Raw genomic sequence first — 72,089 nt, 5'->3', positions numbered from 1 at the left:
ATGGCCGGACTGGTCTGCGGCAAAGAAAACGCCCAGGACTGGGGGTCACCCTGTAGAAGGGAAATAATAATCCCAACTCTTTGCTGCTCTGAACCGGAGGAGCGGGGTCTCATCCGAAAATAGAGCTTGCAGCTCTCCCTGAAGTTCCGAAACAGGGTTCTATTTCCGGAGAACCGATCTGGTAAGTTCATTTTGGGTTCACAGATGGGACCTGGAGTCGGTTGTGAAGCTTTTGTGGCTTCTTCTTGAACAGACATATGCTCAGCCAATCCCTGCATCATCTGATACAAGGACTCAACGTGGCCTGCTAGGGTTTGTGCCGGAGATGGTGTGGATCCACTTGTATCCATTCTAACCTTGTCTCCATGAGTGGGCCGGTTATAATGTTAGGAACCCCTCCAGCCGGCACAACACAACCCGGAATCTACTCTGCCAGTCAGGTGTTCACTGGAGCCCCTGATGGTGGGGACAGACTGGGCCGCAGACTGACAGAGGGTCGTGAAGTGCGTACCAGCTGGGGAGAACCCAGGCAAGAGGAGTCAGGTCCACGCAGAGGTCAAGGGCCGGCAGCAGACAAGAGTATCGATGAACAAGCTGAGGTCAGGAGTCACAGGCAAATGGCAGAACGGGTAAACAGGCCAGAGATCAGGGTCACAGGAAACACGAGCAAGGTCCAAATCAAAGCCAAGGGTCATACACGGGGAGTCAAATAGAGATATCAGGATACAGGACAGGAACTAGCAGGTTAGCAGACTGGAACACAGGAGCTATAACCGGCAATGAGGCAGCAGACCTCATTGCCTTAAATACCCAGCTGAACCAATCACAGATTGAACACACTCCTGCAGGTTAATAAAGCAGTCACTAACAGAGCCAATGAGGGCTTGCCCCTGGCCTGCACAGTTGCAGGCTAGTGCCTGTAATTGCCTCCTATAATCTGCCCATATTAATTAGCCCACAGGCTGTAGAACGCTGCGCCCGGCCTCCTCCTATTGCCGGGACGCAGCTCTGAAGCGTCTACTGGTTGCCCCGGCAACGGCCGGGTTATGGCCGGAAATGACGTCCCGGTCGTCATGGCGACGGCCGGGACGCGGGTGAGTGAGTCGCGGCGGCTGGGCACCGCCGTGGCTCGTAACACTCAAACTGGAATGAAACTGGACATGTTCAACTCTTTAATAAATAGCTAGCTACCAAAAACAACATCTTAAATAATTTTAAATATACATTTTTAACTTTATTTATACTCTCTTTGATAAATAGGCCCTGTGGATTAAATCAAATCAGATCAGATATAAAAAATATGTTAGCTTAAATAGCTATAATTGGTACAAAGAGTAACTTATACACAAAGGAAACATGTTACATTCAAAGTAACATGATCTGTTTTTTAATTGAAAAATATATATAATAAGTGATATTGGTTCTTTGAGCAGCAGTAGAACACAATTTCATTTATAGATATGCTTGCATTAATTGACACAAATGGTCATACTGAGCTTAAGGGCAAAGGCAATATATTTTACATGCACAGTAAAAACAATAGCACTCCAGTCAAACACTTAGAGGGGGGGTTGCAGTGTGCCGAACCCCCCTCTCCCAGTCCAGAAATAGGGTGTTTGGAGACCTCACACTTTTCATCCACACATACCTGTGGATATAACAGACAGTTCCTTAGTCTTCAGCCAGCATTGTCATTATCAGTAGACTGGGCATTTGACCACAGGACAAGGACTCAAAATTTTCTATGCCAGTGTGTAAAGTCAACATAAAAAAGTTACATTGACTGGATAATAAGTTGCAAATTTTCAATCCAAGGAAACAGAATAAAATGCCTCTTTTTTTTTTTTTTTACAGTTGAATGAATACAAATATAAATAATAAAATAAAAATAATGACAATGGTGGCAATATCAGTGTTCATGTCAATAAAGTGATAACACAAGATGAGGCCTTTCAGGGTACACAAATAAAATATATATAATTTTGTTTGCCGAATGTTTTCACAGTCATGTCTAAATATGAAGTCTTCTCAATGTATGTATTAGTAATTTGATTCCCTAATATTTTAATTGGTATTTATTGTAGCAAATGACAGTAATAAGTACTATAGATATGAGCAGAATGGTGGGTCCCGCAGTACCCTAACCTGTTTTTATTAAAAAAAAAATTCACTGTGTGGTGGAGCTAGCAACACTGGATGCAAGGGGCAAGAGGTAGAGCTAATGAGGCCAGCATTGGCCCTACGAGAGACGCAAGGGCTTGCAACATGCACACCATGGAACTATCTGTGCTGTGAATGGTAGTTCAACAACTTGTTGCTGCTGAACTACCGATCACAGCAGAGCCACCTTTCAAGATAAAACGCATAGTGGCAAAGTAAAAGGGGAAGCCGCAGCATTAGTTAGTAACTAAACTGCTGCCGTTTATGCTACTTTATTTTGTTAAAACTGTTTTAATTATGCTATACATGTTCTATGTATTTGTTTTACATGAACAATAAAAGCTTTAAGCAGTTACACGGTCTTTCTGTAGTCCTTTACTTAGAGCTGCTCCCAGTGATGTAGTCCATACTTACCAACTTTTTTAAGTTGGTGTCCAGGAGACTCTCTATAGCAGGTGGGCGTGCGGGGGGCGGGGCTCCGAAATTGCGTCATTTTGCCCCCACCCCCGCGATGTAATGACGCAAATCGCGTCATTTGACAGCGGGGGGCGGGGCTAAATGCCGCGATTCACCGGGAATCGCAGCATTTGGGATCTAATTCTGCCCACTTCACTAGGAAGTGAGGAACTTCCTAGTGAAGTGGGCAGAATTCGGGAGATTGCCACACTCGCCCGGGAGTCCGGGAGACTCTCGCAAAATGCGGGAGTCTCCCGGACATTCCGGGAGAGTTGGCAAGTATGATGTAGTCTATATGTGATGAACAGGGTTCTTATGTGTCTCATTATTCCCAGGACATTCAGGAATTTTGCCACTGGAAATCTGTAACTCAGTTTAACTTTTAAAGGATCCAGGTTCTTGAATTATCAGAACTAGTAGGAATACAGTTTTAGACTAATTTTACTGATTTGGCACGGAAAAAGGAGAAGGGGTGACTGATTACAGAGCAAATTTCATGTCTTATAGGTGTCCTGGTTTTCCATTTTAACATTATGGGACCCTTAGCGATGAAATAAACACAAAGCAACATTCAATATATAGTATGCATGAAATGTAAAATTTGGTCATGACAAAATTATTTAGACTCATGGGGAAAGAATTATTAAAAACATGTCAGGTGGCATCTCCACATTGACACTTGGTACAGGAGACGGTCGTCTGTGCTCTGCCGACAGCCGCGCCACGTTGCCTAGCAACAGGACGCTCTGCACTCACCTATCGGCGATCAGCGACTCTGACTGCTGAGATCCTTTTACCCAATCAGGGTGCTTCTTGTTCCTTAAATAGAAGCCTCTGGCACCACTAGGGTGCCAGAGCATTGGTTCACTACCTTGCTTCAGCACTTATCTGTGTTCCTGTATCCTGTATACCTCGGTTCATACTCAGCTTGGTTTCTCCTACTATTCTTCTGGTTTTGACTCCTAGCTTGTCCTGACAATTCTCTGGACCCTCCCTGTGTACTGTTCTGCTCGGCTGGTTCTGACCCAGATTGTTTGACTACGCCTGACTACTCCCGTCACTACGCCATTCACTATCGACCTGCGACCTGCGTATCCCTTACAGCAAAGCCCAAACTCCCTTTCGGGCCTACGTTAGACTCCGCACCTCCCTGTTCAGTTGTGCTAGTACCGGCTAGTGGCCACCTCTGCAAATTCCGTGACAGTATACTCTGGCCAAAAAAATGAGTGGTCAGGACGTACCCTCAGCTTGAGATACTATGCTCCATTTAGCCCACAGGGTGGATCAGCAAGAGACCAACCAGGCTCAGAGCCTACAGTGTCTCCAGGGGGTTGTATTTCATTTAGACACCCTTAAGGGGTCTCTTCCTGTAAGGCAAGCAGCATTATCGGTAACTGTATATACTGTTGCTACTACTTCCACAGTCAGCACCCCAAGCCCCAGAGGTTTACATATTCTACTACCAGAGAAATACGATGGAGACTCCAAGAGGTGCTGTGGATTCCTTAACCAGAGTGCCATTCAGTTTGAGCTTGCTTCTGAGAATTTCACCTCCGAGAGGACCAAGGTAGTATACGTTATTTCTCTCTTTTCTGGTCAAGCCTTGGTTTGGGCTTCTCCTCTCTGGGATCAAGATGACCCCATGCTCCAGAATTCTTCTGCCTTCACTGGGAACTTTTGAAGTCTTCGATGAGCCGAGCCGCCTTTCCTCAGCTGCCTCCAGTAAACTAGCCCTTTATCAAGGTTAAGATATAGCTGGGCAATATGCTGTACAATTTGGAACCTTAGCCTCAGAACTTTGCTGGAATAGTGAGGCACTAATAGTCACCTTCTAGCAGGGGCTTAATGACCTAATCAAGGATGACTTGGCCTCCCAGGAGCTTTTGTCCAGCCTTGACGAGCTAATTTCTCTGTGTATCAAGGTGGATATCTGCCACAGGGAGTGTAATCAAGTACGCGTTCGGTCTCAACGTCCTTTTCCTTGCTTGCACCCCAGTTCCAGTCACCAATAATCACCTCGGAGGAACCGATGCAAATAGGCAATTCTTGCCTGTCTCCAGAGGAGCGTGACAGATGCATCAAGAACCGGATGTGCCTCTTTTGCGGGGAACCAGGTCATCTCCTTTCCTCGTGTTCCAAGAGACCGGGAAACACCCCATCCTAGGTGATGTTGGGGGGGATCGTCTTAGGATCCAAGTCCTACTCTCTGAGAGATTACGAATTCCTTATGCCAGTGACTCTTTTCTCTTCGTATGCCCCCCAGCAGATGAAAGCCTTTGTGGATTCTGGATCCGCTGGGAACTTAATTTACATTGAGTTGGCCTCTAAATTCCATCTCTACTTGCTTTATTTGCCCCAGCCTCTGGCCCTGACCGCAATAGATGGTAATCGTGTTGCCAACAGTTCCATTGACCGCATTACCAGTCCCTTATGTCTGTTGGTAGGAGCGCTCCACTCAGAAAAGATAAGCTTCCACAGTATGATAATCCTCTTATTTTGTGCCTACCCTGGCTCAAGGCTCATTCACCACAGTCCAATTGGCACCGAGCACAAGTCATTTCCTTGGGCCTTACCTGCAAGCAACATTGTTTGGCTTCGGTACAACCCTCTAGGACCTCGATTTCTTGTCTTGCCTCCTCTCCTCAGCCGGTTCTTCAGGAAACTTATACCGAATTTCTAGATGTATTTAGCATAAACCCTGGGACTGCCCCATAGACCTTATACCTGGCAAGAATATCCCTAGGGGCAGGGTGTTTCCTTTATCTCTCCCACAAACACAGGCCATGTCTGATTACAACCCTGAAAATATTGAACAGGGATTTATCTGCAAATCTATCTCCCCCGCAGGATTAGGGTTCTTTTTTGTAAAAAAGAAAGATGACACACTTAGACCCTGTATTAATTACTTTGCAATGCCCCAGCGTTTTTCCCTGAATTTATTAATGAAATCTTCAGAGACCTTCTGTACCAGTCTGTTGTTGTCTATCTCGATGATATTCTGTTTTTGTTTCAGGACCTTGCCTCGCATTGGGAACATGTCAAGGTACCTTCAACCTTCGGGGCTCAAAGCCACTCAATGATTCATTGGTTTCTGCAATTACTACCGTCAGTTTATTAAAGGCCATGTCTGATTACAACCCTGAAAATATTGAACAGGGATTTATCTGCAAATCTATCTCCCCCGCAGGATTAGGGTTCTTTTTTGTAAAAAAGAAAGATGACACACTTAGACCCTGTATTAATTACAGCAGGTTGAACGCTATAACTGTCAAAAACCGCTATCCGCTTCCTCTCAAATCTGAATTTTTGGACTGGATCCCTGGAGCCAAGATCTTCACTAAACTAGACCTCACAGGAGCTTATAACCTGATTTGTATTGGTCAAGGTGGTGAATAGAAGACCGTTTTTAATACCACAGTGTTATGTTCTGTGGGACAGGAACCTGTGCTAATCCCAGTTAATGCTGGCAGACCAGGGGCGCAGAGTCTAACGAGTTCCCCGCTATTCACCAAGAACCACCGGAAAGCGGGATGGAATTAGCTGCCGAGAACTTGCAGGTCTCAGGATGTAACACAAAGCCCAGAAGGTGTAAGGTGTAACCAGGAGATATAGCAGCGACCGAAGCCAGGAACAATGAGTGTATCACAGGGTGGTCAGGCACAGAATGGTCAGACAGGCTAGGTTCGGTATACAGGATATTCAGCAATGCATAGTAAGACAAGCCTAGTTCGGTACACAGAAGATCCAGGCATGCTTGGTTAGAAAGGCAGAGGGACGGTATACCGGAAATCAGCAGAGGACACTCAGAGGGAGCAAAGAGAACAACCAAGAGGGCAGCAAAGCAGAGAGTCAGATGCTCAGCAACACCGTTGCACTGACACAGGCTGAGTGTTATTGCAGTGTCTAAATAGAGAAGGCAATTCAAAACACCCGCCCCGACAGACTGGTCATGTCACCTGCTACCCAGAAGTGTCGGGATCTGCATGAACGGGGCAGTGCTGGAGCAAGAAACAGGTTAGTTTGCTACACAGAGACAGACAGTACAAGTACCTTGTGATGCCGTACAGACTTTGCAATGCCCCAGCGTTTTTCCCTGAATTTATTAATGAAATCTTCAGAGACCTTCTGTACCAGTCTGTTGTTGTCTATCTCGATGATATTCTGTTTTTGTTTCAGGACCTTGCCTCGCATTGGGAACATGTCAAGGTACCTTCAACCTTCGGGGCTCAAAGCCACTCAATGATTCATTGGTTTCTGCAATTACTACCGTCAGTTTATTAAAGATATATCTTCCTTAATTGCGCCGATTACTTCTCTTACTCGTAAAGGTGGACAAGTTAAGAACTGGCCCTGAGAAGCAGTTCTGGCCTTTAAGGCTTTAGAAGAGGCTATTGTGACAGCTCCCATCCTAAGACAACCTACCCAGCACCTAACATTTTATCGCGAAGTGGATGCTTCCTCTGTTGGTATGGGAGCAGTTCTTTCTCAGAAAAGTTCCGTTGGCACTTTCACTCCGTGTGGTTTTCTCTTCAGGAAGTTTTCACCTTGTGAGGATAACTATAGTATCAGGGACAAGGAACTTCTGGCCATCAAAGTAGCCTTAGAGCAATGGCGGTAGCTTCTGGTGGGGGCTCTTCATCCTATTACTGTATTCACGGATCATAAGAATCTCACCTATCTAGAGTCAGCCCAATGTTTATATCCCAGGCAGGCCCGGCACCATTAGGGTGCCAGAGTATTGGTTCACTGCCTTCTCAAGCATCTCCTGTTACCTTTGTTCTTGCATACTTCAGTTCTGCATATTCTCTCCTACTCTCCTGTGTTACGATTTGGTACCTTGTTGTCCAGCTGGTTCGATTATTGGCTTGACCTGACTACTTTCTGGATCCTCCCTGTGTACTGCTCTGCTTGGCTGGCTCTGACCTGGACCGTCTGACTACACCTGTCTACCACTGTTGCTACACCGGTGACTGTCTTGTAGTACCGCAACCTGCGTACCCTTTGCAGTTAAGCCCAAACTCCCTTGCGGGGGTCCCTGGTGAATACCGGTGGTACTTTAGACTCCGCACCTCCCTGTTCAGTTGCGCTATACCGGTTAGCGGCTATCCCTGCTAAATTCCGTGACACCGGCATTGAGCACAGCGCAATGTCCGCGTGCCACATCGTCGCCAATTGAATCTCCCCCATATTGTTTCTTAATGAATAAATTAATTTGGAGTTGAACATTTTATGTAATTTTCTCTTATCATTATTTAGTTTGTTTACGAGTATTTAAGCACCTTAATTTTTATTGTGTATTTGTCCTTGTATGGGGTTTTCAGCACGGGGCTGGGTACCCCTAGGGTAGGGAATCCCATGCTGCGGGTTCCCCTGCTATAGTGCCACAAGCCCCAGTTGGCTAAGCCTTGTGCCGGTTGTAGAAAAAACGGGAGGAACCAACGCTTTTTGTACCCCTGATTTTGCTACTACCAGCACTAGGCTGGCAGCACTAGGGTTACTTTGATAAGGGAGGTCAGGGGAACACTCTTTTTTTTTTTAAAAAAAAAAATTAAAAATCTTTTAACCCTTTTGTGTGCCGGTGGGTCTGGCGGCTGTATTGCTGACAGCACACGTTTCATTTTTTTCGGGGGAATGGGTAGGGGTAGTGGGGACCTTTTTTTATAATTGTTGTTTGTTTGTTTTTTATTTTTTTAACAGCTGTTTTGTTCTGGAGGCTGTATAGCCACCGGACCCGCCGGCATTGCTTGGTTAATGTTGGCATTGTGACTGTCGACATTACTATTGACAATCACACTGTATTTAGCCTGTCAACATTTACGTGTCAACAGGATAAGTGTTGAGATATTCACCGCAGGTAATTTGTACCCAACCCCTTCTCTAGGCATAATGTTCCATGGTCAGAAGGAAAGAAAACAGCACTCAATGGACTTGTAAAGAGCAATATCCATTTATTTTTCAAGGACAGAAATATTTAGAAACACATAACAACTCTTGGTGGTTCCTACAGCACTTTGGAAAGAGTATGCCCCTTCTAAACAAGCCATATTCGGATGAATCAGAAGAAATTTTACAAGCATACAAGAGAAATGGGCATCAGATGGAAGAGATTCTGAGACCCCACTCAACATGGACAGTCGTAACATTTTTGGCAACAAAGGCCTAGGCTTCAGTGGCATATCTTTGCAAAGCAGCTGGATGGACATCTATCCATACCTTCTCTAGCCATTATCATCTGGAGATCTTATCCTCAATTGACTCTCAGTTTGGGGGACATATGTGGCTCATCTGTTCATTGTAGCCCTCCCTACTGACTTGCTTGGGTACATCCCAGTGTAATGGCTGCCGTGGCAGATTGAGGAGGAAAAATACGAATTATGCCTACCGTTAATTCCTTTTCATCAAAATACTCCATGGCAATCTGGTTTCCCACCCATGTTTGTTATGTTTATGTTTTTCAGAGATAGCTTGGAAGTCTCTCAAAGAAGTTAGGTGTTCCCTGGGTAGCCAGCCCAGTCCTTGGCTTACAATATTAGTTGGTGCGTCACCAAGGTCACAACTGAAAGTAAACCCATACACTACAGAAAAAATAAAACACTAACTGACCTACCTATTATTACAGACAGGAGGAATACATAGAGAGAAAGAAGGAAGTTCCATATTGTCATAAAACTTACCTGCTGCACACTCCTGTGCTGCTGATTTCACTGCCTCTGTGTACAGGTCAACACTTCATGGTTCGGGTGGTCACATGTTTGTGGCTGGGAGGCGACATATTCAAAGTATATAAACCTCACCTTAGCACTGCAGCTTTGTCAGAGCAACAATTACCACTTTGTGTCTGGCTCTCCCAGTGTACCTTTGTGCAGCATTTTGGTGTTTCCCTGTGTATGATCTTTTGGCTTGTTAGACCTCTGCTTCTGGACATCCACTCTGCTACCTGTGCTCCTGTGTATTCAACCCGGGTATCAATACCGACCACGCTGCTGTCTGTGCTCCAGTGTATCTGACCTGGCTATCCATACTGACCACTCTGCGGTCTGTGCTTCTGACCCGGCGACTCCCCTGTGTGTGGTGTTCCTTCAGAATATCCCACCCCGTGTTCCACTGATTACAGTTTAGGATTCTTCTGTGTGTGCTGTACCATTTCAGCTAACTAATCCTGCTTTGTCTTGCTGTACTACTCTAATACTTCAGAGTCTGCTCTCCCGGGTCCATCCTTGTTCTCCTACCAATTGTCTGTCACTTATCATGTCAGTGGGCTCACCTAAGGGCCGCAACCTGTGGACCTCCGGCAGCAAAATCCATCCCTCAACGGTTCTTGATGAAGACCGAGGGGTTCGTTAGACTCCGCGCCTTGGGAAGGCCAGCGGATACAAAGAACAATACCAGAAATGTATTGCCCAATTTTAATTAATCTTCTATGTTATTCTGCAGACTTAGTCCACAGATCCCTGAAGGTGATACCCTTCTTAAAGCAAACATTTCGCCCTAGGCTACTCCATAACTGGAGAGTGGCAATTACATCCTGAATTCACTGCTTTGATTCTTGCAGGCCTTCAATGCTCTTTTGATGGTCTTCACAAATGTGCTACAGCTGACATGGACATGTCCAACCTGCATCAGCAGTCGGTGCTGGAGTACACCATAGAATCCAAATAAAACTTCTCAGCAAAGATCAGCAGGTTTCCTAAAACTGCTGCTGATAGCCCATGGAGATCAGTTGATATGGACTTCTATTACCGGAGTCTATTTCTGGAGTTCCTCAATATGAAGACCATGACACCAATATGATATTAGTTGAATGTTTTCAATGAGATGGCCCACTTTATACCATTAAAGGGTGTTCCACTGTCCAATCATCTCCAGTAGCTTTTCCCAATTTACCTCAAAGTTCTAAAGGGCATTTTTCCACAGCCTATTATCCTCAGACGAATGGGCAGATCAAGCAAGTGGATCAAATTCTTAAACAATACATAAGAGCCTATAATGACTAGGTAAAACAGCTGGAGCCATCTGTTGCCAACTGCTGAGTTTGCCTACAAAAATATATATATATCAAGGCTGATTCTTCACAACAAAATATTTCACCATTGTATTGTTATGGCTCACGCCCCAGATATCAACTCTTAGAACCGGTTCAGAGGTCTTCGCCTATAGCAGCCGCCTTTCCCGTAGAGCTGAACTTGATCACAGGTACTCGGATGCCCCCAGGTCTTGTGCTCTAGTAGTAGGAGCTGATAACCTGAGATCATAGCGCAGGTGATTACAAAGAGGAGGAACTTCTGGAGAAAGGTAGTATAGAGTCTCGCAGCACTACAAGGCCCAGGCTTGATGGACTGAACACACGGGAGATCTGTGTCTGAATCCAGGCAAAGGAACTGGGTAACTGATGAAATAACAGTGTCAAGTATCCAGGCAAAGGTTTTGGGGTCACAGGCAATTCAGCAATGTCAAAATCCAGGCCAGGGGTCAGCAACAGTGATACAGAAAACAGCAGGAATGCAACAGCAGGAAAAGTATGCTTGGGAACAGGGACTATAACCGGCAGTGAGGCCCAGTCCTCACTGCCTTAAATACTTTGATGGACAAATCAGAAAGGAGGAGGACAGAGCTGACAATCAGCCTCAGGAGGCTGCTAATTAATTCCTAGCTTAGAACTAGCATAGGTCATATCACAAACCAGGAACATGTATGAAAATATAAATGACAGATTAGAATCATGCGAGAGCTCCCCCTGGAGTTGGAGGACGTTCCTACACCCTCCTACTCTATGCCACAAAGATAACAGTGCATTGTAACTAATGCACGTGCTCGGCTGCTACCTCACGCCAGGATGCAGCGTACCGCCGCGGCTCGTGACATGTATCTGCCCTTCAGCCATGAAGATACTTGTAATATCCTTTTCTCACTCTTCTGATTAAGAATAAGAATAGTCCCTGCTTGATCTCTGCTCTCTATGCTACCAATCCTGGCAAACCAGGGACTTCTGGAAGTCGCATTATTGAGTAGGGGGGTACTTTCAGTTCCTTTACCTGTAATGATTCTCAGATCTATTCCTCCCACTCATACTCCAGGGACTTATGCAATTAAATTCTGTCTGTATATTTCCTAAGCAAAGAAGTGGTTTCGCAGAGGACCACATCAGTACTCAGCCCAAATGAAGACATCTTGCCAGATTATTGAATTTTATGCCAATACTACAGCGTCCTTTCTTGTTCCTGACCATCTTCCTGGTTTTGAACTTGACCTCTTTACCTGTCCTCATTCCTGATCTTGTTCTGTGGTCCATGTTTTTAAATCTCTAGTATGACCATTTGCCTTTATTATCTGACCTTTCCCCTGACCACACTTGTACTCAAATTCTGACTAGTGCTTCCTTACAATTGCTAGCCAGACAGCTAACACTGGGTCACAATCTATTCTCCATATTCTTCAATAAGATTTTGACTAGCTCACGTTTCATGTCTCCATCTTCCACTGCCTCTCATTCCAACCATATCACCATTGGTAGCAACACAGAAATACCACTTGCAAATAGCTGCTTTAATATTGATGGCTCACTATGCTTCTGCCTTACAGTAGCCACACATACTGCCCACCAACAACTATAATTGTTATTCTACTACCTAAAGTACCAATTACTCTCCACACACTGGATTTGTCTCTCTCACTGTCTCCCATCACTCACATCCTCTAGAATGTAAGCTCTCATGTGCAGGGTCCTCTCTACTCTATGTCTCATGTCTATCCATCTCATATGACCCTGATGTTGTGTCTTAAGTTGAATCTACTGCTGTTTGTTCAGTCACACACATGGCATTCTTACCTGAATCCATGTACATATTAATATGCTTAATTGTATTCATGCATCTGTTATCGTGTTAATTATATTCATGTGTGTCATATCTGTAAGATGATTGCTGGCACTACGGAATCTGTGGTGCCCTATACATAAATGATGATAATGATATTTAATTAATATCCACCACATTTATTAAATTATTTCACTCCAATGAGCCCTGACATTATATTAGCATTCACATTTAATAAACGGGCATATATCCCCTCCAACCAGCCCCAATATGAAGGTAATAGCATTTACAATTAATAAATAGGCGTATTTTCCCCAATAAATGCAGACGTTTATTAATAGACCCCAAATTTATTAGAAATGCCATATTGCATGGCCCTACAATACATTAATTGCCCCACAAAACCCACATTACTGTAATAGTCTCACATTTCATTAAGAGCCAATACATAACATTAATTCCCCCAACAGCTCCATGAAAACTATCCCCATGTAACATTATCCCCACCCACACTTATCATTAATCCCTCAAACATATTTCCTGTAGAGTACTGGAGAGAGCATGGAAAGTAATGGTGTGGAGTGTGGAGTGTGGAGGAAGGGATACAGGAGGGGAGGTACTAATTGTGGAACTGTGGCAGAGCTCATATGTGACTGATCCTGGAGCAGGGGACAGCCTCCTAGAATCACCAGGCTCATATCCGATAATTCCAGGCAACACAGATCATTGCCCCAGGTCCCTCCCACACCTTCAAAGCAAGGCACCACTAAGAACAAGTAAGGGCCTCAATGTAATATATTGTTTTTAAAAATAGGTAATCCTGATGGCAGGGGGACCTACGCTCCATCTTGGCCACTAGCAGGTTGTCCAGCCCTGACTTGAGGTCAGTATGTAAATACAAAGTGAAGTGTATCCAATTCAAAATGACTAGGGTGTAGCTAGGTAAAATGTATATATATATTATTACCACTACATGACATGTGCCACTTGGGGGATAGCAATGGTACTAAAGGACCGCCTGCTCTTTAAGTGAGAATTATGGGGGCTAACAGAAGCACCTAATGTTTCAAAATTCAAAGTTTACAATAAGAAACAATTTGAAAATGATAAATAAATTAAATTAAGTTTTTTCAACTTTGTGAAAACAATAGTTACTATGCGGACAGCAAATTGTTCAAGAAACTGATTCACCAAAGAAATAAATTCACTGTTAATCAGATCACCCAAACATAGATATCCATTTCCAATTCCTGCTTTCTCCAAAAATAAAATCCTCGTCATATTAATCAAGGTGTTTATAAATCTGGTGGTTAGCTATTGAGCTTCTCCATTTTTCAATTACCCCAGCATGTTGGCCTGGAATTTGTGTTCTGCTTGATGCTTAGCATACACTACGATTCTGGGAGCCCGTTAGACTGTGTCAAAGTCGTATAATTGGATGAACGAAAGTATATTGATTAATATTGTTTTGCCGTGCGATTGCGATCCGTACGCCACGTAACACAGATCCGTCCACCACGTAACACGTGGCGTGGTGCGATCGCACGATACAATACACACGCACACACTCGCATTACAACATTTAGTTATTTATATAATTCATATTGGTTCCGTTACACTGTAATTTATGAGCAGATAGTATTTGGTTTATTATTAGTCTATATGTATATATATATATATATATAATGATTATATGTACACTTCAGTAATATCATCATCATCATCACCATTTATTTATATAGCGCCACTGATTCCGCAGCGCTGTACAGAGAGCTCATTCACATCAGTCCCTGCCCCATTGGAGCTTACAATCTAAATTCCCTAATATACACACACACATACACATAGACAGAGAGAGAGACTAGGGTCAATTTTGATAACAGCCAATTAACCTACCAGTATGTTTTTGGAATGTGGGAGGAAACCGGAGCACCCGGAGGAAACCCACGCAAGCACAGGGAGAACATACAAACTCCACACAGATAAGGCCATGGTCGGGAATTGAACTCATGACCCCAGTGCTGTGAGGCAGAAGTGCTAACCACTTAGCCACAGTGCTGCCAGTGATATTCAAGGTTCAGTTTATAGGAAAGGTATCATGCCTAGTATCATATTAAAACCCTATTCATCAGCAGCTGTCCGGTTCCATCGCCGAAGAGATCGCATATTGCATACTCTAGTTATTGATGTTAGGGAATAAACCTTTGTATGATGCTGGCTATGAAATGCTAATTGTAACTGGAGCATTGGCGGGAAGAAAGGAGCTCATCCCCTGGAGAGACGACCCCCACCTTTGGATTCCTTAGATTGAATCAGCCTATGACCTGTTTAGCCTGGACCCATCTGATGTCTGGACCTATAGAAGCAAGCCAAGTCATTTGCATTGTTCTCTGTAACACTGACTGTGTATATATGATCATAGCTGTGCACCAAGCTCTCAGTCTTCGCTGATCACAGTATTCAAAGGTGAATCACTGTCCAGGGGTGCCGGTGGTTAGCGCAGCGAGCGCATGCGATAAGAGCGCGGTATGTATGTAACTTTTGGTATTGGCTGTACTGTACTGTATCATAATATAATAATGTATTGAATTGTTGACTATTTACATCTGCTAAAATAAATCACTTTGTGCGTTAGAAACACAATACAATCGCCTATGCAATGCTTATTTGAAAACGATAGAATTACTTTAATAACTGTTTTAGACCTAATTGACTGCATATTACAGTATGTACGTGCCCTTCATTCATTGGCTAATCCTTAGTCATTGCTCTTATCTATGAAATGAAAACTAAAGCTGCTTAACTCCTCTGAATTGGGGCTGAAGCTAAACATAACAGCAAGACAACTATATATTAAGCTTCTAGTACAATTGTATGTTAAATGTTAGTTGGCCAGGTGTATTGCTATATGTGGAACTGACATGTCCGGCTTGCATACCAGTATTATACATTTTAAATAGAGAGATAGAAACTCATTTTATTTGCATGTCTTCACTGTGATGAAATGAGCAATATTGGTGTACAATAACTTGGAGCTATAGAGATAAATTTGTATCATTTCCCTATTGTCAGCAAGGTCTCCTGAATTTCCACCCACTGGAAAAATTCAGCATGTACAATTATACTAATTAACTGAGCTGTTCTGTGCTGAACCAAATTACCAATAAATATATCCGCTAATGAGTCTGGGATTACTGTGGTCTGGATGGAAGAACTCTTTCCTCTTACTGTAAAATTACTCATCCGTGGGATTTTAATGATGTCACTGGAGGAATGGCAAGCACGCAGAGATATACCCCAGATGAAAAGAAGATGGAATGTTTGTCAAGATTGATTAAAACCATTCATAGTCACCATAAACACACACAAACAGTCTCATATATAAATGGTTCAGTTTGGGAACAAACAGAAATGTGCCTAGTTTGTTTGCTATGTTATTCTGCCATTTATTTTGCAGCATATAGATTATGCTATTTAATTCAATATATAAGGTATAAGGTCACACTCATATTTAATTTTCAGCGATATAGTAGGAAATTGCTGTCATTATAATTAATATTTTTTTCTGTCCTTAATGTTCACCATTCTGTTTGCATCACACAAATTATGCACAGACAAAATAATACCAACATTGTTATGTTTGAGTATGAATTAGTTTAACATTAGCAATAATCTGTTACTCTGGATAAGTAAATTATCTGATAAAACAGGTCTACTTTTGAGTGGCTCTTGTTTCTAGTGTCCTATTATTTTGTACAGTACTTTGGATTTTTATTTATAGCACAAAGAGCCAAATACATCTATAACTTATACGATTTAATATTTACCCGTGGCCCAAAAATGAACGGATAAATCTATTTTTGATTCCATTTTATGTCAGCGTGGAATCTTCTAAAAATTCAGACCAACCCTTGATGAACAACATGATAAGAAGCCTCTCGTGTGGATCTTGGCACCTTATATTAAATTTGCAGAGAAAGATTGGATTGTAAAAAAACTATAGCAATTCCACCCACTACTATGATTTGCAATATAACACCAACAGTTTAGTGTATGAGAGGCTGATCACTCATTAATGTCACACAAGTCACTAGATGTAAAGAAAGACTTTGCCATAAAGACATTCATTAAACTGCTGTTTGGCACTTTGGCTTTAGAAAAAAAAGGAAGCTCCCAGAGACTAAGGGAGTCTTATTGGTCAGATGGTCCCTTTGAAGTCACTTTAGCCAATTGCAAAAGTCCATTTAATGCCTCCCATAATTCTGAATAGAAGTCTATAAATGTCCATTATAGATGAATCCACATGCTCACAGTCATTGGTTCCTGTTATTAATGACAGCATAGGGTTCTAGTCATTAATAATAAAATGTAAAATACAGAAAAAAATTAAGTTAAAAGAAGAATTCTACAATGCTCCCTGACCATACAACTACATCAAATCTTGCATGAGATACACATATTGGGTAACACTATACTTTAAAAGTACACACTATACTCAAAAGTACATTAGATAATTAAAGTTTTAGGTAATTTAGTGGGCTTCTATTCATTTTGCTACAGTTTTGGAAGAATTTTAAAATACCTTTTATCATTAAAGGGTTAATCTAGTACAACAATTAAATTTGATAACAAAAAAAATGTAAGGTGACTTTATTAGTGCCCGTAAATTTTCCAAGATGCTTGGAAATTCGCTACATGAATATTTGTTTACTCAACAGATTCAGCAAATTTTTTGCTGACAAATTCTGGTCAGCAGGTGGCAGTGCAGGAACATCCTTAATCCCTTGAGGCGGCTGTTAGTATTAGATCTGTACAAAAATTGATCGAATCGTGGCAGCTAATTTATATACAAATAGATTATTTTGCATTGTATGTTTTCGAAATAAAAAGAGTGGACATATTTTAATCTTTGATGGCACCTAATGTTCTCTACTGATTAAGTACTGGCAAAAAAATAAAATATAAGAGAAAATGACATCCTTATTTCTGTTTGTGACATATTTATAGAATTGCCGGTAGAAATGGGAATTCCTATTGCCAGAAAGGCTTTCCAATGTCTTTGCACTGGGAAGCCTATTTAACAAATACCACTGTGATACCTGTTCTTTTATTGCCATCGTAGGACGGCAATAACAGACCAGAGGTATTAAACAATGTTTTATTTATTACTTGAATAAGCATGAGGCTGATAAAGGGATGGAGTCAAAAAGATATGTCTAAATCAATCATTCGAACTGTCTTCAAGTGTCATAAAATGAACACTGAGAATGGTAGTTCCATAAACCAAACTGAACAGATTTAAAGGAGACAATACTCTTTTTATGTTTTTTTAATCCCCAGTTCAAAGATGATATGAACACATTGTTGTTTATTTTTCCTTATGGGTGAAAAAACAAGTAGATTTTTTTATTTTCTCTGTAGCACGATAAGTTTTTCTTTATAAAGTGCAGCAACATTATTGCAACAAAGTAAATGACTACTTTTAATATATGGTGGCTCGTGCTGATGATACTGAGTAAGTGAAAGGAAGGGTATTTGAAAGTCCAGAATGTTTTCATTCGTAGTTCACTTCATATCTGTGACAGGATGGACCGCCTATGCCACCCTGTCTGTTGTTGCCGGGAACCGCTGGGCTTGCCACCGTTCCCTTTCGTTATCCCAAATGCGCCCACTTGCCGCAGTAGGAGGGGCTTATAATGCTGTCACCACTGAACTGATTTATGGTGCTCAGAACCACGTTCCTTCAGGTTAACTGTCACTGCTAGTGTACTCCTGTGCTGGTACACTTGGGCTGGTAACTCCGGATCTCTTACTATGGATCCGGGTTGCTGTGGATGGATTCTCCCTGGCCTATCACACTGACCAGAGCTGCATGAGTAGCAGGCAGAGCGGTGGTACTGGAAAAGCTTGGGTCCAAACCTCAGACAGTCGGAAAACAGATTAGATTTTGGGTCTAATCTATAGATCACAGGAATACAGCAATATTGAAGATGTTTTCAAGCAGGTCTTTGAAGCAGAGTGATGTTTATTGCTCAAGTGTCCTGACAAGGACAGTCCCATTGATTTAAGGTATCAGTGGTCAGGTCAGATAGAACATCAGAATGATACATTTCAGTGTACAAGTCAGTGCATTTATACCTTTCAGACATAGGCTATTTTTAGCATCAGGATATACTCTATTTACACAAACATAGATTTACATGCATTGCAAAGCCACTGATATTTATACTTAGCTATGAAATTCCTAAAAACCTTGCTGTGATTTCCTGGATCTTATTTCAGAAGCAGGAGACCCACTAGCAAGTCAAAAGGTCTGATTGGCATGAATACTTCAGACAGTCGCCGAATACCCATTCCCACAGAACAACAAAAAAAACCCAAAACAAGCTACTTCCCCACATCACAATACACCAAAGGCTTGGTAAACACAGGTTCATTGTATCAGATATATACATCAGAAATAGGCATATCCTACAGCAAGGTTGAACAAAATTAAATTTCTTCCCCTGGTCTCAGAAATAACGATTTCCTATATCACAATATACACAATATCAAAAATATGTGCACTGCAATTACATAAATAAGTCCCCTGCGCTATTTGCTTTAAGTAAGTTTTTACCAAAAATTATTTAATAGTGATCCAGTCACAATACCCATGAAAATCTGCTCACAAGTAAATAGGTTAGATTCAGTTGGTTATATTGCCACCAGAATGGCCAGAATGCAGCAGAACAGGTAATAACACTCATATTTAAATCTTATTGCCAGTTGGGTGATTTTATTTTATATAATCTTTTTATTGAAGACAAATGTGACATAACAATTATAACATGTGACACATTCAGCTTGTACAGTATACATAAGGGTTAATATTAAAATACATAAAATTACAATAGACATATGAACTTGTTATTTGTTCACTCTCCCCACCATTTGGGTGCTTAATTTTAATTGTATGTAATTTTCTTTTAAGACAAATGAGATTAATAAAAAAATAAGAGAGTCTAAGTTGGGGTAATACTTTGTCTATAAAAATGATCAGATATAAACTTAAGGCCTGAAAGTCAATTTAAAAACTGGAATATGTTTTTATGGGTTATTACTATTTGCTATAAAAATGGTGGTGTAATTATCTATTGTGTCTGAACCTACCTCATTAACAATCCTATATGTTACAGTTGATGCACTACCAATATTAATTAACAGTTTTAATTATTTTAGTTTTAATAAAGCTTTATTATTTGAAAAAAATTCAAGGAGAAGCACCGGTAATAAATGAGAATTCCTTCCTTTCACAAGACAACATGTAGTGAGTATGACAGATTAATTACACCCTGCAAAAACACACACATATTGTATGTAATCCTTTTCCTATCAATAGTGCATTGCCATATTCTATGACAAGGAAGACACCCATAATTATTCCTTGTAATTGCTTTGGCCTGTTGACACATTGTGCTAAGTGGAAAGATTTAATTATCAGGTATGATATCACTGTTGTAAAACTTTAAGAATTGATATCTGCCTATAACTAAGCAGCTTATTCAGTGACATAATTGTTAGTCACAATACAATCATTTCTAGCTCTTGTTAGTTACCCTAGTAATTTATTCACATATACAACAAACCAATTTGATCATCTGAACTGTTAAGCTGGGTACACACTACAGAAACTTTCTTACCATTGACTGATATAAAAGAAAGTCCCGGTTAGCATGCCGATTCATGTGTACACACTATACATGTTTTACAAGAGTTACCTTAAGAACTGTGTTCTACAACTGTCATAACAATTGGCTGAAAAGATCTTAAGTCTGTAAACTCTAATGGGATTCTGATTGTTAGTGCATGCACATTGCAGGATTGAAACAACATTGTTCCATTGGTGAATGAGATTCTTAGTTCAGTTTATCAAATGAAACTAGTCATGGGCACTCTAGACTGCGCCCAATTTGTCCTGGCATCAATCTATGCCCCTAATGTGCAGCAAGGTGCTTTTTACACTGACTTTTTCCAGTATCTCCTGCAGGCTCACACGGGCATGACAATTGTGGGTGGGGACTTTAATACTGTCCTAGACCCATCACCTGACCACTCTACAACTGACCACACCTCTTCATGCCATCTGACAGAGTCACGCAAACTACAGTTGCAACTCACCCTCCACAACCTATAACGATGCCTGGCGGGTTATGTACCCTACAGCCATAGATAACACACATTTCTCTGATCCCCATAATCTCTATTCTCGTCTAGAGTTCTTTTTTGTAGATCACAACACCACACTTGGTCCAATCACTCAGCGAGTCATCTTGAAATGCGAACCTCCCTCCCTCCTTGTGCTCGCCCTAAGAGGCGCCTCAATTAATCACTGCTACTTAATAGTGAAAATGTTCTTGAGGTCAGGAAAGCATTGACGGACTATGTCACCCATAATGCCACTTCAGAGATTTCACAAGCAATACTTTGGGAGGCACATAAGGCTACGCTGCTTGGTGTCCTGACTCATTTGGCAACAGCCCGCAAACGAGTGAAAAAATACTATAAAATCCTTGAAAATCAAATAATGATCTCAACGCCCAACATCACCAATAACATACTTATCAAAAGTTGCTCTCCTTAAGAGGTCAATTAAACAAAATACTCTCTAAAACAGCAGATACCACCCTTTCATGGGTCCATCAACAATTTTATGAGAGAGGGAAGAAGGCAGACACTCTTCTTGCACGCAACGTTAAGATGTGCCGTACACGTAATTGAATGCTATTCCTAAAAGCTGCAGATGGCTTCCTACTATATGACCCAAAACTCATAGCACAAAGATTTCTAGATTATTATGCTGCGTTATACAATCTCCCACCCACAGCCGCACATGTCATCTCCCCAAACTTACAGAGGCACAGCTGGAATACCTTAATACAGATATTACATCAGAAAAAGTAGTATAGACCATCAAATTCCTCAAAAGGCGTTCAGCTGCTGGCCCCGATGGCTTCACTGCACTTTATTATAAGACATTTAGGGTTTCTCTGGTCCCCATGCTCCTAAGGTTGTTCAATGCTGGAGAGAGCTCTGGTAGTAGTAATACCCAAACCATCATCAATCATCATCAGTTATTTATATAGCGCCACTAATTCCACAGCACTGTACAGAGAACTCATTCACATCAGTCCCTGCTCCATTGGAACTTACATTCTAAATTCCCTAACATAGACATAGACACATATAGATAGAGAGAGAGACACTAGGGTTAATTTTGATAGCAGCCAATTAACCTGCCAGTATGTTTTTTGGGAGGAAACTGGAGCACCCGGGGGAAACCCACGCAAGCACAGGGAGAACATATAAACTCCACACAGATAAAGCCATGGTCGGGAATCAAACTCATGACCCCAGTGCTGTGAGGCAGGAGTGCTAACCACTAGGCCACTGTGCTGCCCGGATCGCAACCCTATATATGCGGGTAGCTACAGACCAATATTATTATTAAATGTAGACTTGAAACTATTTGCTAAAAATCTTAGCCAATAGATTGGGCAGAGTGTTGCCCTCACTAGTACACCCTTACCTGAAGTAGGCTTTGGATCCAACCGACAGGCCTCAGATAACACCAGAAGGCTTATTGATCTCCTTCCTCATGCCAACCACTCTGTCCTCCCTGCTCTTGTGGTGGCCTTAGATGCTGAAAACGCATTAGAACGAGTAGCCTGCCTGTTTATACAGTGTACACTGGTGTGCATGGGAATTCAGGGTGCTTTTTTTTAGGGGTATTTCAGCCTTATACTATAACCCTTTGGTCGTGGTCCTGGTGAATGGCTATACATCCTTGCCTTTCACTATTTACAACGGCACCCTCCAGGGGTGTCCTCTCTCGCCCCTACTTTTTGCCCTGATCACGGAGCCCCTGGCGGCCCGAGTCCAACTTAAGCCAAATATTTCTGGGGTCAAAACAGCCACATGCGAATATATGATTGCTCTTTATGCAGATGATGTCATTCTGACTGTCACCAACCCCCATATATCACTGCCTAACCTACTCCAAAAATAGAAAAATATAGCACCCTTTCCAATTATAGAATAAATACAGATACGTCTGAAGTATTGGACTTGAATATGACACCAGCTACCATCCAAGCATTTAAAGCAAATGATCAATTCCACTGGCAAACACGGAAACTTAAATATTTAGGGATCTATCTCACGAAAACATACTCTCAACTCTATGCAGCAAACATTCCCTGTCCTTTTAGATTCCATTAAGTCGAATATCAACCATTGGACTAAACACCTTTTTTCTTGGTTTGGCGCATTGCCACCGTCAAGATGAATGTCCTGCCTAGACTGCTATATATTTGACAAACACTACCTATTCACATACCTGCCAATGTTATGACTAATCTACAACAGACCTTCACGAAGTTGATATGGGCCGGACATAAACCCAGAATCCGCATGTGGATCCTCTACAGACATCAGACTTCAGGAGGACTTGGTGTCCCACATCTATGAAAATATTACCTGGCCACTCACCTCTCCCAATGCGTTACACAGCATTAATCCCCTACCAATGGATATGGACGTACATTGAGTCAGAATTATTACACTATTACTCACCCTATGTACTGTTATGGACACCTCCAAAATGAAGACTCACCACAATCTTCCAAATACCCACAATTAAATTATTTTTATCTATTTGGGTATTTGGGACCACGACACATGCGCATATCAGTTGCTCTCTGGCCACTCTCTTTTATCCCCTCTGCGGAACTCATCTTCTTTCCCTCCAGGACAGGATCATCGCTTGTTTCATCATTGGATGAAACAGAATTTATTAATCGACTAGGACCTTGCTCCCATGTGAATTCGACCCACATTTGAAGCCCTCAGAACTACATTAACCCTCTCCAACCGACTCTTTTACCAATACCTCCAACTCCGACACTTCTTTATCTCACTCAAACTCCCTCTGGCCTCTGACCAACGTTCACCTCTTGAATCCCACTGCAGTGGTTCCCTCTCTGAAAGGTTTAATCTCAAGTACATATCAAATTCTGCTACGGCACAACCAACCACTCAAAGACTACACGAACTAGCTTGGGAAAGAGTGAGACCCTGGATCCGAAAGAGTGGTCCAAAATAAAATTGAATTTGGCAAAAACATCAATCTCAGTCAGGATTAAAGAAAATGCCTATAAGATCCATTATAGATGGTACTGGGTCCCTACAAGCATCCAGTCTGTTTTCCCTGCATCCTCTGATCTCTGCTGGCGAGACTGTGGTCATAGAGCCATCCTGATGCATATATGGTGGTCCTGCCCACAGATACACCCTTACTGGCGAGCTATTCACACGCTTTAAAATCCATAACTGACGTTAACATTCCTGATACAGTGCTTCTGCCTAGACCTATTCCTAACATTTCCCGCCCTATGCAGAAACTGATACGCCATATCCTTAATGCTGCAAATTGTCTCATCGCAACTTGCTGGCAGCAACCTACTGCACCCTCGCTATCAGAGATTATCCAAAGTATATTGGCAATTTATCGTATGGAGAGCATAATGGCCACATTACATGACACTCCATCTAATTTTCATACTGTATGGACTCCCTGGATAAATTATTATGATGTGAACCCTCCCATGTCCATCACCAGGGGCCTGATTCATTAAGGATCTTAACTTAAGAAACTTCTTATTTCAGTCTCCTGGACAAAACCATGTTACAATGCAAGGGGTGCAAATTAGCATTCTGTTTTGCACATAAGTTACATACTGACTGTTTTTTCATGTAGCACACAAATACTTGATAGCTTATTTGTACACTGAAATTTAAAGTTGATATTTGTGTGCTACATGAAAAAACAGTCAGTATTTAACTGATGTGCAAAACAGAATGCTAATTTGTACCCCTTGTATTGTAACATGGTTTTGTCCAGGAGACTGAAATAAGAAGTTTCTTGAGTTAAGTTCCTTAATGAATCAGGCCCCAGATCCCTACTACGGAGCAATATCCTTCCCCTCGACCCCTTACCTCAGAAAATCCACTTGATGACTATTAATTAAACCTCTGCTCCACTTTCCCCACCCACTCTGATCACCCCCCTCCCCCTCCTTAGTCTGTCTCCCCCACAACTTTGCCCAGAGGTATCATATATTGCTGTTTTCTTCATGTTTTGATGTATATTGTTGTCATACCTATATGACTATTGTTTTATATATGTTGTATTTTTGCCTTTCAAAATCTAATAAAAAGTTCTATTAAAAAAAAAAATCAAATACGATGATACGATGAGCTTCGGAATAATAATCGTTTATCGTATGCGATATTGGGCCAAATAGTCATTTTTCGGTTGAATGGGCCGATAATCAGCTGAAAACACTGTAGTGTGCACCCAGCCTCAGCTCAGATGATAAAATCTATCCCATGCTTCCTATTGAGTAAGGTAAAACAGACAGAAAGTTAGAAGTACCTATTAAACCAAAGTTTCACTACTCCAAAAATTATCAGTCAGAAATAACCCCTCGTCAGTGGATTGAGCCTTGAATGATCGGGATAAAGCATTTCAGAAAAGGTTTACTTGGGCCTTCTACAGGTAAGAGCTACTTGACATTGGAACCCTGATACATATATTGTGCTGGTCCTTTTATCACAGATATCTGAAACATATTGCATTACTTAAACTGGAACTGCTGTAATCTTTTGGTCTGACAATTATCAGTTCCCATTTGATGGCTACCTACATGATGACTGCCTTGTAAACTTAACTTCTGACAAGGAGCATTAGCAAACAGAGAAGAGCTTGAAGGATTGTGTCATCTCAGGTCATAATAGGACAAAGGTACAAATATTTATCACTGATTATAGCTTTAAAATCTATAAGCGTCACCAACCAAAGCCCTCTTATCCAGGTTTGGGAACTCTTATCCAGACATTTGCTGTCAAGGAAATCACGCAAGTCTGAACGTTTGGTGCAGCTGTCCTCTGCCGATTTTATTAAGCAGAGATATAAAATACAACTTAAAAATAAACACATTGTCTGTCTGGCTACTAATACTTTCCTGCCACTCCAGGTGCTGTTAGGGACCAAGGTCCACCACCATGCCAATCTACCTGCCTAGACCCTCCTCCATCAAGTGCACACGATTGGGCCTATAAAGATGCGGAAAGCAAAACTTTATCCGTGGGAGCTCAATCTGAACACCATTAATGGAATTCTCTGCATCATTTCAACCACTCTACCATCAGAAAAATTCCTCCAAACCCACCTTGAAATAATATCAGACCAGCAAATAACAAGATGAGGCCACCTGGAAACCACAATTTAATTCTCAAAATCAGATCAATTGAAGTGCCATGGCCAAAAACTGATATACAGTAGCTCAATGCCCAAAGGAATGCCCAATCACCCAGATTTTCAGTGGCCTGTAATGCAGGAGAAAAAATCCAAATGTCAAAACCCAATAAGTAGAGCAGACACCAATTAATTGCAAATGGAGAAAGCAACACAAGCGGGAACAAATCACCCAAGTGGCTGGAAAGGAGAACAAGATGGCTTAAGAAAAAGAGAGAGTGATGAATCAGAAAGAGAAATAAAACAGCCAGAGAGAGGAGAACAGGTAACACATACTAAGGTAACACCACAAAAAACCCTCAGGAGCCAATGACCAAACAGATATCCGTTGATACGCATCAGATTTCCATCTCCCAAACTTATGAATACTCTCAATGGAAGCTCCAACACCAACGGTCGCTGATGTACCCGCCTCAATCTGAAATACCGACTATCCATCCCCAGCTGCTCCAATTTTCATTTGAGAAAACAGAGAACTGGTACTTTGGTACGTGCCAAATTTAAAAACAAACATCAAATTGAAAGCAACACAAAATTAACCTTCGCAAGAGGATGATAACAGACAGGGAAGACGCACCCTGCTTGTTAATGGTCTGCACCACACCCAAGTTATTGCACCAAAACACAATCTTTTTCGCTTGGAACCAAGGTGCGCAAAGCTCCAACACCACAACAACAGGAAACAATTCGAGCCGGACCAGGTTAGATGTCCAACCTGCAGCCGTCCACTTCCTGGCCAATCCCCATCAAAATATGCGCCAAAGACCACCGCCCCCCGCAGCGTCTGTGAAAGGCTGCAACTTACTGCTGTATTCTATGCCGGCTTAACAATCTGCCAGACACAAGCAAGGTGTGCCAATGAAGGATGAGAGCAGCACCAAGGCCCTAAATCTATCCCAATGCCCAGGTGACAGAGCGTCAGCCAACACATTGTCAACTCCCAGGACATACCGAGCTAGAAAGCAAACATCAAATTGCAAGCAACGCAAAACTAACTGTTGCATAAGAACGATAACAGAGAAAACGCACCCTGCTTGCTAAAGGTATGCACTTTAGTCAAGTTATCGCAGCAACAACTCCAATGCCACAACAATAGGAAACAATTTGAACAGGACCAGGTTAGATGTCCAACCCAGAGCAGCCCTCTCCCCGGCCAATCACCATCAAAACACTCGCCGAAATCCACCGCCCCTGCGGTGTCATTAAAAAGCTGTAACTCATTGCTGGACAGAGAGAGCTTGGATCCATTAAACTTTTTCAGAAAAACCTCCCACACCCCCAATTCCTCCCATGTTTCTGCAGACAAGGAAATATGGCAAAGAAGCCTAGTACAACCCACAATAGCTCTTTCAAGCTTCCTGCAGAAGACCCGTCCCATAGGGATAATCCTGCAGGCAAAATTAGAGAGATACAAAAATGATTGGGCCTTCCGCAAAGTCACCTTGGCAGATCTCCACCAGGAGCTTACTCACCTTATCAGCGGGGAGCTGACACAACCCGAAAGCAGAATCAATTTCCACAAACAAATAAAACTAACAGGTAGTAGGACCTCTGTCTTATCATGGAACATGGGAACGTAAGGGAATGAAAATGCACAATCACTGAAAAATGGCCACCAGTAGAAAATTGTCCAACTAAAGCTTGTGCAGTCAGAAAATTCGGGCAACACATCATCAGAAATCATTCTCACCCGGCACACCAGGGTTGTCATCTGAATCGGGAACGCAAAGTGGAACCATATCCATCACTGCCAGCCCAGCATGTCCGTCCAGCTACTGTAGACGCAAAATTCCGGGCACCTGGACCACAGAGGGACCTGCTGAAAGTGAAAGGTTAGGGCGCAGCATGTGACACGACAACCCAGGAAGCCTGTCATTCCCCCTTAACCCCATAAGGGAAAGGAGCCTATTTCAGATTTAATCACAAACCTTAGCCATTTAATTTACTTTGGGCTGATGACCATCCTTCAGTTTTAATTCTTTTGATGATATTGTCAGATTGGCTCCATTGTTCATGTTCAATAGATTTGTCCAAAAGTTAAAGTTTTGGAGCAGAAATTAATCCAGGATAAATTTGGGACTATAGCATCCTGTTGGCAAAGATGAAAAGCTCTTCATAATAAACATGTCCAAAATGTACTAAAATCTAAATACAAACAAATTACTTTCAATTTCAGATCAAATTTATTATTTATTTGTAGATTTAATATTGCAATCCCATAACTGTCCTCAGCTGTTGAGTTTATAATGGTAATAGCCAAAGTTAACTTGATGCAGGAGAAATTCATAAGCATTTTACTAAATGATAAAGATTCATCCTGTTTTACAATTTAGCACCCTTGGATTAGAAATAACGTTGGAAACATCTTGCATGTTCTCCACATCAGTGAGAAATACAAAGTAACTGCAGCACACAGTGGGTTAACTTATTGGTAACAACATATAACATTAAGTGGAACGGTGTGTGTATTAATAAAAACACATTTTGAAAAAGTGAACAAAATGAATATAAACAAAAATAAAACTAAAACAAAATAAATCTTTGCATCTTTCGCTGCTCAGTGATATTTACATGTGTGTAACACTTTTTTATAAAATTAACAAATAAAAATGTGTGTATTATAACATATAGAGTACTTCTTACTGCAAATTATCACAGATATTCAATTGGTGTTTAAAATAAGGGGTACAGTATCCCTTATATCATCAATATTAACATATTTAAGCATAATCCTAAAATAAACTTGTTTTTTCCTTGACATAAGGCTGCAATTGTATTTTGAACAGAGACAGCAGCACGGAGTAGAGAATTCCCATAATAAGTGTCAGTGCTATTACAGTTATCTCCCACATGAAAGACTGCTCACTCCCAGGAATTAGCAGGAAGAGTATAAAGCGTCTGTTACACACTCTCTCGATATCAGTTGTGCATGAAAGAGACCATGGTCCCACTTGCTGTCTCTGCAGATCGTTTTGGAAACATCTTGCTTCTGTGTTTCCAAATTTGTTTGGCCACCACCATAGTGATCTGTAATATCTTAGCATTTTCAGCCATTGTATCCACTGGGTCTTTCAGGAGAGAGCAACGAGTTCTATACATGATGAGCACCTGTATTAGTGACTTCTGCACTGGCATTACGTGGTACTATGTTGGGTTATTTGATGTCAGAGACAATTTTCCACGTAAAAATGACACCAAGTTTATAGCAGCAAACTTTGTGGGTATCTCTTACCTTACTATTCTGGCTGCTCAGGTAGATAGATATTGTGCAGTCAATTTCCCCATGTGGTACTTTCACAAAATGACTACAAGCAAGACAGTGGGGATTTTGGTTGCTATCTGGTCTTATACATTTGTGGTCCTGATTTCTCAGAACCTGACTACATCTACCACAGCTCTCAAAATCCAGCTGATTGGCATGCTATTATGGTCACTACTAACTTACACCATTATGGTAGGTCTGAACATCAAATTATTTCTCTTAGCAAAATATCAGCTAAATAAGCTGAAAGGTCCAGACAAAGACTATAAGAAGACCTCTCTTTATTTAATTATAGCTGTAGCGGCCAGTTTCATACTGCTGTGGGGTCCTGTATTCATTAGGTCTATTGTCTGCATCCTGACAACTGTGAGCTGGTGTATTCCTACCAGTAACATATGCACAGATTTCATTGTCATTCTCCCTCGTGTCAATGCTGCAGTGACTCCCTTACTCTATATTTGTGGTTGTTATTTTATCAAGAAGACCTTGCAGGAGAAGTTCTGCAGTTGTCGCTCCCGGATATGTGTGTAAGTGATACAATTCTCTACTAATATATTGCTAACATAGTCTAAGCATGCAAAATTTACATCTCCTTTAAGAGCCCAAAATAATTTTTTTTGCATCTACACAAAGACACCAAAATGTTTGGGCGTGATTAAAAAAAACAACATTGTAAGTATGATATCTAAACTACATAAAAAGTAGAGTATTCTTTTTTCCTACCTCCACTTTGGTAAGTGCAATATGATACTGTCTGGCTCTCTTTTATTTTAGATTAAATTCTTACAAAATGTTATCACAACAAAGGTTGGTAGTTTTGCAACTGCAACATCTTAGGGTATACTTATTAAACTGCTGGCATGAAAAAGTGGTAATGTTGCCGATAGCAACCAGAGTCTAGCTTTCATTTATTTAGTGCATTCTACAAAATAACAGCTAGAATCTGATTGGTTGCTATAGGCAACATCTCCACTTTTTCAAACCCGCAGTTTAGTAAATATACCCCCGTGTCTTATAAATTATAGATACACATATTCACATACTAGACAACATTTAAAGGATACTTTGTCGTTGAGGTCTATATAAGTCCTGCAGAGTGCACCCTGGATGGACACGGAGCACATCTAATGATGTGACCACAACTTATCTGCTGTATTTTAAATGTAGTTTATAAAATATGAATATACAAAAAAAAGTACGTCCAGGGGACATTAGAATGAGTGTTGTGCGGAGACAATTCAAAAACAGATATACACATATTCAAATATGTATCTTCCAGTTCAGTGAACAATGATTCTTCATTGAGGTACTAGACATAGTGAAAACTAATATATAAGGAATGCCATTTAAAAATAGAGCAGTTCTGGTATTTTCAATACTTCTGGCCTAAAGCAGGGCTGGTTACATAGCCAGTCCGGCTGTATGTAGTTGAGCAGAACAGAAGATGTGAACATAATGAGCCGACTAGATTCAGACTTTCAGATAAAATAACAATTAATGTGTCCCACAGACAGTTATGTGCAGCCCTTGTTCATTGAGGTCTGCAACATCTTTGTGGTAGTGCAAAGGTGATAAAGTTCAGTGAACGCATCTACTTACACTGTTTGACCCCCCCACTTTTGAAATTGAAGTAATTCTAATTTCTCCCAAATGACACAGTGTTTATTTGATACACATTGAGATCAGTAATGGGGTCCCGAGGCTGTCAGTATCGAATGATGGATGCATTTTGTAATGATCAACTTTGCCTTGCTGCAGTCTAGGTGCATGTTATATGCCTGGTGGACAGAACTGCATTGAAAGTAGCTGGTCGTTTTAAAATAAAGGACTTTATGGGGTGAAAAGTGAAATCACTGTATGATGTCCACATAAAAGGAACACTAAAGATCTTTTACAAATCACAAAAAAATGAGGACACACTGCTTCCTTACTTGTGCAAAAGAATCTACTTGACTGACAAGGGCATATCATGGTGTATACCCGATGCGTCTATTGGAAGTATAGCATGATCCCTGATCTCTGACAACTCAGAAGTACTGGATAACCAAGCTCTATGGAAGCAAGAAAGGGATCTGTGTGCAGTGAACCATACCCCCAAATGCACCTTCCCCAAACCCTTTATTTGCATGTGATGTCACAAAAGAACGTTTGCTCTGTGGGTTTGCAATTTTGTGTAAATAAGCCTTAATATCAAGTTTATGTTTCCTCTGCACTTCACATTGCACTTTAATATCTTGTGTGTATAGCAAAATCTTCCATTCAGCAATTTAGATGTGCAGGCTCGGGCATAATGTAACCAAATTGGTATGCCTAAGGAATTCTCCTATCATTGCCCAATCTACCCATCGTCTAGTGCAGCAAAATTCTGTAGCTTATGTTACAAAATAGGTTATACCTTTGATATTAAATCTAACTGACAAAATAGAAGAGTGTGTAGTGTATATTGCTTTATAAATGTGTTTTACAATGTAACTGTACATGGTTCTAATAATTGTATTTCTATATCCTTCAAGTCGCTGGAGAGCAAAAAAAAACTTGGTGGGCTGTGAGGAACATGCTAATATATTTGTGATATCCAGCTGAGGAAGCAATATGTGATTGGTGCAGGTAGATCCACGCGTCTCCCAAGGTAAATCAAAGACCACTCATAACCAACACTGCCTATTATGTAATGCTATATAATAAGTCAAAGGACCCATATTATTTTTACATCAATGCAAATCAAGTAGTGCAAGGTTCATAGCCAGTTATATTCTGCCTGCTAAAGCACTGCATTGTCTTCTATCTCTTCTCATGGTCAATTACTTTCAAAATCATTTTGAATTTGCATTTAAAGAAGATTTCTGCGCTGCGGAATTAGTAAATGTGGTGATGGTGATGATGATGATGATTTCTACCAACAAAGTAATTTGTAGTCCCCCACATTTCTTTCCCTCAACAAGCAGAATGGTGGTTCTATGCCAGAGACACCCAAAGTTCAGGATTGTACCCCCATCCCACCAGTTCTGCACAGTGTCCTCTCCCCACATAAAGAAAAGGGGGAAAAGGAGGTGTGCTTATTCTCTAAGACAGTTGCTGATTGGACAGAACAAGTAGAGATGAGTACTCTGACATGACACCACCAGAGATTTGCTATTTGGAAGGATGGTGTTACGAAACAACATGTGAAGTGGAACCTTCAAGGCCAGTTTGGTTTCTCGCAACCTACAGGAAGGCATGGAGTCTAACAGAACAGAAGGTGTTCACCAGTGACCACCGCAAGGAAGTAAGGGCTTAGAGGCTTCTGTCCCGCAGGTCACGGTTCTTCAAGTAGTCAACAAGCGAGGCCCTGTGGAGAGTGTTCAATGAAAGAGAATGGAATTTGAAGTATAATAATCAGCAGGCAGGAGTACAGGAGTCCAGCTATACTGGGTAGCCAAGTGACTGGATCAGCAGAATTGTTATAGTTAATAATAGGATTACACAGAGGTCAAGGTGAACCTGGGAAGCACGGCAACTGGAACAGCAAAGATGCAATGCTCTGAAGCAAGGATTCTCAGAGGTCCAGGTACGCTGGGCAGCAGGGTGACTGGAACAGCAGAGGTGTAATGTTTTGAAGCAAGGATTCTCAGATGTCCAGGTACGCTGGGCAGCAGAGTGACTGGAACAGCAGAGGTGTAATGTCTGCAGCAAGGATTCTCAGAGGTCCATGCTGGGCATGAGGGTGGCTGGAACAGCAGAGGCAGGGCTTGATCAACCATTAGGCTGATCAGGCTGCAGCCTGGGGCTCTTGGTCTCTAGGGGACGCAGCACCGGCAAAGTTAACAAGCATTTTTTTTTCCTACCTAAAATGTCCAGCGCTGCCTCCTCAGTGATCGGGCCGCCCCATGTCTCAAGTGTCAGTGTATTTAGTCACACTGATACAGGCAGCTAACAGCACATCCAATGCTGTTAGCTGCCCTGTCAGCTAACAGCATCGGAAGTTACTGGAGTTAATGAAGTTACTGGGAGGGGTTAATGAAGTTACTGGGAGGGGTTAATCAAGTGACTGGGGGGGTTAATCAAGTGACTGTGGGGTTAATGAATTGACTGGGGGGGTTAATGATTTTACTGGGAGGGGTTAATGAAGTGACTGGGAGGGTTAATGAAGTGACTGGGGGGTTAATGTGACTGGAAGGGGTTAATATAGTGACTGGGGGGTTAATGAAGTGACTGGGTGGGGTTAATGAATCTACTATTGGGCCTGATGAATTGACTGGGGGAAGAGTTAATGATTTGGCTGGAGGGTTAATGATTTGGCTGGGGTGATTAATGAATTGACTATGGTGGGTGACAAATTGGCTGGAGAGGGTTAATGATTTGACTAGAGGGGTAAGCAAATGAGTGGTTGGGTGGGTGATGAAATGGATGGTGGGGGTCATAAACCTTCTGGTGGGGGTTGATAAAAATGGCTGGGGAATGTAGTGGCTGGCGGGGGGAGCTGATAAAATAGCTTGTGGGGGGCATGATCTCTGTATTGTGTGGCGGTGACTAGAATGCTAAATACTAGACAGTCAGGGCTGGTAGATACTAGTATATGATTGTAAATAATTTTCATACATTTTATTGTCAATGTCTATACTAGGAGGTTGTTTTATATGGTCATAATGGAATGTTGTATTTGAATCATTCAGGATTTGTTAAAATTTTGCACTATAATACAATTTTTGCACATTTTAAATACAGGACTCCAAGTGTCCAGTAGCAAACTGACAACAACGCTCCAAGAACAAGCAAGAGAGAACATCACGTAGTCTACGCTGCAAGATCAAGTAAGAGATGAAGTGCACAATGAAGTGTGATTTATGTATTAATATTTTACAATTTTGTGTGTGTGTGTATATATATATATATATATATATATATATATATATAATTACACACACATTGGTGGTGGGAGTTGGGGTGGGGAGCAGCAAGCTGGGAAATGGGGGCGGGCCAGCAACACTGGTGTATTAGCCTAGGACAGATGTCACCCTTAATCAGGCCCTGAGCAGAGATGTAACGTTCTGCAGTAAGGATTCTCAGAGGTCCACATATGCTGGGCAGCAGGATGGCTGGAACAACAGAGGGGTAGCATTCTGCAGCAAGGATTCTCAGATGTCCAGGTATGCTTGGCAGCAGGGTGGCTGGAACAGCAGAGATGTAACGTTCTGCAGCAAGGATTCTCAGATGTTCAGGTACGCTGGCCAGCAGGGTGGCTGGAACAGCAGAGGTGTAACGTTCTGCAGCAAGGATTCCCAGAGATCCAGTTATGCTGGGCAGCATGGTGGCTGGATCAATAGAGATGTGAAAGTCAGTAATAGACATACACTGAAGACCGAGTGATGCTGGGAAGCACTTTAACTGTAGCAGTTGAGATGTACGGTCTGCGGCAAGAATACACACCAAGGTCCAGGGAAGCTGGGCAGCAAGATGACTGAATTAGCAGAGGTGTTAAGGGAGCCAGGAGTAGACACTTCCACACTGAAGGAGAGACTCAAAGAACTGGCCCAGAATGAATGAGCGAACCAGGTGCTTTAAATAGTCTGGCAATTAGTGGGCAGGAACCAATAAGCAGGAACTCAAAATGGCGCTGGACACGCCGAGGAGGAGCAGCGAGGGGAGCCATGGATATGTGAGCCAGGACCTGACCGAGCGATCAGAGGGCCCGGTATGTGTAATTTAAGTGTAAAATTAGGGCAGCTTGCTGGGGATTTTACACATTTTGTAGTAAATCAAATACAGGACTGTGCAAAAATGGTCCTTGTACTCAAAGGGCAAAACAGCTGGGTAAATCAATCAATCTCCCGGATCCCGGATATCAAAGAGAATCGCGTCATTTGACGCGATTCTCTGTGAATCACGCCATTTTGGAGGGTGGGAGGGGGTGGGGCGAGGCCAATCGTGTCATTTTGGCCCCTCCCCCGCGATGCAAATTACTGTTTCGCGGGGGGAAAGGGGGGGGGGGGCAAAATGACGCGATAGGCATCGTCCTGCCCCCTCCGCCCTCCAGTCACGCCCCCTCTCCCGGAAACTTGTTTCCGGGAGTTGGCAAGTATGGTGTCAAGTGTGTCTGTTTCTTTTCATTTGTTTGAATATAATGTGTATGTATTCTTGAAGGCATGGAACTATGTATTACTATGTGTTTGTGGAAGAGTGTATCATCATGAATTTATTGCTGCAAATTTATAAATAGTACTTTTTTAAGCTGCAAGTTAAGAAAACATCATTCATGGGTATCAACTGTGTAGTTAGTTAATATGCTGTGTTTGATGACATAATGCAAAATTATATAGTAAAACAGGGGCGTTTTTAGAAACTAATGGACCTGTGTGCAAGATTAGTACATGCCCCCTCCCCCATATGTGTACCTCCTCTCAACATTTTTAAATTAAGAATAAGGACAGAGGGACAGAGTGTGCACATCGTCACTTTGCATGAGGAGTATGGCGTGGTCACATCACATTAGGGGCATGCAACAACCTCCATGGGGTGTGCCCAGTGCTACAGAAGCACTTAGCTACACCCCAGTTGAATTCCCATGTCCTAAAAACAACCCTTTAATGCTATGCACACGTGCTGCTTGTAAAAATGTCATTGAACGACCATCACTTAGTGAGGCATACTGTATCTCCTAACTGTCCCCAAATCGAGATTAAAGTTCTTTAGCACAGTTTGTTGGTACAGTCCCCTTAAGTATGGACTGTCCTGCTACAATCATTACAGTATAGGTATAGTATATAGTAAAGTATATGGTAGACTGTGCTGGTCTCTGCTATCAGTTCCTGCAGATTTGACAACATGTTGCTGCTGCTGGTGTCTTAGGGCTCTATTTATTAATATTGGGTAATAATGAAGATTCTCTATTGCTCCTTATCACAGATATAGAAAATCTTCTATTGCCTAATTGAACAAGATGAGGATGCTGGGGTAGTTGAGTAATCCCCAGCAACCCGGCGATGCTAGCTGGCAATGGCAGGAGGAGTCTTACCAGGCCAGTGCAGGGTTCCTCCGCGCATGCGCACTTGAATTGAAAGCCCAAACTTAAAGCATTTTTTCCTTACAGTACCCCCAATTATCACCATTTTGAGCTGAGGACAGCAGCAGAAGCTTTGCCAGACAGGCTTCTTATATAGGTAGACCCCTCAATCTCTGTTGCTGCTTGGCCAGATCCTGGAATGTGTGAACCCTAATTGGAAATGTATAATTATTAGTCACATCCTGGAAAGCTGAATAACAAGGGAACGTTCTAGGCCTTCTTCCCCGCAACATTAAATAATAAAAACATTTACTTCATAACATGATCTAATATATTTCACCATCCCCTATAATTCCATCCCCTTAATTCCATCCCCTATAATTCCATCCCCCTAATTCTACAGCCCTCACTATATTCATTATCTGTTATTAAGCACCCCTTTAATTATTTCACTTAATCCCATTATTCATGAGACTCCCCCATCCCTATTCATTCCCCTCACTCCTGTTATTCATCATATCCAAACACCATTCGCCTTCACTATCTTCTTCACCCCACGTTCTCATTTCATACCCAAATCTGTTATTGATTACTCTCCCTGTCTCTCTTCTTCTTCCTTCCACCCCCCCACCATCATTACCCTCTCACCATTTTCCTTCCACTCCACACAATAAGTAAACCCTCAACCTCTTCCTTCCACTCCTCCGTTATCAATAACCCCTTACTGTCTTCCCTTGATTCACCCCCACCATCATTAAAGTTCCACTGTTTTCCTGTCACCAGCTACATCATTAACTCCTTACAATTTTTTCAACCCCCCCCATCACTTACCTTAAATATTCAGTGGGATCCCTTTGTCGCTGCTCTTCCTCTCCCTCCTTGACAGGCTGCAGTGGCCACTGATAGGCTGGGAGCAAAAGACGGCAATGGGCCCACTCCTTGGGTGCAAGGTGGGCCCATGAGTTGAGGGGTTGCTGCAGGGCCCCATTGACTCAAGAGCCCTTGTGCACTGTGAACCATGCACCTATTATAGGTGTGCCAATGGGTAAGTGGCATACCTGGGTAATTCTTTTTAAAGATGGTGACTCCATAGAAAAAATAAAAGAATAAAGATAAATAATTTTATTTAAGGTATACAGTATTTGTTGGGAGTTTCCAACTGTTGAGGTATATATTAATTATATTTTATTGTCCTCCTAATTGCATAGTGACATAGTAAATAATAAAATTTGCCTATACTGATCTTGATGGTTCTTTCTATTTTCACACAGCATCAAGTTGCATCTTTCAGTTCTCCTGAAAGCGGTCATCTTTGGATATGATGAAAAGAAAAGGATATTGCTTTATTTAATGTCACGGCTGTATATGACATGATATGTTAAATATTGTAAATAATGTATAATTTCAACAACGCAAGTGTATATATTTTATTAACTTAAGCAAAATAATTAAAATCTATGTTGGATGCAGAAATAAAAGTGTCAGGTGAACCTCACTTTCTCTGTTGTGAAATCCAACAAACCTCCCATTGTCCATTCTTGTTTAAATGTACATAGTCCGGATATTTATTTTCTTACTGTACATTCTGTTGTTGTTCCTGAGTTCCTGAGAGTTTATTTTTATCCTGAATACAGAACTTTCTCCTTTGTTCAATTTTCCAAGGCCTGTGTATACAGTCTCATGGCAAGAGCTCTTCAAGATCCTCTCTCTCTTGGCACAATGTTGTCAACTCCGTCATTACTTTTATCAGCTGCATATACAAAACATATCCATTCAGTGAGCACTGTCATATATGTATATTTAAATATTACTATTAGACTATTAAGAACTATTAAAGACTATTATATTATTTCCTTGTCAAGCAAAACTATGCAAACACATTGTAGTATTAGCTAATAGTTCCATTTACCTGTATGCATTCAAATATGAGCAAACAAAAACCATGAGATAACCTTTAGGTTGGAAGGCCCAGTATGTGTTTAAACCACTGACTTATTTTTCTAGTTGTCTTTTGTATCCATGTAATGGAATTTTTTTTATTCATTCTTGGTGTACTACATAATAGGGGCTACTAACGACTAAATATATGGGCATGTGATTTTATGCATGTAATTTCTGTATGATGGTTGTCTGGCGCTGATTGGTGTTACAGTATCTGTGGCACATTATTAATAAATTAATATGATGATGGTGATGATGATGTTAATAATAATGTTTTTGAAGGTAAATGGATAAAAAAGTCTGGAGCTTGAATAGGAAAAAGTAAGTTGAGTCCTTTAATCCATAATACACTGCATTTTTTGGACTGTAAGTAAAATATCTCTTTGTCTATGAAGTAGATCTGGTTGTGCCACATATAGATGGTCATAAATAACCAAACAGACTTTGTGAGTAACAGATTGCTAAACTTTTGGTTAAAAAAAGTTAATTAGTACCTGTCCACTCTCCTGGAAGGTACGGTAGACTTGTGAATTCCAGGTAGGTCTAGTAAAGTACACAGGACGAGGGCTCGATGACGTGATTCGCTGTGAATTGCATCATTTTGGCCCTGTCACCTCAGTGAAATGACACAATAGTGTCATTTTGCAATGGGGGGCAGGGCCAAAATGACACAATTCACAGATCCTCACCCCTCTCTGCAACTGCAATTCACCATCACCATCTCACGGAGGGTAAAAGTACAAAGCTGGCAAGTATGAGCTACTTGGCACCAAGTAACCCTTCAGGAGGCACTTTTATAAAGAGGATTCAAATTGTTTTATTACCACTCAGACCAGCAGGATTTATTTTTGTTTTGTTTGAACATATTTTCTGTGAATCAGATCATAGGCAAGGATACCACAAAAAAGGTACCTTCGCTCTCTCTGACTACAGGAGCTAAAGACCATTTTCAGACACAGTGGGGGGCAGATCTAGGGGAACCATTGGACCACGAGGACTGTTCTGACATCTATGAATGGACAGCATGTTGTTCTATCAATGTCTGAATCAAAGAAAAAACTATTACACAGATGTTACTACATCCGCTCCAGGCTCCACACCATATATCCACACTGGTACTACTACTTTCATGCATATGTGGTGGGACTGTCCCAAACTACCCACGATCTGGACTGCTGTCCTTTCCATTGCCTCAACAATTCTGTCCCCATGCCCTCTACTCCCAAACATGCATTCCTGCCCTTACCGATTCCAGACCTCCATTCTAATGCACAAGTTGTTCAGACACATTATCAGTGCGCCATACCATAATCAGCCTCTACTTCGATTCTGAACCTATTCTGTACTTGTAATTGACTGTCCATTGTGTGAGTCTTTTCCTTCACTTCTCTCTTATTACCCCCCCTGTCTCCCCCTACCCCCCACGCCATTCTATACTGCCCCTCACTCTCCCTACCTACAGCCCCCTCCCCCTCGTTGTTTGAAATATTATTGCAGATCATCACTGCAGTTTATATCCAGCACACAGCGATCATCACAATGTAAGGACGACATTGGGAAATGGTCATTGATGACTTCATGTGTCACATTTCGAAATGGTCTATGCCTCATATTTATATATGTATTATTGTTGCTGGATTCCTGTTGCTTTTCTCTGTACATTTGTAAGCGATTTGTAAGTTGTTAATAAAAAGTATGTAAAAAAAAAAAGTGCCCCCAAAACTAAGAAAATAGCTTGGCTCCCTGCTACAAAACGTTGGCTGCAAAGAGTAGGGCAGGCAGTGACTACGTAGATCAATAAGAAGAGAGGTTGCAGCTTCCCATTGGGCTGTGTGATCAAACTCACCATAGGCTACAAGCACAGCACTGGCACAAGGAAAACTGTGGCCCTCGTGCACCCACAGCTCTACTGCTGTAAAATAATAAAACACAGGCAGCGATCTGTTGTACCGTATTGCTGTTGAGTCCCTGTGTAATATCCTGAATGAAATATCTTTGCTGCCGCTGTAGTAATGCTAATCCTTGCAGGACCCACATTTTTTCAGTTTAGTAAATGACAATCGTATTTTTCAGGAATACAGATATGCTTCAACTAAAGTTTTTTGTATGACTTTATCTATTGTTCCTCCAAGGCCACATTATTCACTTAGTGGACCTTAATGCCTCTCCCACTAACCATTTTTCTCTCTGGGATCCTCTTCTGGGTGGTAATTAGTCACTGATTTTTCATAATACCCTGCCCCACATAGCAGCTGATGTTACTCACTTTCTTCTGTAAACTTTTTATTGGAGTAACATGAAGTAAACAGAAATCATAAAGCATAACCCAAAATATAACAATAGATGACAAATCTGGGCAAAGCATGTAACATTAACAAAGAAAATACAATGTCCAAATTGAATAAAGGAGCAATACATCATCATCAGTAACCAAGACATCAATAGATTAAGTTTACAGAGTACAGGCGCAGGCTGGCAGATGTCAGCCCGGGGGGCGCACAGGCGGGCGCGTCACATGACACGGGATGCGGCCGCGTCACACATGCATCACAAAAACCGGCTTCCGGGGGGGCGGCCGGCCGGCCCTAACAGCTGTGATTTTGAGCGGGCCGATGCCCCCCTGCTCCCCGGCTCAGCCCGCCCCTGAGAGGTCATAACAAATAATTAGCCAACATTTTTGAGAATTAATACAATTTCTGAAATGTATTGCAGGTGTGGCCAGATATTGTTGATATCAAAACAGTATAGATGCATTTGCAATGAATTAGAAGCTTGGTTATATAAATAAACATATGTCTAGTAATAGGGGAAACAATCTTAACTTGTCTCCATAGCATCTAGCATCACAAAGATCGATAAAATAGGCAAATGAGAATTTATGTTTCCCAGTGTACTTACCATTTTCACAAGCATCTCTTAGGTTACTGTAATTCACAGCAATGACTAACGAGACAAGCACAGGGTGACACATAGATAGGATTCACATAATTTTTTAATTAAAAACTGTGAATCTCATGAGAGCTGAAGTTTTCAAAAAAATCAGTTTTAGCAACTTACTCCCATTTGTCCTGTTAATGTGGGTTCACCAGAATTGGAAAATTAAGGAAAAATACATATTTTGATTTAATCATTTTGGGTGAAAAAATTAGAACCGCCCTTGCAAACGCAGAAACATAGAACAATCATCAGTCACTACGGAGAGTGATTGGTGTAAGTGCAGGGCCTGATTAAGGGTTCAGGCCACACTAAGTTTATAAGTTTGTAGTGCCCCTTTCAGGGGCGCACGGAGGATTGTCGGGGGGGGGGTTTCTCCCCGCCGACCCAAAAAAAAAAAACAAGAGAGAGAGCTGCTGCGCATGCTCCGTTTCGCCAGCGCTGTCCTATACAGCAGCCGCGGCGCTGTCTAAGAAGCGTCTGCGGCGGTGCTATATACAATACAGCACCGCCGCGGACGCTTCTTTGACAGCGCTGCGGCTGCTGTATAGGACGGTGGCCACTTAGTTAGCGCAGGGGGGGGGATTTCTAGAGACTCAGAAACCCCCCCTGCGTGCGCCACTGCCTTTGTCTTCCACAGCAGGCTAATACATGATAGGTAAAAACGAGCTTGTCCTTAATTTAAAATCTGGCTTCCTTCATCTCCAGCGTTGTTCATGTTCCTGTGTTTCCGAAACTCAGCTCCATTTGGCTTTATAAAAGAGTCAGGGCAATCTTTGACATTTATTTAATTTTAATTAAAATCAGAACTCTGTGGCAGAACGGAGGCATGAACGTGCGAAACTGAGGGACGAAGATGTGAAGGTTATCACATCTGTGTCCACCACCCTCTTTGTCTGTCCTATTTGCTTATTCTCAAGAGCCACCCAAAGGATAACTTGTTGTTTTCAGTTTTTACCAAGAGAATACGTCAAGATTAAAACCTTAGAAGCCTTACAACCTGTCTAACTGGTCCCTATCTGCCTCTTTCCTCATCCTGGTGAGTAGTCTATGTTCTGGTGAATAGCATAAATCAAATGCTTTACTAACTATCCAAAACTGAGTTAATTCTGGTTTCTATAATGCAAAGTAACATTTGATCAGGTTAATAGTGTACATCATGGTACCCATTTTGGTTGCAGTTATAATACAGGACTTATCCTGGTGACAAATGTACAAATTGGACCCTAATCTGGTGGGTAACATATAAAGCAAACCCACAATTTTGACAGGTAGCATAGAAAGCAGAACCCATTCATTCTTATGGCTAGCGTACAAAGCAGAAAACATTCTGGTGCTTAGTAAATAAAGCAGACCTCTGATCTGGTGGCTAATGTAAAACAGACCACCAATCAGGTGACTAGTATAAACAGCAGACTTCCAATCTATTCTCTTCCTACTCAGTGCTCTGATTGGTTAAAAGTATCAAACAAAAGACTTTACAGTGGACTGCACTTGTAGCTATCTGCTAGATGTTAGTGGTCCTGAAGCATTCCATTTAATCAGCTCTTCCCAGAAAGTCTGAAGTTTTCTAGAAAACTTACTAAAAATCTTTACTTGGTGGACCACCGCATTCTATTGAATGTTTACTCTTGAGTATGAACAGTAACTGCTATCCCACCAGTTTAATTGTTATAGTGAAAAAATAAGTAAAAATCACCATTATTTTTATTAACAGTCCTCTATAAATTCTTCAAGTACTGATATTATATTAAATTGTTTTTTTATTATTTTATGTTAATCATTCATTTACCACTTCATAAGGTGCTAGGTGAAGTTTGACTGTGCTCAGACTGACATACTTCTGCTATTTTCTCCAGGGCAACTGCATACAATTGAACAGGTTAGGCAGGTTCAGCTCATAGTGGAGCAAGGGATCAACATCTTTGACAGATATACAAATAAAAAAACATGTTGCTTCCATGGTGACTACCAGCGAAGTTAGGAGCTAGAAATAGCAGTTTTACACCTTGGCAAAACCATGTTTCCCTTCACAGGGGGCAAATGTAAAATGTGCGGCCATATTTAAGGTTGGTTGGGTAGCACTCACACTGTAAAAATAAAGCCCATTATTTGTGTGCTACATGCAAAAGGAGGCAGTATTTTCTCTGCATGCAAAAAAGGCATTTGCACCCCTTACATCACAACATGATTTGTCCATGTGCAAATTTGCACCATTTAACTGCATTTGTTCCTAACCCTAACTATGGATGTATTTTTGTATCTTGACTTTCCAGTCATTAAAATTACCTAAAGATCCTCAAGTGCGCCTAAAGCTAATGCTACGGACACACTGGAGGTTTTTCAGCCAATGATCGGGCCAATCACCCAATTAACAACCGCTCGGCCAAATATGGCGGTAGTGTGTATACTTACACGATAAACAACAGTTGTTCCAAAGTGCCAATTGTATGTTCATTTGATTGGTTGTACTGTTTAATAATCTCGTTCCAATCACCTTAGGGTCATGCAGTGTGTGTGCACTCACGATCACGATCTCCATAGAGGTTACAGAGTCATGATCTTTTTCAGCCGATGCCAGCAATGAACATGTCCCGGTGAAGAAATTTGCAATGACACGTGGATAGCTATAACAAAGTGGTTTTAATAATCAGGGTAAAAAGAATGAGTGAATGAGTGACTATTGTGCTGTCTCTTAGCAACTAGAGGACCATATGAAGAGCACAGATCTGAAGGTAAATCGTGTGTAGTGTATATGCATAAATCGCCTGACTTTCAGGGGTAGGTACAATCAGTGTAGATAACAGATTGGTCGGAGAATTCTCTAGCGTGTACCTAGCCTACCTGGTGATGCTAGATAAAAGGGAAGCATAGGAAAAGTGACTTTGTTGTCCTCTGAACATTTTGAACCAAATAAGCACATATTGTCCATTAAAGTGTATTTATGGTATAAATTATGTCTGATCTGTAAGATTATATTTTTCATTTTGCAGCGAGCTACTCCATATTCTAGTACAAGTCTGTGGGGTATATTTAAGGCAAAAAGCCATATTGCTTTGCCCTATACATCAATGGGGCATATTTTCCATCAGTGATCGCTTCCCCATGTAAAAGCCATTTAACAAGGATTGCGGCTTTACTTGTGCTACCGCAAACCTTCTTCTGTTATTGCCATCACAGAATGAAATAAGAAAATGATATGGAAAAAAAACTTTTTTTTCATCCACAATAGATGCATATTTTTTATTTAACTAAAAATATTTTAAATTTAGGAGAGGTAAGTCAAGAAAAAAATCTTAATACAGACGTACACAAATGCATTTTTGGTGCGCGTGCACATTACAAAAAGGCATATTATATGCAAAAAGGGACTTGCATCCAACTTGAAATGAGCCTCAAGGAGTTAAAGAACAGCCTCAGTCATTCTTGATATGTCCCATGAATGAACCTGCCACCCAACCAAGCCAGTCTCTGCAAATACCTCACCTCCTCCCCACCCCACCTATTCTAGTGTTAATCCCTCTGCCAGTTGCCTAAATCAACAGCCTTAAACTGTTGTAAGACTCTTTAACATCAGTTTATAAAGCTTGGATCTTCCCATGTTTTCGAATATTTACAATTGTGACTAAATTGTAACTGATATGCCTGGGCACTCTTATTAATAAAATAATTTAATGCTTCTAAATGATGTGTAATGTGTAATAAAATATAAATACAGAAATTATACACAGAACAATTAATGTACATTGAGCAGTCAATTTGTTAGATTAATCTACCTAATACTTGTAGCCTAAAAAGTGCATGGACTCAACAAGGTGACGACAGTGCAGGTGAGGGATCCCAGCCCATGTTGAATTTAATGGGCCTGATTCATTAAGGAAAGTGAAGCAAAAAAATGAGTAACTTTCACCTGGGCAAAACCCTGTTACATCAGAGGCAGTTGTAAATTTAAAATCTGGAGATAGATTTATAGTTGGGATACGGCATGTCCTAGATTAACTTTACATTTCAGTGTACAAATAAAGCTATCAAGTATTTGTGCGCTACATGAAAAAATAGCCAGTATTTAACTTATGTGCAAAATAATAAACTAATATGCACTCCTTGCATTGTAACATGGTTTTGTCCAGGAGAAAACTTTCTCAATATTTTGCCTTTCTTTCCTTAATGAATCAGGCCCGATGTGTCCAATAGACAGAGGTGAAGCCATGTTGCCCAGAGCAAGCGTATGCAAAGGCTCCCTCTCCCAAGTAATGAAGTTCACCTAAAGTAGTGTTATCAAGATGGCCAGGCAGCTCAATGAATTTTAACGCTGTTAAAAGTGAGATCCAGTTAAAACATATAGGGAGCCTTGTGGAAATATGTAACATTTTATTATATAACCGCTTTTCATACAAGTACTGCCATAATACTTGTGTAGTTCACATGGGGAAGCGTTCACTGCCGGAGAATCTTACATATGCCAGGATTATCAGCAGGGTTATAGTGTCAAAACTATTAAAATCAGAAGATTTTACTTACTTGCCATCCTTAGATTAATCCACAAGGGTTCTGTATGGCAGGCAGCAGGATACCAATGATTTCAGCAGAAGAGGAAGGTATGAGGTGAGAGGAGAGAGCTGGAAGAAGAATGGAGAGGTAGGAGAAGGTGCAGGGCAAGAGTAAAAGTGGGTTGTGAGGGGCAAAGGGAAAAAATGGGTGGTGGGGGCAAATGATAGAAGAAGATGGGGGGATAGATAAAATGAGGGGGGTGAAGAATGCAGATATCTATACAAACTGAGAACCAGGGTTTGGAGTAGACTTGCCCTGGAGCTGAGCATCAGGTGGAGGAGCAGCAAAGGTCTGTCAGGAGGAGCAGAGGTCAGGGTCTGAGGATTACAAGGCGTGCATAAACCTTAGATTCCATGATCAACACTCCTTCGGGAGAAGCCTGTGGATCTGTCTTCCAGGTGAGCCTACTGTAGTAGAGAGACTGGGATTCAGATCACTACCATACGTCTGGATCATGAAGAACCAGGGGTGGATTAATAGCTTGGCCAGAGATCGTTTTAGTCAAACAGAAGCAATTGACAGCTTGGCCAGAACTATGTCATGTGGAGATAGCAGAAAGACAATTGATTACACAAGATATACATATCATGTTTTCCAGGTAGAGGAGGTACTGGAGGCTGAATGAGTGAATTAGTTCCCCAAGCGAAGAGGTGTACAGAGCCTTGTGGGACCCCAAGAGATAGTAAAAAGGTTGAGAGGAGGAAGTGCTAGAGGTAGAAGCACAAATGGAGCAGTTTCGAAATTTAGGAAGTGAACCAGGAAAGAACTGCGTTATGAAGGCCAATGGGGTGAAGGTTGTGTAGGAGAAGAGGGGGATCAACAGTGTCAAAAGAGGAATATTGGGAGCGGAAACCTGATTACACCAATCGCTTAGTAGAAGGATGCAAAGGGGAGGAGAGGGGAGGAGAGAAATAGGGCGATTGCTGGAGAGAGAGGCTGGTTCGAGAGATGGTTTCTTTAGAATTGGTGACATGAGCACATATTTAAATGAGTATGGAAATGTGCCAGTGGAGAGAAACAGGTTAAGGAGGTGAGCTAGATGTGGGCATACAGTGGGGGAGAGGGCGAGGAGAAGTTGGGAGAGAATAAGGTAGAGGGGGCAGGTTGTAGAGTGAGATTATGAGATGAGTGCAGAGTCTTCAGGGTAAATGTATCAAGCTGAGAGTTTTCTGGTGGGTTTGAAAAGTGGACATGTTGCCTAGAGCAACCAATCAGATTCTAGCTGTCATTTTGTGGAATGTACTAAATAAATGATAGCTAGAATCTGATTGGTTTTTCAAACCCGTTGGAAAACTCTCAGCTTGATACATTTACCCCTTCATCTTCAGTCACGTGAGAGAATGCATTGAGGGTCAATTGAGAGGGGGGGGGGTGTAGGTGAAGGTGGATAGAGTGGGTTGAGTGTGTGGAGTTTGGCATGAAAAAATATCTTTTCTAATGGTGTTAATTTTGTCTTTGCAGTAGGTGACAAAATCATGGGCTATAAGGGATGAAGGGGAGGGGTGCAGTTAGGCATAGATGTGAGTTAAAGGTGGCAAAGAGGCGATATGGGTTAAAGGATTGGGTGAATATTAGCGATTTGATTGTTTGGCAATTGAGAGGACAGTGTTGTAAGATGTGAGGATGGATTTATAGTGGAGTATGTCAGGATACCAGGGGCACTCGGCAGTGCGGGAGCACTTTTGCAGGTAGCCGGTCTGTTTGGTTTGCTATGGTTAGGGCTTGGATTGCCGTGGATGCAGTACCTCCATGCCACCAGAGGTGCTGCTCTTCCACTATGTACATTTTCACTCACTAGTAGAGTTAATCTCTGCTCCTTATTAATGGTACACCTGTGTCTCTTTATTTATGTCTGTTCCTTCCTATGTACCATGCTGGTCATTGTTGTGCTCCTGGTCTCAGGGATTTCTACAAACTACCTGTTCACCTGTGTTCCTGTTATCTTCCTTCGGCATCTCCGTGTAATCCCTGTGCTATATTACACCATATGTTTGTGCCTTACTGCATTTTCTGGAAACATATCTGCAATAAATATTGTGTATTTCACCATATTCCGGGCCCCTTAGCTTTTATTTTCTGCATTGAAATGTGACCATGCTAAATCTTTGTTATCATTATTCTGAGTTAAAACTATACTTGCCAACTCTCCCAAATTGCCCGGGAGACTCTCGAATTCGGGGTACCTCTCCCGGACTCCCGGGAGAGCTGACAATTCTCCCACGTCTGCCCACTTTCTAGTGAAGTGGGCAGATTTGAAGCCTCCATGAAGTGATACTCCAAAAATCGCATCATTTTGGCCCACCCCTCGTGCTAAAATTATGCGTTTGCGTCGTTACGTCGCAGGGGGTGGGGCTAAAATGACATGATTTGCGGAGCCCTGCCCCCTCACACCCACCTCTACACCGAGACTCTCGGAGGACAATCATTAAAGGTTGGCAACTATGGTTAAAACACTTTTGTCTTCAATCCTTATGTTGATCAATGCACTAAGTCATGTAATCTGTGCCTACATTAATGTTAATTGTTTAAGCCATTTTAAATTACCTGAGAGCTAGTTCCTTTTTTTTTCTATTTGTTATCCATTGACATACTGGTTTTTCAGTTGCCTGCCCAATTTATAAACATGCCAAGAGGCTTGTCCCTTTTTACCTGTAGTATTTGACTGTTCATATACTGTGTGTCAGGTTGGGTCTTCCTGAGTCACCCCTGGTAGAACGTGTCAAGGGCTACAAACCCAAATAGAGAATAGGACACTGAGTCTGAGAAGAGGTGAGATGTAGCTTACCTTTAATACCCTACCCCCACTATGCACAAGTAATCAGAAGAAAAGGTCTACATATTTATACATCTTAATTAAGTCGCCTCTAATGCACCTTCTTTAGAAGTAAGCAAACATAATTTTTCTAACCTCTATAACTTGATTCTCCTTATTAATGAGTTTGCTGAACTCTAAATCCTCAAGTTCTACTATGGCTTTCTTATAATGTAGCCTCAAAACTATACCCTGTTCAATATGTGGTCTCCCTAGTAAATCTTACAATAGTAATAATGTTCATCACATGTATTTATCCCACTTCTTTTGTATCCCAAGATTTTATTCACCTATGTGCTGCTATGTGACTTTCTGTCAGCTAGCATTCCTAACTCTTTTCTTAGCTCAGTTTTCCCCATTTGTATTCCACTTAATGTGTAAGTAACATAGTTATGTGGCATAAATGTAGTAACCTTGTCCTCTGACAGTTGTTCCCATTAACTTACTGTCCTTCTCTACCACTTACCGTAAGGTAATTGATCTAATCTTGTCTTCTTGCATTGCAACCCGGATTTATAGCACTGGACATTGATAGCGCTTCTTTAACCAGGGATAGTCAGGGTTCCGTTATGCTGGAGGACCCCCACATAGAGAACCCAATGTGTAGAGTGTGGCGAGGCTCATTCATTTCATCAAAATAATATATGAAAGTTCAAGCTGGGCAAGCTCTGAACATCAAGTCTCCCTTTGTAGACACCTGACTTCAGCAATCTCTGGTTTGAGAAAAAGGGAGTACCAGTGGAGGAACCTCTACTATTCTATTTGAGGATATTATCTGAAAGGACTTTTTCAAAACTGGAAATTGCCCACAGCAAATACTGATGAAATATAGATGATGCTTAAACAAATAACCTGCATAGGATGTCATTTACTAAGCATACTTGACGTACAAATCACATTGGTGTTGCATCCATACTCTTAAATAGTTATACTCTCAGGAGACACCTTCACAAACTAGGTGTGCAGATAGGTATAAAAACATTTAAGCCTGCATCCCAGCATAAAGGGCACCTCATTTCATGCAGGTCCTACACTGACCTATATGCTTTAAACACCATTAAAATTCAGTTAAAATCAGATGCACTCACCTCCCAGGTATAGGGGTTTACATCTAGCAAGGGCTAGATGAGCCTTAAATAGGCTTGATGGACAGCTGGCAAGACAATATAAGGCAATATTTGAGACAAAACCAGAAGAAAAATAAGCCTGTGCTCTATATATCTCATATTATATATGGTGCCATCTGCATGGCAGTATGCACACGCTCTGTATATCCCATATTATATTTGGTACCAGCTGCACGGCAATATAAATGCCCATTTATGTATACAAAACAAAAAGACAGTTGTCAGCACTTATCCTTAACACTGGATTTGTATCTAGCAAAATTAAAACATGAGGATTTTGATCAAAACTTTTAAGCCTGCATCCCAGCATTAAGGGCATCTCCTTATATGCACGCAGCGTGTACCATATATAATGTGGGATATACTGAGCGCAGGCTTATATTTTCTCTGGTTTTGTCTCTGTCATAGCAGCTGTCCATTAAGCCTATTTAAGGCACATTTGGGTATGGCTCACAAGCCAGCCCTTGCTAGATGTAAGCCCCTATACCTGGGAGGTGAGTGCATCTGATTTTATCTGCATTTTAATGGTGTTTAAAGCATATATGTCTGTCTGTGTAGGATCTGCATATAATGAGGTTCCCTTGATGCTGTGATGCAGGCTTAAATGTTTTGATCAAAATATAAACTAACACCTCATGTTTTCTAGGTACTCTATACTTAGGAATGTCCTCACTTTGCCTATTTCCCCCCATCATCTGATACAATCTTCTGCTCTTCCACAAACACCATTGTCTCGCTCAGTAAATGTACATTAGCCCAAACCAGTTGCATGGCACTACTAGAGACCAACAACCTTCCTGTGCTTCATCAGTTGCCTCTACAGTGGATGACAGTGTTAGTTTTACAGTGGTATCTTGACATACACACCACCTGTATTTACTGTTTTTTCTAGAGAACAAAGCAAAATATTCCTGCATATCTCTACCAATTACCCTTTGGTGCTTTGTGACCTCTCACTGATTTAAAATATTTTTCTGAGATGCTGGAAAATCTTTCATAGTCAGGAATTGATTAATTTGCACAATGTTCATATAATTTATTAAAACATTTAGCTCAAATTATGACACAGATCTGACTATCCTATAATTTCACATACTTTTCCAACAAGGACAGTAAACACATGATAAAAGGTCAGTTTGTATAAATTATTGAATCAGGTTTTTATCTATTACTAGAATTTTAGTTAAGGTCAGATAATACTTTAGACCAAATTAATACAGGTAATAAACAGTCAATGAATGTTGTAACGACAATGTGCAAAACAATATAGTAACCTTATGCTTCCTCTCTGTTACTGTGCATAATAAAGTCATACTCAACAAATCCACTAGATGGCATAATACCTCTGATTTACAGAAGTTACTCCTGGGGGTAAATATATCAAACTGCAATGTTTTTTTGTTTTCTTTCCAGTGACTTCAAATCAAATTGACATTCCAAAATCAAACTTTCAGGGATGTGTGTGGCATGTTACAAGGACCAAATAATATTATGAAAAAAATAGTGGGACAAAGTTCAATAAGGATTACATGTAAGGGGATTTTTTTAAATTGTATTACATTGTAGTGGCATACTATTCCCTTAGTAGTATTTTTTATTCAGTTGGGCTATTATTTCTTATTTTTTTATGCCCCTCTAAACAAGGAATCATGAGTACCCTCATAATTAAAACTTGTACTGTGCCTTCTGTTCTATTCCATACTTGCCAACCTTTGAATAGTGAATTCCTGAAGACCCCAGGCAGGGGAGCGTGGTTGGAGGGTGGGAAGGTGTGGGGCACGGTCAATTGTGTCATTTGGCCCCACCCAACGTCAGTTTGTCACAGGGAGCTGTGCCAAAATGACGCAATTCCCTACGAATTGCATAATTTTGGTGTGTAAATTGCAATATGCAGGATACTTGTTTGCTCTCCCGGGAGACCTACCCAGATTTTGGGAGTCTCTCGGACATTTTGGGAGAGTTGGCAAGTATGTTCTATTTTTAGAATGGCCAAAAGTAGGGACGGTGACTTATATACTGTAAGGAACAAACACAGACAAATAGCCCCAGCACACTGCTATAGCCAGCAACAGATCTGCTATTTCTACTGTAGATAAAAATGCAAAAGTCTTAGTTGCACACATTTGCAAATGTATGTTGAAGCCACCCACCACTCCACGGTGATTTTGCTAATAGGGTGGATCTACTCTAAACAATGAGAGTCCCATATATTTGGGCCATACATATGTGTTTTTAAATTAAGAGCTAACTTACCAAAGAGGTACCCCAGAAGCTTCCAAATAGCAATCCAATGTCAGCACTCCCCCTCAGCTACTGACATCAACATGCCTCTCAGACAAATAAAGAAAATGGAAGTTGCTCAAATCAATTTATAGGCTATATCAGGTGCATGATTTGAGCAACTTCCATTTTCTTTATTTTCTTGACTTATATACTGTGTTGATTTTGGTTACATCACCTAACTGGCAAATTTACTACCAATTTTCATTTTCGTACATTGGCAGCTTCAAAGCCGCCCAAGAAAAACCCTGAAAAAGACAAATTGCAGCTTGATACATTTTGCCCTGCTGCTGTTTTCCAATCCAACAATAAAGATATGTGGTAATCCAGTTGTTTAGACAAATTACCTAACGGCTGAATCTGTAGCTTATTTGCCTACACACCTTATAAAGCAAACTGAACAGTTGATGGTTTGGGCAGAATGTCAGGGGCCCCATGATACTGTCGCCAATGACCACAAGCAGACTAATGCAGATTTTCTGATCGAATCAGACTGCATTTTAATTATTTAGGAAACTAACAAACATTTGTTTGCACAGATCTTTCTGGCAGTTATCATGAGGTGACAGAGGTTATAGAGCTGGTGGGGACACATATTTCTAAACTATGAGGGTCTCTGGCATGGCCTCCCCAGTTCTAATAGTTATGTAAGGGGATAGTATTAGTTCAAAAAATTGTTTTTGAGTGGAATTAACTTTTCAAATACATTGATTTTCTTCTATGGTCTGTCACAATTTCAACCAAGTGTTTAGCTTCCTTTCACCTCGAAGATACTTGTCTGCTCCCATATTTATTGATAACTTACCTGCCCAAACACAAGACCCACCACAATGCTTATTATGTTATCGCCATATTTGTATGCCAATAACAAAAGAAAGAGAATGAAAAACATTTTTATTCTGTCAATAAAGCACTTTTTTTGCATGGGCAATATCTTTTAAAAAAAATACATAGTTTTAGCTATTATACAATTTATTTTTACAATTGTGTTTTACAATTTATTTTTACAATTGTGTTTTCTGTTCCACTACATATACGAGAAGCACACTGAAAGATGTACATAGAAAACACATAACGTTTACCTTGTCCCTAGTCAATTCTCTTGTAATGCCCATCTTTTCCAGCATTGTGGGGATCCATACATTTACCAGCGTGTGGGGCAGGTTCCGTTGCTCTTCCAATACAAAGGGAGCTCTTTATCCATTTACTGCAGGATATGTATGTGTGACTGTTCAGTTTATCCTGATTTTACACAGGGGTGCACGGAGGATTGTCGGGGGGGGGGGGGTGGTCTCTCCCCGCCGACCCCCAACCCGAGAGAGAGCTGCTGCTGCTCCGTTTCGCCAGTGCTGTCCTATACAGCAGCCGCGGCGCTGTCTAAGAAGCGTCTGCGGCGGTGCTATATACAATACAGCACCACCGCGGACGCTCAATTTGACACCGCTGCGGCTGCTGTATAGGACAGTGGCCACTTAGTTAGCGCAGGGGGGGTTTCTAGAGACTCAGAAACTCCCCCTGCGTGCGCCACTGTTACACATGGGGCTATATTTACTAAGCTGCGGGTTTGAAAAAGTGGGGATGTTGCCTATAGCAACCAATCAGATTCTAGCTGTCATTTTGTAGAAAGCACGAAATAAATGAAAGCTAGAATCTGATTGGTTGCTATAGGCAACTTCCCCACTTTTTCAAACCCGCAGCTTAGTAAATCTATCCCATGGTCTCATGTCTTTTCCACCTGCACCATGTTTTTCTCCCCACTGCTTCCTCTTCTCATCTCCACACCCCGTCTGCCATTTTGGGGACGATTCTGAGTTGGACGCATATGAGTTTATAAAAATTGTTTATATCAAATACGTGTAAAATAACATATTTACGCCCATATGTCATCATCTGTAGCATAAGTGCCAGGTTTAGGTCAGGCTTGCACCAGATACACCTATAAGCTCAAGCAGAGATTTTTAACATTTGTTTGGATAAGGAAAAATGCAATCACTATTATGTTTAATTCAAATAAAAAAACTGTGTAATACATTTGGTATAATCTTCTTTCTTGTGTATGAATGAAAGTAGAAAAAATGAATTATAAAATATAACCACAATCGTATAATATAGACAAGAAACCACTATCAATGTTAGAGCCAATCAGAAGCCGATAACTAGTGCTGGTTCACAATCAGTGTGCATTTGTACCAACCCTCACGCACTGGCAAGTGATAAGGCCATTGACAGGCATCTGTGCATATATATCCCCTTACTGTACTCATTCTAATTTTACCTGCCCCTTCTCTCATCTGTTCCCCATCTCCAAACGTAAAGATGCACAAGTACCAAATCTGCATACGGACATAGGCCCAACTCAGCATGAGCTCCTACGTTTCTACATGTTTTCATTTGCATGCTGCCCCCTGTGACAGAAACTTCCCGTGGAGCAGAAGAGCAAAAGCCCTTATTATTTTTCTTATAACTTGATTGCTGCCAGATGCCGTTTGCATGTTTACTGTGAGGAAGGAGACAAAAAAAATCCCAAAAAACAGACAGACTATGCATGTAATGAAATTCAACATGCATAGGGATCATTTATAATGCATGGTCCAATTGTCCATTTGGCTGTTTAATATCCTTGCATGTATCTGTTATATGATCCACCACAAACATAGTGGAACTCACACAAGTGCTAAATACACTGATCAGAATGAGCCCTTAGGGAGTGCTGGTTACAACATAGTCCTACTGTTATTTATTTCAGGGGTAAATGTATCAAGCTAAGAGTTTTCCGGCGGATTTGAAAAGTGGAGATGTTGCCTATAGCAACCAATCAGATTCTAGCTATAATTTTGTAGAATGTACTAAATAAATGATAGCTAGAATCTGATTGGTTTTTTAAACCCGCCGGAAAACTCTCAGCTTGATACATTTACCCGCTGGGGGTAAATGTATCAAAGTGCGATTTTGCAAATCCAGTGATTTTTTCGGGAGAGTTGAAACTCGCAGATGTATGAAGCTCAGATTTCATGCAAAATCGCCAGAGTTCTGCTTCTGTCAAAATCGCTATTTGCAAAATCGCCAGAGATCAAACTCCTGACTGTTTGCCACTCCAGCTATACAGCTCTCAAATGCATGAAACTGCGAGTTAGCAAACTCAGGAGAGTTTGCTTCAAAAAAATCCAGATACAACACAGGGAAAAATTTGGCGTGGGGTCCCCCCGATTTTCACTTTACCAGCACTAGACAAACCAGCCATGGTTGGCAGCACTATAGCAGTGGGACACGCAGCAGGGGTGTCCCTGCCATAATAACTAACCAACCCTAGACTGTTCAGCCTTGGGCTGGATAACCTAGGGAGTGGGGTCCGCCGAAAAAAATGAGCAGGCCCCCCCCCACCTAGAAAGAACCAGCCCAGTGCTGATAGCACTAGGGCTCTTCCTACTACCCCTGGGCTGTGGGTAGTAGGGTAATAACGGCGAAAGTGAGTAAAAATAATAAACTGACGCCATTTTGTTTTGTGGAACTACAAAGTGCCAGCCAGCCAGGTTGCCCAAAACAGTGTGGGCATGCTGCTGCTTGTATAACTACAAGCACCAGCATACCTACGGCAGTTAGGGCATGTTGGCACTTGGAGAACCACAAGTACCAACATGCCCTGACATCCCTGGCTTGCTGGGACTTGTAGTTCCACACACAGAAAATGTTAAATAAACCACAACACTAATAACACCCAAAATACTCACCGATGAAGTCTTCATTGTAGTCCAAAAGGTCCCAGATTAATTATACCTTCCAATTGTCCTGCTTGCCCCAGTCCCAGATTAATTATATCTTCCAAAAGTTTATGCTTGTCCAATCTCTTCTGCACTTCGCCCAGGAGGGGCCCCTTGTTGCTCGAAGTCTTCTTTGCTTCGGCCAGGAGGGCCCCATATTTGTAATTCCCACGACTCTTTAATCTTGCTTGAAGAAAAATAAAAAAATCAGGAGCCGACGATAACACCTCCTACCTAGTAAGAGATCCAGTACGCAATGAACTTACGTTCATTTCACAAGCTCTATATACTGTATTATGTTATTTTCCCACGCTAGTGGGGAAATCACCTAATACTGTAAATAGAGCTTACGCAAGTAGCGTAGCTCATTGCGCATGCGCTACGCTACTTGCATAAGCTCTATTTACAGTATTAGGTGATTTCCCCACTAGCGTGGGAAACTCACATAATACAGTATATAGAGCTTGCGCAATGAACATTGCGTACCGGACCTCCTACTAAGTAGGAGGTGTTATCGTCGGCTCCTGATTTTTTTATTTTCATTATAAACTGTTATTCTTGCTATTTGGAGGCATTCTTTTACTGTATCACATCAGAGAACTTCATGGCATATCTGCTTTTCCCATTTATTTTCAAATTTCAATAACCTAATCTAACAGCCACTGTTATGACAACAGACTCACCAGAGGCTGTGTGAGAGGGACAGGGTGGACACATGTTGGGGGGCCTGTAATGTTGGGAGGTTAATGATAGTGGACGGCAGCTATTACTGTAGCTGTAATCTTTTGTGGCCCAGAAGAATTCAAACATGCTGTCAACATTCAATCACACTGCTCCCAAATGCCTGACGTACCTTCCATCCACGTTGACATGGTGCTGGTCATGAGATATGCATGCCATGCAGATGCCAGTGTGCCATGCAGCATTATCCTATCTCAAGTCAGAACTGCATCACCCGTTTCACTGATATATAGATCTGATATTTAATATAGTTCCTAGAATTTTTTTTGACAACAGTAAAAGTTACAGTACCATATACAGTCTACAGCTGATCTTCTGGCATTATCTAAGAATATCCAGTTGAAAGCTTACCACCCACCTGTTAGAAACCACCACAGTATAATGATTGTAGTAGTGTACTATAAAAGTTATCTCTCTGCTTGCAGTAACTTTAAAGTGACTGTGAGGGAAAATACCAAGGGGTGCACATTTAATTTACAATCAGAGTCTGGTTGACAGAGCCAAGGAATCTTTGATATTGCTCATTATAACTCTGATCCAATACTGTATGCATATCCTAGAGTCATAGAGTACATACTATTGAACCTTCACTTGAAGTTTTGAAAGTAAATAAACTCATCTCTCAAAAAGAGGTGGGCCCAGGATTAAAATTTGTCAGGGGTCCATAATTCTTAGGGCGGTCCTGAATGTGGGTGGGAGAGGGTTTTTTAAAACAAAACCACCTAGTCTATCTAAAAATTATTAAACTTGACAAATTATATTTCATATTGCCACCAGTAAGATTTTGTTCCAAATCTGACACTCTGAAGTTTTCAACTAGTACCTGACTTATCGAAAAACATAATATCAACCTAGTTTAACGAAAGTTATTGTAACCCAACAATCATCTGCTTTAAATGTAAAATTATAACAACCAAGCCTAACTGACATGTGAATTCTTTAAGTACACAAAGACTGAACAATATTAAAAGGAGTTTAATATGCCAAAGAAAGTCACAATGTATATTGTATTAAAAAGGACAACAAAATAACATGCAGAAATACAATTGCAAACACTTTTATTACAGTAAATAGTAGTAAGATGAAAACCAAAAGCTCATATATTTTCATGGGATCTGCACTGCGCAAGCCTGGAAAATAGCAGATTGATCCCCCCAGGAACTGACAATTTTTACTAAAAACAGATTACCTTTTAAACATTCTCTGTTGCCCACCAGCCCCCGCTTTACAGTGAAGTCAATAAAATAAGATCTGTATGTAGTATAATTGTTTTTTTATGGCCCTTGCCACAAACATTTCTATTCAGGCATCTTTTAGATATTGTTTCCCTGGAACATCACAGAAATATAATAATACATACAATAAACAGAGGAGGACCCCCCCCACCCCAGATATATATGAGACATTATTATGAAACAGAAATTCCTTAGGAAGATTGGATATATCTCTATGTTCCATATCCAACAGATAGTTATAATTGACACTTTTGACATAGCCTGTTGAACTGATAACAGATATGTACAACGGTCCCCTAAAATCTGAATTGTGTAAATGTTAACCTACCAGAAATATTATAAGGCACTGGGACGGCCACATGGTTCTCTGTAAGCACAGCATCTGAAGGTGCCATCTGGCCTGCTGATCCTGTAGCTGGGTCACAGGCCTCTCTGAAATATAAACAGCCCAGTCATGTGACAGGACACTAGACACTAGGCAGATTGCTAAGTTGCTAGAGGAGACTTCAGCATAGTGAACCCACTTAAATAATAGTCTTTTTTTTCTCAATTGTGTTCTTAATGGAAAACTCCCAGGAAAGTAACATGCCTGGGGATTAATATTATAATTTAGTTATACAGGACCATCATATGTCACAGAGCTAAAAAAAACAAATAACTTTTTAATGTAGTTCCACCATCACTTAAGTTATTATATAGCTTTGTGACCACAGCAAATTTGACAGTTTTGCTGTATTTGGTAAATATTTTTTAGCTGCTTTTTTACCATCGTAAATTTACCATTGTTTTAGCATTGTTATTTTTTTTTTTATTTCAACAAATTTAACAGGAAAAAGAGGCAAAATGTGAAAAAATTAAGCATTCTATAATTCTTTCTACATTAATTTTTTAAGTGCAAACCTTGAACTTTGCCCCAAAAATAAATCATCCAGTATGGTATACCAATTATGAGTACATTATTTAATTTATGATGGTAGTTAGAGAGCCTAGAATAAAATAAAAAACACAGTAAAAATAAGATTATCAGTGGTCACTCCCCCATTCTAACCACACAGAGTTAATGCTCTTTGTTTTTATCTATCTCTCTATATATATATCTGTTTATTATTTATGTGATTTTTTCCTGATGATGCAGGGCAGGTAACATGTAATATGGATAATTACAAATAGTTGTATATTTAAAATAAATAGGATAAACAAAAATGTAAAAAAAAAAAGAAAGAAAAACAAACAACAAAAAGCCTCAACAAAATGGGATAAAAGAAAGGAAAATAGAATGAAAAAAAGAAACAGGAAAAGAAGATGAGTAAAAGGATCAGGGCTACAGGAAACATCCCCATCCCTAGTACCAGACTTCCAAAACACTTGCATAACAGGTACGTCAGACCATGGAGACCGTTATCAAATGTGGAAGTGAAATGAATCCAGGGATGCCAAGTTCAAAGAAAATTAGTCAAATGAGCTCCTTGTCCGTTCTCCAAGATCCCATTAGAACAATCTAGTCTGCTGCAATTCCACAGTAGTGTTGAGAAGGCCATCACAAGGATCATGTGGGAGTTAAATATGAAGGATGGAATCCTAGTATAAAATGAGATCTGAAAATCTCTTAGGTTTGGGACAAGTCTTCCAAGTGTGGAATAGTATGCCCTCACATCCACAGCCCTGAAACACAGACCACTGTATTCAGGAAGCTACTTAGCATATCAACAGCACTTTAAAATGAAGTTTATAAAATGGATATATTAATTGAACTTTTACTTGTTGTCTACCAGATATTAACCTACACATCAGATTTCTAATCAAATCCTAGAATTGTCACCCAAATTAGTTGGCATTTATGTCTGGATGCTAAATGTTTCATCTTATAAACCATTCATAATAATAAGCCCTTTCAAAAGGTTGTTTTTGAAAGCAGTCATAGCGAGTACTTGTGGGCGGTGGTAATGATATTACCGGTGCGGATAACACCGACACCGACTTGAGAGACAAAATATGCCCAAATGTGACTTCACCGGCATTAAAAAATCCATACTTACCTCTTTAATGACAAGAGCACTATCCGACTGTGTTCTGCAACATCCTGATCAGGAGTAATAACGGCACTGCCATTTTACGTCATTGAAAATGGTGACCGTGTAATTGCCACTTTTAAAGTGTCAATGCCGGCTGTCATGTAAGGTAAGTGTTACTGTTAGGGTTAGGGATAGGGTTAGGAATTGAGTTAGGGTTAGAGATCGGGTTAGGCATCAAAATAGGGTTAGGGATCAGGTTAGGGTTAGGAATCCTCAGCCGGAATTGCCATTTTAAAACTTCTAATATGGCGGTCGTTCTTTTCAATGACATAAGAACGCAGTGCCATTATTACTTCTGTAATGCAGAAGTGCTTAGCACTTCTGCCTTACAGCACTGGGGTCATGAGTTCAATTCCCGACCATGGCCTTATCTGTGAGGAGGTTGTATGTTCTCCCCATGTTTGCGTGGGTTTCCTCCGGGTGTTCCGGTTTCCTCCCACACTCCAAAAACATACTGGTAGGCTAATTGGCTGCTAACAAATTGACCCTAGTCTGTGTGTGTGTGCGTGTGTGTGTGCGTGTGTGTGTGTGTGTGTGTGTGTGTGTGTGTGTGTGTGTGTGTGTTAGGGAATTTAGACTGTAAGCCCCAATTGGGCAGGAACTGATGTGAGTGAGTTCTCTGTACTGTGCTGCGGAATTAGTGGCGCTATAGAAATAAATGATAATAATGATGATGATTTATAGTAATAAGTCTGAACATGCAAAAGAGGTTAAGGTGCAATGAACTAGAGGCATCAACACTATGCAGTTTATGACAAGAGAGTCCATAAAGCCAAACCCACTCATGTTTTTGTGCAAGTGTCATTCACTTATCCATTCAGGGTTAAGTCTCCTGCATTCCCCCAGCCAATTACTGTGAGCAAAATAATAGATACAATATCCTCCCGCTTTCAGCTGTCAGACAGCAAAATGACCCAGTGTAAAACCTGCCTCTAAAAGAATAATAAAAGTAGAAGTCTCTCAACTTATTGCAAGGGGATTTTTTTAGTTTTTTCTGGCACTTGTAGTGACCCCCTCCCATTATTCTCACCTTTTGCACATTAAAAATTAATTTAGCAACTTGCTTTTTCATATAAGGAGATTTGAGGGCAATGTAGGGGACAGGTGTAGCCAGAACAGCAGCAGGGTGAGGTGAGGTCTCATGGAGACAGGCAGGGGCGGATCTAGACTTTATGTTTAGGGGGGGTGATTTTGCATAATCACGCCCCTCCTTTGCTCTGATTGGCTGGCCTGCGTTAACCCCGCCTTCCTCCCTCAATTGGCTCTGCCCCCTCCCGTTGTGGTTGCCGGCTGGGACCACTCTGATTGGCTGGCCCACATTTAGCCCCGCCCCCCGCTCATGCTTAGCCCCGCCCTCCTGTTTTAATCGGCGGCTGGGACCTAGCTTTTTGCTGCAAGGGGGGGCGAATGCCCCGATCGCCCCCCCCCCTGGATCCACCACTGGAGACAGGGCTCCCGTAGTGAGCAGTGTGGTGTGGAGTCAAGGAAACTGTTGTAACTAGGGCAAAGTTAGGGAGAAGGGTCAAAGGGACAGAAGAGCCCTGAAGAAAAAAACAAAGGTAAAAAATAATAAACAGCTACTTATGAAGGAGGAGAAAATATGCACAAGGGTTGCAGAACACCCATATGTTGTGTTGAATGTAGTGCTGCATCGGGATGTTCTAAAGCACTTGAGGAATCTAATGGGGAATGGGTCCAACAATCCCCCATGACCACAGCCTGTTCTGGGGCACTACAGGTACCAGCATGCCTGCAATAAGATGAGTATTTAATTCCTACATACAAAAACATAGCACATTACCATACCATAACATAATCACTTTTTAACTCTTTGCCACCACATCTCAAAAAACACAAATCATCACATATTTTCATTTGAATAAACAAAATGTTACGTGAGTAACTTTATCAAGCCACTGTATTGTTGTAAATATGAGATGTGTAATATAATACGGGGAGTGTCATTGTTCATTTAAGAGTAAATCCATGTGACAAACATGACCCCAACAGAGCCTACCATCCAGTATATATAACCTTTGCAACCATATGTATAATTATTGTATTATTACATCACCATTTACATAAGTTTTCCTATTTTATTCGATTTTATGCAAACCTTAGACAAGCATCCCATAACTTGTTCAACCCCAAAATTTAGCCGATGAAGATAAGTTAATTAAATTGAAGAATTTATTGTTTGGATAATATGTTTGCCAAACATTTAACATACTTTTCTCTGACAGTTTATACATTTCAAATAATTTATGACAATCCTTATTAATGGCCCATTTTCAAGCTCGATCAGCATGTGTCCAATCTTACACTGTAAGTAGCACCTATTACATACAGGATCTGTAAGTAAGACCAACACTTCCATATATACTATTGTGGTCAAAACCAAGCCTATTTCTAGTGACCTGAATATTGGAGATGTAGCTTGTTTTTGTTGCACAAAACAGTAAATGTATCAAAGTTTAGGAACTCAATTTTCTAACTATATGAAAAACACACAGCTGATACATGTGCATGAATAAGGTGTCTATTTAGCAATAGGAAAGAAACATATTCAAGGCAGCAAAAACAGGATTTTGTAATGTCTCCTATCTATCAATGTCCTCTGGCAGGTGAAGGCTTACACCGGTGGCAGCCTTCACCGATGAAAATTATCATCAGTGGTAGCTTCTGGTGTGCTTCAGAAGGCAAATCATGGGGAAGTCTTTCTATCATGGACAGCAGTGATAGAAGAACTACTGTTATCCTCCAAACAATTCCAGTGTGGAAGCCAGACAGCCAGCTCACAAATGCACAGATTGACAACAGATTGGCCTAGTGAGTGGTAAGACTCCTCTTACCCGTGCTGGCCAGTGTCTCTGCATCCTGTGCCTTTCTTCTCTTCTCTGTCCTGGTAACCAGTATTTGTAGTCATGTGATCACCTATGTCCACCAACTGGAGAGAAGACAGCCCAAACAGATTTATTATGCAAATGTTATAAAACGTAGAAGGATAGACTGGTCTTCTGAAGAGATCCTTTCATCTAGCATTTCCCGTGCTCTTAGCTCCAGGAATAAAAATAGTGTAAACTCTGTCAGGAAGGAATAAAGAGGTATTATCTGAGATATCTGGCTGGACATATATGACTCAACATGCCCTATAAAATACCTGAGGCTAGATAAGAGGACATATCTCTATGATTTTAAAAATGAGTTTATTGTACAAACAGATGCTTCAGATATTATGATAGACGCAGTTCTCTCTCAGAATGGTGAAGAACATCCAGTGATTTATCCAAGTCGAAAACCCAATAACTATGAGATAAATTACTTATAGTGCAGTGGTTCTTAACCTGAGTTCGATTGAACCCCAGGGGTTCGGTGAATTAGTCTCAGGGGTTCGGAGGAGGTGTGTGTCCATTCTGTTTGCCAGGATTGCCAGGTGCATTAATATACTTTTGGCTTTCACCCAATACTTTTATGGCATTTTCAATGTTTCACCATAAAAACTGAAGGCTATTGATGAATATTTATGGAAAATTCTAAAATTTGTTGCGTAATTTATGGGAAAAAATGCCATACATGGCACGACCTGGTAGCCCTGCCGTTCACCCCACTCGTATGATTCGTGACATCACGCTCAGCATGGTTATCATTGGCTGCTCGCTTGGCCTTGATATCTGTGCTGCAGGAAACTTGGTGCGCCCAGTAGTCGACTTGTGACTGTCGTGATTGTACGTCATTTGTGATTTCCTTTTTAATATTCCAAACCCTTCGTACTATGTCGAGCAAAATAAGAAAGTGTTCGGACAAATACGTACAATGTGGATTTACTTGTATAACAGAATGTGATGGAAGTCAGCGTCCTCAATGCATGATTTGCAATGCCAAGTTGAGCAATTCTAGTCTAACACCGGCAAAACTAAGGGAACACTTCCTAAAGCTGCATGGAGATGGGAAATACAAGAACACAACGCTTGCTGAATTCAAGGTGAAGAGAGCCAGATTCGATGAAAGGGCCAATCTGCTTGTTTTCGGCTTTGTACCCATTGACAAGCCGATCTTAACAGCATCATACGAAGTTGCGTACCTGATCGCAAAGCAGGGAAAACCACACACCAGTGGTGAAATACTCGTAAAACCAGCTGCGTTGAAGATGGGGAATATTATGCTGGGAAAAGCTGCTGAAAATAAGTTGTCACAAATTCCTCTTTCAAATGACACCATCAGCAGCAGAATAGATGACATGAGCAATGACATCTTGGCTCAAGTAGTTGCAGATCGGATTTCAGCAAAATTCAGCCTCCAACTCGACGAGACCACCGATGTTTCCATTCTAAGCCAGCTTGTTGTATTTGTGCGCTATGTGAAAGACGACATGATAAAGGAAGATTTTTTTTATTTTGTAAGCCTCTTACAACAACTAAGGCAGCCGACAGAAACTTGTGGATGACTTCTTCAGAGACAACGATCTTTCGTGGGATATGGTTTCTGCAATTTGTTCGGATGGAGCTCCAGCCATGCTGGGACAAAACTCTGGTTTTGGCGCGCTGGTGAAAGTGGCTGCACCACACATCATTGTTACGCACTGTGTTCTGCACAGGCATGCGTTGGCAACAAAAACCTTGTCTCCAAAACTGTCAGAAGTATTAAAAATTGTAGTGGAATGTGTTAACTGTGCGAAAAGAGCTGTGTAATGAAATGGGCTCTGAATTCGAGGTACTTCTGTATCATTCTAACATTCGGTGGTTTTCCCGGGGAAAGGTGCTGAATCGTGTTTTTGCCATGCGTGTGGAATTAGCCGTGTTTTTGCGAGAGCGCCAACATTGTCATGCAGATTGCTTCAAAAGTTCATTCTCATGTTGGCGTACATGGCCGACAGATACTTCCCCACCAGAGAGTCATATCCATCATGGGTGAGACAGCCATTCACTTTTAGTGTTGCGACAGCAGATGTCAATGATGAGTACCTCAACAAAATCATTGAACTTCAGCAGAGCCGGGTTCAACAGCAAGTCTTCAGAACAACAACGCTCTCAACGTTTTGTTGTCACCAAATCGTACCGTACCCTCTTATTGCTTTGAAAGCCCTTGAGATACTCATACCGTTTGCTACAACGTATCTTTGCAAAAGGAACAGACTTTGTTTTGCGAAGATTATATGAGAGTGGCACTTGCCAAGGTGAAGCCGCGCATTTCTGAACTTGTCTCTAAAAGGCAACAGCAAAAGTCACATTGACTTGCAGTAAATATTTATTGAGCTATGTTTTTGTGTGACTTTCATGTTTTGTTGGTTTGTTCTTTGAGCACAGTGATTTTATGTGCAACTTATGCATGGTTCATTTTGTGCACTAATAAAATATATATCTCTATGTTTTGAATTTGAAAAAAAAAACATTTTATTTTCCAACTATGAAGGGTTCGGTGAATGCACGGGGTACAGAACTTGCGGGGTTCAGTACCTCCAGCAAGGTTAAGAACCACTGCTATAGTGGAAAAGGTGGGCTAGGAAGTCGCAGACACTACCTCTTAGAAAAATAGTTTAAAGTGGTTGCTGAGATTGATGTATGAAAACAGAGAATAAAACAGGCATATCACCCTTTAGAGTCTGGTATTGCAAAACTATAAATATACAGTTAAACAGAAACCTGTAACCCAGCTTTGTTTTGAGTACATTGTTAATGGGCTACATGTGTTCTGCTTCATGGGCAAAAGAGGAATGGCGGGGGGGTATATGTGAGAGAAAGATTGGAAACTGGTTGATGTCTACATTTGTCCTATGTATCTGCAATAGATATTTTTAGTGCAGCATTTCCACTGGTTTCAGCTCATGTAAAAGCTGGATTACAGGGTCCCTAGAGTGAATGGAAGAGAGTGGGCAAGTGTGACAGAATGGACCGCCTATGCTACCCTATCTGTTGTTGCTGGGAACCGGCTGAGCTTACTTTGCCACCGTTCCCTTTCATTATCCAAAAAGCGCCCTCTTGTCGCAGTAAGAGGGGCTTATAATGCTGCCACCACTGTGCTCCTTTTATGGCACTCAGAACCACATTCCTTCTGTGTAACTGACGCTGCTAGAGTGTCTCGTTGCTGGTGTACCTGGGCTGGTAACTCCGGACCTCTTACTATGGATCCGGGTTGCTGTGAATGGATCCCCCCTGGCCTATCACATGAACTAGGGCTGCTGGGTAGCAGGCAGAGCGGTGGTACTGGAAACGCTTGAGTCCAAAACATCAGAGACAGCCCGAGAACGGATTAGATTTAGGGTCTAATCTGTAGATCACAGGAATACAACGATTTTGAAGATGTTTCCAAGCAGGTCTTTGAAGCAAGATGGTTTATTTGCTAACACTGGTTAGTGGTACCAGTGATCAAGTCAGATTTTGAAATCAGAAGAACACTTACATGCTCACACAGCTCATCTTTTATACAGTTCAGAAATAGTCTATTTTTAGAATCAGGATATACTCTATTTACACAAACATGGGTTTACATGCATTTCAAGGCTAACAAAATTTACACTTATCTATGAAATTCTAGAAACGTTGTGATGTCCTACTATTAAAGTAATTTTATCGTTTTCAAATAAGCATTGCCTAATCAATTGCATGTGTTTCCAAAGCACAAAGTGATTTCTTTTAGCAGATGTAAACAGTTAACAATTCAATACATTATTAGATTATGATAAAGTACAGTACAGTACAGCCAATACCAAAAATAAATACATACCGATGCTATCGCATGCGCTCGCAGCGCAAACCACGGGACCCGGTGGACAGTATATCTGTTAAGAATACTGTTTCAGAGTTGACTGAGGGCCAGGGGGAGTGCAGCTATGATTATATACACAGTGAACAATAGAGATGACGTAGATTGTTTCTATAGGTCCAGACGTTGGGTGGGTCCAGGGTAAGCAGGTCATAGGCTGATTCAATCTAAGGAATCCAAAGGTGGGGGTCATCTCTCCAGGGGGTCTGCTCCTTTCATAGCCAGCATCATAGAAAGGTTTATTTCCTAATATCAATAACTAAAGTATGCAATGTGCGATCTCTTCGCCGACTGCACCGGACAGCTACTGATGAATAGGGTTTCAGTATGATACCAGACATGCCACCTTTCCCACAACCTGAACCATATATATCACTGAAGTGCACATATAATCTTATTATATAAACTAATAATAAACCAGATGCTATCTGCTCATAAATTACAGTGTAACGGAACCAATATCAATATGAATTATATAAATAACTAAATGTTGTAATGCGAGTGTATGCGTATTTTACCTTGCGATCGCACCACGCCACGTGTTACGTGGTGTACGGATCGCAATCGCACGGCTAAACAATAGTAAACCAATATACTTTTATTCATCCAATTATACGACTTCGACACTACACCTGGTTTTCAAATGCAGAGAAACCAGGAGCCAGTCTTAATGAAAAGTTCCTGCCTTCAATGTTGGACCTTCACATATCAAAAGATCTAACTAACATGTGGCCTTTCATCAGACTGTTCGGAATACATATTCACACAGAACAACAAAAACCAAAAACAAGCTAGTTTCCCACATCACAATACACAAGAGGCTTTGTAAACACAGGCTCATTGTATCAGATAAATGCATCAGAAATAAGGCATATCCTTTACTAAGGGGAAAACAGGAAAGTCCAGTTTCTACCCTGGTCTCAGAAATAATGATTTCCTATCTCAGAATATATACAATAAAAAAAAATATGCAATTATATAAATATGCACCCTGCGCTATTTCCCTTCAATAAATTAATACCATAAGTCATTTATAATTGATCCAGTCACAGCAAGTCATTCCGAGAGGCCAGTCATAGTTTACTGGCTACCCAGTAAAGTAATAGTCGGTTTTACAGATTACAGCTGTGGATGTTCTTTTGCAGAGATAATAGCACAGGACAGCCCTCTAGCTGTATCTCACTGCCTCAGGAAAATTCAGGGAATGCAAGCCTGAATATGAGACTGCTGATCTGCAAGTTAGATCTGTAAGTTGCTTAATGCTGTTTCTTTTGTGTGGGATAGGCTCTAGGCTCCCCACAGTGGAGAGGATAACTGTCAATGTTAGAGCTGGACAGGCATACGATTTATGCTCATTATTATTTAGTTTTCATGTTAAAGCAAATAATTTTGCAATCTGCATAATAAAACTTGTAGTGAGCAACTTATACCCCACATGTTGGAATGTGACTCTGTTACTGTCTGCTTTGGTGAAGTCTGCCATGGGCTAGCCCAGGAGTTGAGAAGAAGACTTTTAAAAATTTTATTACTAGAAATTTTTTACAACTGGATGGGTTCGTTTCTTTAATGTCTCCAATGGCAGAAGTGGTTTATGAAGGGCAACCTGCGGTCGACTTGTCCTTGTTTGCTTTATATGCTGAAGAACGGTCTACAACAGGAACCATCTTTATGCCAGCTGCTGCTGTATCCAATGTAGTACCCATCTCTGGTCCAACTTAGAGTAGACAGATGCAGAGTTATTGCTGCACCACCTACAACATGCTCAGCGAGCAGTGTTACCACCACTGCCAGCGCGTCCACTGTTACTCCCTCTGCAATATCTTAAGTGCACAGCTTGCCAGCCCCCATTCAAATGTTATCCTTGAGGACTCCTTACCTAACACCACACAGGTAATTTTAGCAGCTACTTAGGAATTATCTCTATACACAGGGCTCCACCTGCCATAGACAAAACAGATTGTATCACACTACAAGAAGGAATAACATTTTGTGAGGTTGTTAATTATTTCTCATAACCAAGCAACTTATCAGCTAGTTATAACACCCTCTTATTGGAGGCTGCAGGACAACAGACCAGTGTTAACATCATCATCATTGTTTATTTATAAGGTGCCACTGATTCTGTAGCTCCAGTCATCTTACCGATTTGACAAACATGAGTACAATAAATATAATGACAGATACAGATAATAACAGTGACATGAATACAATTAAGCATAATAACACCTAAATGGATGGTCATGAGCTAGCAATAATAGCATGAGTCAGCAGAGGACTTAGCTTAAGACATGACAACAAGGTTGTAGGATGGAGAGAGACATGAGACATAAGGAGGAGACTACCCTGCCCAAGAGAGCTTACATTCAGCCTACTTATTCAGGGTGTGCAAAGTCTAGTAATAGGTCCTCTAAGAGGCTATTTATGCCTCATGCAGTGACATTGCAGAATCTCTTCTAATTTACCAGAATTGCATCTTCTACATCACCTGAAGCCAGGATCCACCAGGAACTGACAACAATGTGAGCTCATAGCACAATTTCCATAGAGCTATAATAAACGCTTAATTAAGCACTATGTGAGAGGCATGAACAGATATCCTCTGCTTGTGCCACGAATTTACAGCAAGGAGACTGTAAAGATGTATCAAGCTGCGATTTTCCTTTTTCAGCGATTTTCGGGGATGAGTTTGAACCCTCTGATGTATGAAAGTGGGAGTTGATAGTAACTCGCCTGAAATGATGTAACCAAAATCGGCACGCTGCACATCGTCATCAATACTTTTGACCATTCTAAGACTACAAGTCCCCATATGAATGAAGCTGCGAATTTTGCAAACTCGCCCAAGATTGCTGTGACAATCGTCAGAATTAAGATACTGCTTTGGATAAGTGAGATTAGCAAACACATCAGCTTTCCACTGCTGGCCAATGTTCACATAACAGGAAGTACAATACAAATTAATTATGAGGGTAATCATGATTTCCTTGTTAGAGAGGCAACATTTTTTATTAATTATCTTACAGGGGACAAATTAATTTATAAATAAATTAGTAGGCCAAATTTCATCAATGATTATATGTAAGGAATTTTTTTCCATTTGATTATATTATTCTGGAATACTATTTTATTTCCAGTGGGGCAATAACAATTTTTTTCTGATGTGGCAACACTTAATATTTCCAGATGGGGACACCATTTAAAATATAGAAACAATGATCCCCATAATTTATTCAAAGCACATACTTTGCCCCCCCAGTGGCATACGACTGAAAGTTCTTTAACATGATCTGTACTACATCATCATCATCATTTATTTATATAGCGCCACTGATTCCGCAGCGCTGTACAGAGAACTCATTCACATCAGTCCCTGCCCCATTGGAGCTTACAGGCTAAATTCCCTAACACACACACACACAGACAGACAGGGGTCAATTTTGATAGCAGCCAATTAACCTACTAGTATGTTTTTGGAGTGTGGGAGGAAACCGGAGCACCCGGAGGAAACCCACGCAAACACGGGGAGAACATACAAACTCCACACAGATAAGGCCATGGTTGGGAATTGAACTCAAGACCCCAGTGCTGTGAGACAGAGGTGCTAACCACTTAGCCACCGTACTACGAGAAAATGCTCAAATGTATACCATACATATGCCCCAAACTATTAGTACATGTAAGAGAAAACAGAACTGTTTTAAAGAAGTGTTACGTGAGGGCAATACCAGGTTCTTGGCTTTAGCTCTCTTCCATGTTCAGAGGTAATCTGTCTGACGTCCAGTAAGCTGTGCATTGATTTGGGAGTACCAAGGGGAAAAGGCAGAATTTGTAAAGGGGGATTTCCTAATTTTTCCAAAAACAATGAGGTAACTGTGAATGTGTACGTGTGTGTGTATATGAATGCACATAAATAGGCCCATATACACACACACACATATATATATATATATATATATATATATATATTAGAGATGAGCGCACTCGGATTTATGAAATCCGAGCCCACCCGAACGTTGCCGATCCGAGTCGGATCCGAGACAGATCCGGGTATTGGCGCCAAATTCAAATCTGAAACTGAGGCTCTGACTCATAATCCCGTTGTCGGATCTCGCGATACTCGGATCCTATAAATTCCCCGCTAGTCGCCGCCATCTTCACTCGGGCATTGATCAGGGTAGAGGGAGGGTGTGTTAGGTGGTCCTCTGTCCTGGTAGATCTCGTGCTGTGCTGTTTAGTTCTGTGCTGTGCTGTTTAGTTCTGTGCTGTGCTGTGCTGTGCTGTGTTCTGCAGTATCAGTCCAGTGGTGCTGCGTGCTGTGCTCTGTCCTTCTGAGGTCAGTGGTGCTGCTGGGTCCTGTGCTGTGTCCTGTTCAGTCCAGTGGTGCTGTGTCCTGTGCTCTGTGCTTCTAAGGGCATAGTTATTTCCCCAATATTCCCCTGTGTTTAAAAAAATAAAAAAAAGTTATTTAAAAAAATACCAAAAACTAATTTAATTTTTTTTAATTACCACAAAATTTGCACAACCAATCCTGCAGTATAAGCCCATTGGTACTGCAATATTACCAAGTTCACACATTCAGCAGTAAAAGTCCAGTGGTACTGCAATATTACAAAGTTTACACATTCTGCAGTATCAGTCCAGTGGTGCTGTGTCCTGTGCTCTGTCCTGCTGAGTTCCGTAGTGCTGCTGGGTCCTGTGCCGTGTCCTGTTCAGTCCAGTGGTGCTGTGTCCTGTGCTCTGTGCTTCTAAGGGCATAGTTATTTCCCCATTATTCCCAAGTTTTTAAAAAATAAAAAAAAAGTAAAAAAAAAATTAAAATTAAAAATTAAAAAAAATATATATAATTATAACCAAATTTGCAAAACCAATCCAGCAGTATAAGTCCATTGGTACTGCAATATTACAAAGTTCACACATTCTGCAGTATCAGTCCAGTGGTGCTGTGTCCTGTGCTCTGTCCTGCTGAGTTCCGTAGTGCTGCTGGGTCCTGTGCCGTGTCCTGTTCAGTCCAGTGGTGCTGTGTCCTGTGCTCTGTGCTTCTAAGGGCATAGTTATTTCCCCATTATTCCCAAGTTTTTAAAAAATAAAAAAAAAGTAAAAAAAAATAAAAAATTTAAAAAAAAAAAAATATATATAATAATTATAACCAAATTTGCAAAACCAATCCAGCAGTATAAGTCCATTGGTACTGCAATGTTACCAAGTTCACACATTCTGCAGTATCTTGTGCTACATATAATGGAGACCAAAAATTTGGAGGATAAAGTAGGGAAAGATCAAGACCCACTTCCTCCTAATGCTGAAGCTGCTGCCACTAGTCATGACATAGACGATGAAATGCCATCAACGTCGTCTTCCAAGCCCGATGCCCAATCTCGTAGTACCGGGCATGTAAAATCCAAAAAGCCCAAGTTAAGAAAAAGTAGCAAAAAGAGAAACTTAAAATCATCTGAGGAGAAACGTAAAGTTGCCAATATGCCATTTACGACACGGAGTGGCAAGGAACGGCTTAGGCTCTGGCCCGTGTTCATGACTAGTGGTTCAGCTTCACCCACGGATCTTAGCCCTCCTCCTCCTCCCCCCCCCTACAAAAAATTGAAGAGAGTTATGCTGTCAGCAACAAAACAGCAAACAACTCTGCCTTCTAAAGAGAAATTATCACAAATCCACAAGGCGAGTCCAAGGATGTTGGTGGTTGTCAAGCCTGACCTTCCCATCACTGTACGGGAAGAGGTGGCTCGGGAGGAGGCTATTGATGATGTAGCTGGCGCTGTGGAGGAACTTGATGATGAGGATGGTGATGTGGTTATTGTAAATGAGGCACCAGGGGGGGAAACAGCTGATGTCCATGGG

The 72,089-nt window shown here is 41.1% G+C and overlaps 1 long non-coding RNA gene across 1 annotated transcript; it reads right to left on the bottom strand.

The window, feature by feature from the left end:
- Window positions 1–37,445: 37,445 nt before the first annotated feature.
- LOC142108726 (uncharacterized) lies at window positions 37,446–57,846 on the bottom strand. The gene is made up of 3 exons (XR_012680209.1): window positions 57,734–57,846; window positions 38,880–39,009; window positions 37,446–37,776 (listed from the first exon to the last, which is right to left on the bottom strand). It is a non-coding gene; the product is annotated as an uncharacterized LOC142108726 (long non-coding RNA).
- Between the last annotated feature and the right edge of the window lie 14,243 nt (window positions 57,847–72,089).

The sequence above is a fragment of the Mixophyes fleayi genome, chromosome 1 (genome assembly GCF_038048845.1).
Source record: "Mixophyes fleayi isolate aMixFle1 chromosome 1, aMixFle1.hap1, whole genome shotgun sequence".
In the NCBI taxonomy this organism is placed as follows: Eukaryota; Metazoa; Chordata; class Amphibia; order Anura; family Limnodynastidae; genus Mixophyes; species Mixophyes fleayi.
This window is presented reverse-complemented; position numbering and strand designations above follow the sequence as displayed.